Raw genomic sequence first — 72,089 nt, forward strand, 5'->3', positions numbered from 1 at the left:
AGAAGACAGGTAAGTAATAACAAAGCCGGGTCAGAACCAAAAGACAAGAGAATACAAGAGCACTGTGTGACTAGGCTGGCTAGAACCACGACAGGGCAATGAGCAAATGCTGAGAGTTCCCTTAAATACCCTGGTTCTAGAGACTAATCACGCCTCCACCGAGACCTGATTCGTGTCCGGGATTTGACTGACAGGTCGGGCTAGAATAGCGTCATGACGTCGACTATTGAGCGTCACGTTACAAAAAGGCATAGCTCTCTCGCGGCCGGCGTTTACATGCGCGAGAGGACCGCGAGGAACGGGAGAATCATGCTGTCTGGATGGAAAAACGTCTAAGTCTCTACCCGTCTCAGGGGTAGAGACTACAGGTACCCTGACAGTACCCCCCCTCTCATAAACGCCCACCGGGCGGAAGGAACCGGGACGAGATGGAAAGCGGGAATGAAAAGCCCTGCGAAGACGAGGAGCATGGACATCCTCCTGCGGTACCCAGGTCCTCTCTTCTGGACCATATCCCTTCCAGTCAACCAGGTATTGGATTTTCCCCCGGGAGATTCGAGAATCGATGATGGAGTTGATTTCGTACTCCTCCTGACCCTCAACCTGAACAGAGTGAGGAGAGGAGACCTTGGAGGAGAATCTGTTACAGATCAGAGGTTTTAGCAAGGAAACATGAAAGGAATTAGGAATACATAAGGCAGAGGGGAGCGCTAGGCGATACGCAACAGGATTAATTCGATTCAGAATCCTATAGGGTCCAATGTAGCGAGGAGCGAATTTCATAGACGGTACTTTCAAACGAATGTTTCTAGTACTCAACCATACTCTATCACCAGGTACAAAACTAGGAGCCGGCCTTCTGCGTTTGTCAGCGTGTTTTTTATACAGTATAGAATTATGTAGGAGAATTTGTCGAGTCTGATCCCACAACTTCTTCAGATTGGCAACATGAGTATCAACCGACGGTACCCCCTGGGAAGAAGGAACCGAGGGAAGAATGGAAGGATGAAAACCATAATTCATGAAAAAGGGGCTAGAGCGAGTTGAATCGCAAACAAGATTATTGTGTGCGAACTCTGCCCAAGGAATCAGACCGACCCAATCGTCCTGGTGTTCAGAAACAAAACAACGCAGATATTGTTCAATCTTTTGATTGGTACGTTCAGCGGCTCCGTTAGACTGAGGGTGATAAGCAGAAGAAAAATTCAATTTAATGCCTAGTTGAGAACAGAATGATCTCCAGAAACGTGAAACAAACTGGGAACCTCTATCAGAGGTAATCTCGGAAGGTATCCCCTGACGAAGGAGTCCTGTACTCCGAAACGCGCGTCGGGTTTATGTTGTGGATTCCACTCACTCACGGAGCACATTAAGATGCACGAGGGAATCCTTTTTTTGACACTTATTCACTTATTATTTTTTTTGTTAAATTAATGATTGCTGGCTGTTCTTTAGAAGCTGGACTAGTTGGATAATGGCAGTTTAAGGGGACAGAGCATAGCGATCTAACAAGGATAGAACACCCACGAAGGTGTTGGGGGGAGTTGATAGGAGTTCAGTATAGTGGTGATTATTGGGAATTTTCAATCCCTTATCGAACTGTCTATACCACTACTTCTACTCTATCCTATCCATCCTCAGCTTTGTTAGGCAACCTTTACTATCTATAAGGAATAGAACACCCATGAAGGTGTTGGGGGGAGTGGACAGGAGTTTAGAACAGTGGCGATTATTAGGGTTTTTTTTTCCTCTATTTAACTGTGGATACCACTGTCTATATCCCATCCTACCATCCCTCGTTTTTACTATAAGTAACCCCAGACTCTCTACTAACGGTCAGTTTGGACACCTCTTTTTAGACTATGCTATACTGTCCCCACTACCCCATCTATCTAACTTCTATATGTATTTAAGGTATCAAATTGTTTTCCTCTCCTTTCTGTGCATTACTCAATAGTAATTTATCTCTATATCCTAGCATTTATATGCCTTTATTGTCATTCGGATACTGAGATCTTTCCACTTCACAAAAGGGGAGGTTTTCTAAGGGCTCTAAGCATCTCTTGGACACGGTTATATTGTATCCTCTCTACAGTTTTTTCAATAAAGTTACAGTGTATCACTGTTTAGGCCAGGATACACATTTATCCAGTGTTACTATGCTTTCCCTATAAATACCTTTTTTACTTCTTTTTGGCACATACCCAAGGTATATATTTTGTACAACTAGTGTTCTTTTTCAAATACCAGTCGGATTGGGAGTTTCACCTTATCCTTGTTGAAAGGGGAACTATCCAATCTACATATTTCTCTGCAAATCATACGTAATTACAAGGGTTCAAGCCCACACTTTAGGTGGAACTGGTACCACCGCCCTGACCCTATACCCCGGTCCCCAACTCAACAGTTTATTGATTAGGGACGACGGGATCCAATACATAGTATTCAAATTCAGCATTAAGTCCAGTAGGTTGTAGTGTATCTAAAAAGTACACCCACTCCATCTCTTTTTTACCCAATTTATTAACCATATCACCACCTCTCCAATGTTGGGATACTTTTGTGATGCCAATAAATTTAAGTAGGCGTGGGTCATTATTGTGGAGTGCAAAATGAGAGGATAGAAGATGATTTTTGAAGCCCTTTTCTATATTCCTACAATGCTCCCCAATTCTCGTTTTTAGAGGTCTGATAGTCCTTCCTACGTATTGTAGACCACATGGGCACTCTAATAAATAGATGACATTCTTGCTCATACATGTGATAGTGTCTTTGATCTCATACTTTTTGTTAGTTTTGTTTGATTTAAAATCCATAGTATGTTTGTTAGTTTTTTTGGGTTTTTTTACAGGCTACACAGCAATTGCATCTAAAAAATCCTTTCTTATTACTTAAAAAGCTATTCAGAGCATTGGAGTTTTCTCTTTTGGTGTAATTCTTTGTGAGTTGCATTTTTAAATTAGGGGCCCCTCTGAATACTATTCTCGGTTGTTCCGGAATAATTTTCCCTAATATTCTATCTTCTTTTAGTAGATGCCAATTCTTTTTTATTATTATTTTTTTTTCTTTCCTTTTTCTTTCCTTTCTTTTTCTTTCTTTTTCTTTAATTTAATTTAATTTTATATACATATATATATTTTTATATATATATATTCTTTTTTTATATTTATATTTATATATATATTTTTATCTTTTTCTCAACTTTTAATGATACCATACACCTCTTATGTTGCCACTATATATAATTCCTCTTGCACATATATTTCCTAATGTGATTGGTGTTTTTTTCACTGTTTATAGCTCTTAATATATACCTCTATGGCCATATATACTGGCCCTTTAAGAATCTGTTATACATGTATGATATCCTGATTACTATATGTTTAAGTGTATACCTCTATGGCCATATATATTGGCCCTCTAAGAATCTGTTATATATCTATAAAACCCAGATCACTATATGTATAAGTGTATACCTCTATGGCCATATTTACTGGCCCTTTAAAAATTTGTTCATTCAGAATTCCCTGACCACTATATGTTCAATTTATAAACTTTACTATATATGCAGTCATGTAAACAAACTAAGATTGAACAGCTCTCCATAATCATTAATGTATATGTAATTGCTCTTTATTTCTCCTTTGTTTGAGGATGCTGTAAAGGGTAGTGTTAAAAACTACTCCCCCCACAATGCACCACTAGTCGCGTGACGTCATTTCCGGGCGACGCACGCGACTACCGGAATTAGTAACAACATTAGGACTACACGTCCCATCAGCCCCTGCAGATTGCGTTACGTCACTTCCGGTTGGCGCATGCGACCAGCCGGAAACAGGAAGAGTGCACACACTGGGATTACAAGACAGATGCCCTATATAAGGACGGAACTGCCATTCCCCACTATCTACACTTCTGAAGAAGCCCCTATTCGGGCGAAATGCGTAAAGTGGATCAAGAAGTCTGGACTTTGAATTTTGGACATTGTATTTTTACTGGAGATTTTATATACAAAGGTTTTTTATTTTATTTTACAATAAAGTTGCAGTTTGTTTCCAGCTTTTTGATCTACCTCTCATTCCTGTGCACCTTGGATCCTGCTTATATCCCTTGGTGGGGATTATACCACCACAAGCACTCACCACCAGAGCAAGTTTAGTGCTCTGGAAATTGTAAGTAGGGTATTTACCCCTTGTTTTTTATTCCAATATTTATACATAATACACTATTGGATTTTCTCTGTGTTTCTATTTTATACACGCCTGTGGAGCCTTGGATACCAGATACCACCACCATATCCTTAGACGGGGATTATACCGTCCAGGCGCTAATCAGCAGAGCTCTTAGCAGCTCTGTAAAGTGTGAGTTGGTCCTTCTACTGGTTCTTTATATTATAGCACTATTGTATTTTTTTATACATTGGCATATTGCACTATTATTTCTATTTTTATCCTTTAGGGTTTATATTTACTACCTCAATACTGGGATTACTTGTATGTATGTACAATTTTGTTTATACTATTTTTTATCGTGTGGCGCGGTTTACCACTTTATTTTCTGCACTCATTGTGGGCTGCATGTTTGACATCCTTGGTGTAGAGCCTACCAATATTGAAGAAATGTGATGTAGTGGTGGGATTAACACAATATGGCCATATGGTAAAACTGAATCCCCATATGTTTGCTAATATAAGTGATTTTAAGTAGCCGTGTAACATTTAAAACTGTATTTTGTTTTGTATGTACACTGTTCCTTAACCCCGTAACGCTGATACGCCATTCTATGCTGTCCGCATTACTTTAAAACCGTTGCGGTGGCAAAGCTTGGTGTAATAGCTTTGAGCCTCTCAGTGGCCGGCAAACTTACCTCCGCCGGGCTGCACATCTCCTGGAATGCCTGACGACCATAGCACACATGGCATGACTTGACGTGGCAGGTGGGCTTACATCTAATGACCATTTATTTAAATATGCACAGGAATTTGGACTAGTGCGCAGGTAACACTTTTTTCTTAGTTTTTTATTGTATGTATTGGGGCTGACGTGTACTATGGTCGTTGCTGCCGCCCGGGAGTAGTGAGAGTTTCAGCATAGGACCTTTTTTGTGTATTAGTATTATTATGCTTGCTTCCTCTCGGTGTGTGAAAATAAACCTGACACTGTGTATTTGGGATCTATAAATCAGTCGGAATTCTACCGTAGTTGCAAAACCAACTTAACAGTAATATTAAACGTATGATATAGCATGTCTAACTGCTTGAAACACAGGAGGTTGCAAAAACTAATTTGCCCATATAAAAAAAAATTTACACAAGCTTCACTGTCCATTTGAGCTTGAAAACCCATGGCTACACATTCTAATATAAAATTATTTGATAAAAAGCAGAATTCCTGATTTCTTACATAATTGTCTATAAAAGTGGTATCAGTGAAATGACAAGCATAATAATAGCAGAGCATATTCCTTAGAGAACAAGGGTACAGCGGTTTATCCCCTAACCTTAACCCCTTAAGACCACTTGGTCACAAACACTGGCCAAAGTTAGTGTTAATATTTGAAAATGCAAAAAACTAATTTGAATTGCAATTTTGGCCACTGTTTGTGATTAAGTGGCTACTAAAAAAGACTGAACATACCCCATTTGCAATACCCTGGGTTGTCTACTATTGCAAATGGTATGCCATCATGGGGGTAATTTTCATTCCTGGGCTACCGTACGGTCTCAAAGGCAACATAACCAACCTGGCGAATTTAAATGTGAAAAAACTGAAACGCAAGCCTTATATTTGACTCTGTAACTTTTGAAAACACCATAAAACCTGTACATGAGGGGTACTGTTATACTTGGGAGACTTCACTGAACACAAATATTAGTGTTTCAAAACAGTAAAACGTATGAAAACAATTATATCGTCCGTGTAAGTGCCATTTGTGTGTGAAAAATGCAAATAATTTCACTGTCACTGACGATATCGTCGTTGTAATACATTTTACTGTTTCAAAACACTAATATTTGTGTTCAGCGAAGTCTTCCGAGTAAAACAGTATCCCCCATGTACAGGTTTTATGGTGTCTTGGAAAGTTACAGGGTTAAATATAGTGCTAGCAAATTAAATTCCCTGAGATATATAGATTATTTCGTTCTACATGTATTTTGATATCAATATATATATATATTAATTTTAAAATACAGTTAGAACGAAATTACACATGTATATATATTTTTTATTTATTTATTTATTATTTTTTAATTTCATTTTTTTACGTATTTACATATTTATTTATTTTTTATTATATATAAATATATATATAATGAAAATTATATATACATTTAATCAATATCATTGTACGTGTACTTTGATATTAATATATATATATATATATATATATATAGAGAATTGTAGAGATGATAGCACTCTCAGGACTCCAATATAAGATTTAACTTTGAATGGTTTACAGGATAAAAAATCGACGTTTCAGTCTGCTATGCACAGACTTTCATCAGGACTAATATATACAGTACAAATACACACTGATATACAAATAAGAGAACAAGCAATTAACTTACCCACCACCGGAATTAACTCCCACTCCCTGTCTGTCCGGTCCGAAAAAACGCGCGGATTCTGCCTTGGGTCACGTGTGCGTACGTGACGTCATCACGTGACGTCGGCGTCATTACCACGTCACGTGATCGGCCGGGCTGCAGCCTAATTGGGAGGGTGTTGCTATGCGACCACTGTGCCCATAGCAACTAAAAACAAACAACAACCTTGCTGGAAAGACTTTAAACGTCATCTGTCTAACGGGCATACCCCAGATAATCTGCACTGGCGAAAAGGGTAGAATATCTACAGCCTTTAACAAGATGTGTACATTAAAGCCCAAATGTGCAGGCAAAGCATGCATAACCATATAATCAAAAACCACAGCTCGAAACAGGCATCTAAATCTAAATAGAGGGGAAATAGAAAGCCAACAAAATGATAACAAATAAAGCAAAATTACCCTAATTAGACATAGAAAGCACATATCATGAGTACTACCTATGTAAATTACCGCAACAGATAGCATAAGTTTAGCCCCAACAACACCCCTAAGTGTTTACATAAACCTATTACAGTACACTACTCAGGGAGAGAGCCCCTTACAAAATCAGGGGTAGCTCCATCAGTGTAAAACAACTAGTCAGGGATGATGGGTGAGCGCCTATCCCCCTGGGTGGGCACAACCTACCATACTATTGACGCCATATAGGCCAGATAAACAAAATAACCAAAATAAATACTGGAATAAAAACCTATAAGGCATAAACGGGACTATACTGAGTGCATACAAAATACGTACACTTGCAATCAACACCCTCCTAAAAAACAGGAAAGGTAAGCATATCAGGGTGTAGGGAAACGCTATTTCACACACAGTGCTATATACAGAAATACCAAGGAAGCAGTACATACCCTATAGTGCGGGGGAGTTAGGGTGTCTGCCTATCCCCCAGGGTGGGCATCGTCATCCCCACTCTACCTCCACAGGGTAAACCGGTGCACAAAAAAATACCAAAAGAGATAAATGTAGATAATGAAACCAAATGTTATCCCAGGCGCCAAAGTGGAAAGCCCGGACCGCCCAAGGCTCCCCCACTTCCATGGCACAGGTCCCATGGACAAAAAAACCCAAGGTATCAAATTGGTCTTATACGATGTAACGGACCCTCAACGTAACCTACATGTCACCACATGCTGAGTAATAGAGATGGTGCCGTAACCCGTAGGGTGGGCACCAGCCTCCCACAACAGACAGTGTCAGGGTGAGTATATTCAAGAGAAGGTATATCATAAAAAGGCAGACAGTGAGTACTTCTCATTCAACCCATTAGGGTGGACAGTTTGAAGAGTCCTGATCCAATATAGTTCCCTCTGCAGGAGCATCTTCTTGCGGTCACCACCCCTTCTAGGCATAGGAACGTGATCAATGGCCATCAGTTTCATAGATGGGAGGGTATGGCCCAATTCGAGGAAATGTTTGGCAACCGGTAGATCAGACTTCTTGTCCCTATATGCCGTCCTGATGCTCGATCTGTGATTACGTATCCTTTCTCTCAAGGGTAGATCGGTCTTTCCGATGTAAGTCAACCCACACGGACACATTAACCTATAGACCACAAAATCACTGGTGCACGTCAGACGGTGCTGTATTCGATAGCTGTTGCCCGTGTGTGGATGGGTAAATGTTTTCCCAGGGATCATGTGCCCACAGGTTACACAACCCAGGCACCGATAGCATCCCAGGTTCTGCGACATTTTATCTTTCAAATAGCAGTGTGTGGGGTCAGTCTTCACTAATAGATCCTTCAAGTTTTTATTTCTTTTATAGCAGATCATCGGTGGTTGTTTGAAGATGTCCGGTAGAGTAGTATCATTTTTTAATATTCTCCAGTTGTCACAGATGATTTCCCTGAATTTTGATGATGATGTGGTATAAGTAGTGGGGAAGACCAATCTCTTGGGCTGTACTGTGGACAGTGAGGGATCTACCGTTGTGATTCGGCATGGGATCAAAGGTACTCCTTTTCTTGAATTGAGCAGACGAAGTAGAGCAGTCAATGGATTTAGACTTAAAAAAATCTTTAAGTCTTAGGGAGCGACCAAATTTATAAAGTTCCACCTCCCAGTTTAACGGATTTGGTTTAGAGGTAGGAACAAAGGATAGTCCCTTGCTTAATAAGCTGACTTCATCTGTTGATAAAATTCTCGATGAGAGGTTGAAGATGGGCGCTATCTCTGCTGTCGGGGGGGTCTGCCTCTTCCCCCAAAAGGTACGCCCCTGCTGACCACGTCTTGTGATGTGTCTACGCCTGACACTCCATGTCTGCTCTGGTACCGTGTCCGTATACCCGTGTCCAGGGCCGGATTAAGAGCCCAGTGGGCCTGGAGCTGACAATTATGATGGGCCTAATTACGGAATCTTATCGACCAAAAACACTAAAACAGTCATACCTCCCAAGCATCATGTATCTGATGGAGATGGTGCTGGAGGGAAACTCAAAGGATGCAGCTAAAAGAAAACACATACTCTATGCTAATCTCCCTCTAGTTTATGCGTTCATCTTATAAGTAAATCCATACCCCCTAACAGCAGTGTCCAGTGAAGCAGGAAATCAATGGGCACGGTAAAAGGGTGTGCCACTGGCGCGAATCACGTGACCAGACCTGCCAAAAGGGGTGAACATGCCCAGAAAGGGGGCATGTTTGTCCAAAGAATTGGAAGGTCAGCCTGGCATGAATGCATGTCAGGCTGCCCGCCAATCCTGCAGACTGTCCAACTAAGGGCATACTATGCAGGCAGCACCATGAGCTTGACATAAATGTGTCTAATCATGCGCTCACTCCATGCTTTCTAAGGACTGTACCCTAGCACTCGCTGGTCCACTAGTCTGCTTACCTTCTTACTAGCAGGCAGAAGTTCCTGGTATATAGTCTGAGACAGAGAAAAGGTGAATGTAGAATAAAGGGGACATGCCACAGTGTTAGAGAGACCAACGTCTGCATTACCTAAACTAATTTTATTGTCAGCCAGTCCACACAAGTTTTGTTCCCATACATCCCTCTCAAGCTTCCAAACATAAAGGGACACTATAGTCACCAGAACAACTATAGCTTATTGTATTTGTTCTGGTAAGTAGAATCATTCCATTCAAGCTTTTTGCAGTAAACACTGTCTTTTCAGAGAAAATAACTCCACTGGCCGCTCCTTAGATGACTGCTAGAGGTGCTTCCTGGGGCAGTACTGCCTAGTGTGCAGCACTGCCATTCAGTGTGTCCACCCTCTGCATGCAGACACTGAACTTTCCTCATAGAGATGTGTGGCGAAACCAGCTTCGCCACTGTGAACTGGAGAGGCCTGGCTGCTAGCCTCCTGCCCTGCGACTACGGCCCATGGACATATTGCTCTATAAACACTATATTTGGACATGTAATAATTTATATTGCTGCTACTGGCCCTTTAAAATCAGCGATGGACATATTGGGACTTTTGGGACTAATGTCCCTTTAAGACTTTGTAACATATCACAGTAATACTGTCTTAAATATTATGTAGGTATTTATGTGTTCAGTTAACTGGGGATATGTAGAAATGTGTGTTTTATGTGTTAAATGTATCAGTATGTAATTTGATGTCTTTTACTGTCTTTTTGCAACCATGTGGTTAATGGAGTCTGACTCTAGTCCTAGATAATTGGATTACTTCTCCAATTATCTCCAGGGCAGAAGGGAGGAAGCCGGGATGCATTGTGGGGGATGTTTTACTTCTGTTTGGGCCAGATTGTGCCATGCTGCAAGCCAGGGCCCAAAATATACTTTTAGTAACTTTTAAACCCCTGGTCGGATTCATGCCATTTTTTAATATGTTGTTCCCCTGAAGGGATTGATTGTGGATATGTATTTTTATGTGAATGTGATGTATGGTTTTAAAGTTATGAAAGTTGTGTAAAAGTATATTTTACTCTGTATGCATAATGGGATTATGTGTCACACTAAGGGGAGGGGATGTGTGGGAGGTAACATCTATGTCATTGGTTCTTTTATGCCTCCCCCTGGGTGTGGCCTGTATGTGTGAGTTGGAAATAAAAGCCAGACTGGGTGTCCCAGTCTAGAGTTCCTGCTTAACCCTCAAAATGAAGTGTCGTCTCGTTCTTGGGGGGAGTTGGATTGTAAGCTGACTGCCAAGAGTGTAAGCGGATTGTATGCTTTTCTTGTTCAGCTGTTCCAGTTCGGAGTGTTATTTCGTATCCAGATCGGGAGTTTGGTGTTCTGCAGTAGCTGTGCCTGTCTCTAGAAAAGGGGATTATCGCCTAAACGGATTTTTCCCCTTTTATGCTGAAACGGTCCGTTACAATTGGTGGCAAGCGGCGGGATCGTTCCTACAACCAGAGGGACAGCTACAGACAACACCATTTCTGGATTACAAATTGAGGGCAACGCTAGTATCCGTACAGCGACCCTATCTACAAAGGAACTCAGAAAATGGAGAAGAAGCTTCGGGATGAAATGTCCAGTTACGTAGGCCTGTGGTCTGGAGTAGTCCCAGAGGAGCTCAGGTTGATGTACAGACAGAGGGCCAGAGCCGAATTGTGGGACAAAGCCATGGAAGAAGTACCGTATTCACGAGGGGAGCGGCGCCGCAGCAGAAGGCAGCAAATCCTGGCTAGAATGGCAGAGCGGATGCCCCTCCTGAGAAACCAGACCACAGGAAAGTGGGTGACTAGACTCGAGATTCTAGTATACGCAGAACTGACGCTCGACAACGCGTACCAGGCGCTACAGTGGTACGCGGCTCAGTGTGTCCCCAGGATGGCAGAGTATGAGTTCCCAGAAGGCGGAGAATACACTGGCCCCGGTCTATTTTGGGATAATAGTGGTGACGAGGACTTTGGGGAAGATACCGACTATCGTTTTTGGGACCTGTACGGCATCCGAGAGAACATGCTGGGTCTCTTTGGCGCTATGGACCTCGAGGCAGACCTACGATATTTGGTCACCAAGGAATGGAACCTGGAGGGGGATTACCTGCGACTCATCAATGAGGCCTGGGAAGAGACAACCGGTCCTCCCGCCCAACAGCAACCAGCCGTACCCGAGGTAGCAGAGTTCCTAGACTGGTCCTGTGAGCAACCCCAGGGAGATGAAGGTGTCGTCCTTCCTCCCCAGCGGCAGTGTGTAACCCAGGGAGCCGAAGGTGCAGTCCTTCCTCCCCAGCGGCAGGCTGTGTTACAGGGGGCAGAGGTTGTTGTTCCTGCCCCCCAGCAGCAAAGTGATATGCCAAGAAGGCAGTGTGAAGTGAAGGGAGAGGAGAGCAGCGTCCTCCCTCCCCAGCGGCAGTGTGTGCCCCAGGGAGCAGAAGGTGCAGTCCTTCCTCCCCAGCGGCAGTGTGTGTCTCCGGGAGCTGATGGTGTCGTCCATCCTCCCCAGCGGCAGGCTGAGTTACAGGGGGCAGAGGTTGTTGTTCCTGCCCCCCAGCAACAAAGTGATGTGCCAGGAAGGCAGTGTGAGGTGAAGGGAGAGGAGAGCAGCGTCCTCCCTCCCCAGTGGCAGTGTGTACCTCAGGGAGCAGAAGGTGCAATCCTTCCTCCCCAGCGGCAGTGTGTACCCCAGGGAGCTGATGGTGTCGTCCTTCCTCCCCAGCGGCAGTGTGTACCCCAGGGAGCAGAAGGTGCCATCCTTTCTCCCCAGCGGCAGTTTGCCATCCAGAGAGAGGAACTTGTTACACCCTCTCTCCCACGGCAACCTAACCCACCAAGGGGAGATGTTAAGCCCCACAACTGTGCAGATGGGACCGTAGTCTCTGCACTTACAGCACAAGGGATAGGGACGGTCGGTCCTGTTCCCCAGCCTCAGTGTGATGGATCCAAAGGGGAGACAGTCGGTCTCCCCCTCCGGCAGTCGAGCTGTGCACCTAAAGGGGAGACAGCCAGTCTCCAGCAACCAGGCGCCCACCAGACTACTCCCGTGGTAGTGCTGGCAACAGGACAGAGTACCGCTGGTCTCTGCCCCCTCAGCAACCCACCAAGGCAGCCTACCCGTCTCCCACCCAGCAGTGGTGAAACACCAGAACTTGGACAAAATCCTTCCTCACCCAGATGTAGTAACCGGTTAGTGTGGGTGGGCTGCTCTGTTATTTCTGTTTCGTGGGTGGGTTGCTGGACTAACCAGGGCACTGACCGGCAGAAAGTCAGGTACCCTGTTAGTCTAATTGGCAAAGGGGAGAAATGTGGCGAAACCAGCTTCGCCACTGTGAACTGGAGAGGCCTGGCTGCTAGCCTCCTGCCCTGCGACTACGGCCCATGGACATATTGCTCTATAAACACTATATTTGGACATGTAATAATTTATATTGCTGCTACTGGCCCTTTAAAATCAGCGATGGACATATTGGGACTTTTGGGACTAATGTCCCTTTAAGACTTTGTAACATATCACAGTAATACTGTCTTAAATATTATGTAGGTATTTATGTGTTCAGTTAACTGGGGATATGTAGAAATGTGTGTTTTATGTGTTAAATGTATCAGTATGTAATTTTATGTCTTTTACTGTCTTTTTGCAACCATGTGGTTAATGGAGTCTGACTCTAGTCCTAGATAATTGGATTACTTCTCCAATTATCTCCAGGGCAGAAGGGAGGAAGCCGGGATGCATTGTGGGGGATGTTTTACTTCTGTTTGGGCCAGATTGTGCCATGCTGCAAGCCAGGGCCCAAAATATACTTTTAGTAACTTTTAAACCCCTGGTCGGATTCATGCCATTTTTAATATGTTGTTCCCCTGAATGGATTGATTGTGGATATGTATTTTTATGTGAATGTGATGTATGGTTTTAAAGTTATGAAAGTTGTGTAAAAGTATATTTTACTCTGTATGCATAATGGGATTATGTGTCACACTAAGGGGAGGGGATGTGTGGGAGGTAACATCTATGTCATTGGTTCTTTTATGCCTCCCCCTGGGTGTGGCCTGTATGTGTGAGTTGGAAATAAAAGCCAGACTGGGTGTCCCAGTCTAGAGTTCCTGCTTAACCCTCAAAATGAAGTGTCGTCTCGTTCTTGGGGGGAGTTGGATTGTAAGCTGACTGCCAAGAGTGTAAGCGGATTGTATGCTTTTCTTGTTCAGCTGTTCCAGTTCGGAGTGTTATTTCGTATCCAGATCGGGAGTTTGGTGTTCTGCAGTAGCTGTGCCTGTCTCTAGAAAAGGGGATTATCGCCTAAACGGATTTTTCCCCTTTTATGCTGAAACGGTCCGTTACAAGATGCATTGATTCGATTTATCTTTATGAGGAGATGCTGATTGGCCAGGGCTATATTGGACTTGTGCTAGCTCTGCCCCTGATCTGCCTAGTTGACAGCCTCAGCCAATCCTATTGGGGAAGTATTGTAATTTGCTCAGCCCACCATTTCTGATGATGTCAGCAGAAAGTCTGTTCACAGACAGAGCCAGCAGCTGCAGACTTGAATACAAGTAATATTTTATTATATTTAGGGAGGCAAGAAGAGGCCAGGGTGGTGGTTTTAACATAATAGGGTCAGAAATACATGATTGTGTTCCTGACCCTATAGTGCTCCTTTAAGCAAGAGTATGTGCAGAGTAGTTAAGGTTGCCACCTTTCTTGGAAAAATATACCAGCCTTAATCATTTGTACAATTAATTAGTATAGTTAAGCGTGACATCACATGATGTAAATCACAAGGAGTGACATCAGAGAAAATTCTGTAAAATCACCAACAAACTACTCACAGTTTTATTCTGCTGTATAGATGGATTGCTCCCAGTGTCTCCCTGTCTCTCAGTCTCGCAAGTCACCCAGTGTCTCAGTGTCCCTATGTATCACAGTGTCAGTGTCCCCATGTCGCCCAGTCCCCTAGTTTCCCAGTGTCTGTGTCCCCATTTCTCCCAATGTCTCAGTGTGTCCCCATGTCACTAGGATACTGGGGACACAGTGAGACCCAGGGACACTGAGAGAACCGGGGAAACTGGGAGACATGGGGACACTGGGAGACAGGGGGACACGGAGACATTTAGAGAAACTGGGAGAAATGGGGACACAGACACTTGGGACACAGACATTGGTAGACATGGGGACACTGAAACATTTGGGGACACTAAGACACTAGGCACGCAGAGATATGGAAACACAGACACTGGGAGACTAGGAGACACTGGGAGACTAGGGGACACTGGCTGGAAGACAGACACTTGGGGACACTGGAAGACATGGGGACAGTTGGGACATAGACATGGGGACACTGGGACATATAGGGACACTGGGAGACATGGGGACACTAGGCACACTGAGACACTAGGAACACAGACACTGGGAGACATGGGGACACTGAAACATTCGGGGACACTAAGACACTAGGGACACAGAGACATGGGAACACAGACACTGGGAGACTAGGGGACACTGGGAGACTAGGGAACACTGGGGACACTGGCTGGGAGACAGGCACTTGGGGACACTGGGAGACATGGGGACAGTTGGGACATAGACATGGGGACACTGGGACATATAGGGACATTGGGAGACATGGGGACACTAGGCACACTGAGACACTAGGAACAGACACTGGGAGACATGGGGACACTGAAACATTTGGGGACACTAAGACACTAGGGACACAGAGACATGGGAACACATACTGGGAGACTAGGGGACACTGGCTCGGTGACAGACACTTGGGGACAGTTGTGGACATAGACATGAGGACACTGGGACATATGGGGTCACTAGGTACACTGAGAGACATGGGACACAGACACTGGGAGACTTGAGGACACACACTAGGGACACTGGCTGGAGGACATGGGGACACTGGGAGACATGGGGACATAGTGTCTCCGTGTCCCAATGTCTCAGTGTCTCCCAATGTCCCTATGTCTTACAGCATCCCCATGTGTCTCAGCATCCCCATGTGTCTCAGCATCCCCATGTGTCCCAGTGTCCCCTAGTGTCTCAGTGTCCCCATGTTTTCCAATGTCCCCAAGTGTCTGTGTTCCCAGGTCTCCCAGTGTCTGTGTCCTAGTGTCTCAGTGTCCTCTGGTGTCTGTGTCACCATGTGTCCCCTAGTGTCCCCATATGTCCCCTAGTGTGTCAGTGTCCCCATGTTTTCCAGTGTCCCCAAGTGTCTCAGTGTTCCCAGGTCTGCCAGTGTCTGTGTCCCCTAGTGTGTGTCCCCGTGTCCCCTAGTGTCTCAGTGTCCCCACATGTCCCCTAGTGTCTCAGTGTCCCCATGTGTCCCTGCTGCCTTCCCCCCCATCCCTCACTTACCTGAGCTGTAGAGCTGCTGTCTGGACTCTGTGCTGTGTTGCTGCTCCCCCACGGATCAATGAGTAGTAGAGAGAGGCAGGGATATGCTGTAACTTCCTATCCCAGCCTCTCTCCACACACAATGACCCCTACTGGCCGGTGCTGGTATTGCAGAGTAATCTATTTATTTTCTCATTTACTCTGAGAAAAATACATGCATTTGTATTGCTGGTATTACTGCAATACCGGCACAGCCAGGCAACCTCAAATACTGGCTGTGCCAGTAAAATACCAGTCAGGTGGCAAACCTAAGAGTAGTGTGTGTGTGTGTGTGTGTAAAAAAAAAAAAAAAAAATTTTTTTTTTTTTTAAATGGGCCTATTCCATGGGCCTGGGCCTGGGCCTGGAGCTGCAGCTCCATCAGCCCCTATGTTAATCCGGCCCTGCCCGTGTCCTCTGATACCCGTGGTTGTGATGTAGCAATCGCACCACCCTGTTGTCGTACAGGCCTCTGATCACGCTGGTATTCTGATTCAGATGTAGATTCTCCAGAGGTTTTGTCAATAGTATATTGTCTCGGCTTTCTAATGGGTCTCCGTTTCTTTATAAAGTATGGTTGATCATTCTTCCCACTCAGCCACCTGTACACTCGATGCTCCTTATAGTCTGCAGTTACCTTGTCTTGTTTTTCTCTTTTAAATCTTACAAGATCTATTTTGTAATTCTTAATGTTTTCATTTAGTTTTAACAAAGTCGGTGCAGATTCCACTGCTGATAACAATACAGCTTGTTTTGTTTCTAATTCAGATATTTTTCTTCTGACCTGTATAAGGTCCTCTTTCACATCTTCAATGATAATGAGCATTAAGTCCAAAGAGCATTTATTTAAAACAGAAATCCATCTCCTGCACACATGCGGTTTGAGTCTTCCAATGGTAGGGATATTCCTCACACGAAACCCTCTAGGGATTTGTAGCTTCCTATGGTACTCTGATAGAAAAAGGCTGTGCAGATATAAGTCGGTTTCTCGTTTTCTTAGGCGTAATAATTCAAAGTAAATGTCCCTCAAGGACGTGGTATTAGGCAATTCTGTGGTGGATTCAGCCCAGTGAATCCTATCTGCGTCATCTTCACTGTATTGCCATGTTTCTGCTTGGTCAGACAAGCCCCCAGCAAGTGAGAAAAAATCTTCCATCGATGAAAGGGAAAAATCATATGCAACGTACTCCAGTAAAAAGTGGTATGACCAGGAATTAAACAGTATCACACAACAAAATTAGTTTGAAAAAATATGGGGAACAAACCTCCCTGTTCAGGGTGCATAGAAAGTCAGCTCAAGCCACTGAGCTATAGATACAAAAATGGAAAGTAATCTTGCACTCCATGAAGTAAAAGGTACTTGCCTGGTGCTTGTCAAGCAAAAATGTAGAGAATTGTAGAGATGATAGCACTCTCAGGACTCCAATATAAGATTTAACTTTGAATGGTTTACAGGATAAAAAATCGACGTTTCAGTCTGCTATGCACAGACTTTCATCAGGACTAATATATACAGTACAAATACACACTTATATACAAATAAGAGAACAAGCAATTAACTTACCCACCACCGGAATTAACTCCCACTCCCTGTCTGTCCGGTCCGAAAAAACGCGCGGATTCTGCCTTGGGTCACGTGTGCGTACGTGACGTCATCACGTGACGTCGGCGTCATTACCACGTCACGTGATCGGCCGGGCTGCAGCCTAATTGGGAGGGTGTTGCTATGCGACCACTGTGCCCATAGCAACTTCCAGCAAGGTTGTTGTTTGTTTTTAGTTGCTATGGGCACAGTGGTCACATAGCAACACCCTCCCAATTAGGCTGCAGCCCGGCCGATCACGTGATGACGTCACGTACGCACACGTGACCCAAGGCAGAATCCGCGCGTTTTTTCGGACCGGACAGACAGGGAGTGGGAGTTAATTCCGGTGGTGGGTAAGTTAATTGCTTGTTCTCTTATTTGTATATCAGTGTGTATTTGTACTGTATATATTAGTCCTGATGAAAGTCTGTGCATAGCAGACTGAAACGTCGATTTTTTTATCCTGTAAACCATTAAAAGTTAAATCTTATATTGGAGTCCTGAGAGTGCTATCATCTCTACAATTCTCTACATTTTTGCTTGACAAGCACCAGGCAAGTACCTTTTACTTCATGGAGTGCAAGATTACTTTCCATTTTTATATATATATATATATATATATATATATATATATATATATATTAATATTAAAATACATGTAGACAGTGTATGTATATGGGTATGTGTGTATATGTGTATATATATACTTAGGTCATATATATAATAAATATATATATATATGATCTAAGTATATATAATTTAATTTTCAACAGTTTTAAACAGTGCCTTGGACGGCTATGCCCAGGGGGGCCGAAGAGGGTAAGTACATAAGATCGCAGGTTTACCTGGAACAGGAGAGTCCTTGGTAGTCCCCAATGATAAGAAATGTCTTTTGCTCGCACGAGTTGCTGAAGAGGATGCAGAGAGCGGCGCCAGGCCAGTGTGTTCCTGGTGAGGTCTGGGAATATCTGTAATGTGGCTCCCTCGAACAGTATCAGATTCTTTCCCTCACTCAATGGTGAATCCTGATTTTGTGCTGCCCTAGGCATGACAAAACTCAGGCGCCCCCACCTTCCCCCGTCACCCCTCCTGCCACCACCCCTTCCCCCACCAACCCCCCTTCCCCGCCTTCTAAATACACACACACACACACACACACACACATTCACTGACAAACACACATACACTAGCTAAAAAACACACACAAACTAACAGACACACACACTCTAACGGACACTCACTAACAGACACACACACTCACTAACAGACACACACTCACTCACTAACAAACACACACACACACACACACTCTAACAGACACACACACACACACACACATTTTTTTTAATTCAATCCCCCTAGCCTCCTTACCTTTGGGAATGCTGGGGTGGATTCTTGTTTCCCTGGGGTCCAGTGGGGCTGCTGGGCGGCCGGAGGCCGGTGACTGCAGGTGGCAAGGGAGCACTGATCCTCCTGTTCAGCTCCCTACACGCTGCAGAGTGATGCTGGGAGTCGGAATATTCCGGCTCCCGGCATCACTCTGCAGTGAGCGAGGGATCTGAGCAGAGAGCTCACTAATTAGTACTCCCTCGCCAGCGCCGCCCATCTGCCTTGATTGTCAGTTAGCCGCCAGGCTAACAAGACATTTGCCTGGGGATTTGGGGGCGGCTTTTTTTGCCGCCCCCTGGAAAGTGCCACCCAAGGCAAATGCCTTATTTGCCTCGCGGCTAATACGTCCCTGCCCTCACTGCTGCAAGGAGCAGGGCCCTGTCCTGCAGTGACTGAAATCTTACAATGAGATTCGGCGTTGTGGAAAGTGGTGCACACACTGGTTTTGGTATGCAGACTATACCGTTAAGTTTCACTGCCTTTGCTTGTTTGGGCGGCAAGTGAGCTGCAAGAAATCGCCGGTGAAAGTTAGGTAAGTCCGAGATCCCCAGTGTCTCAGTTACACCCCTAATCTTGAGATTATACCATCTCCGCAGGTCTTCCAGGGCATCGAGTATGCCTGTAGTGGTGAAGTGCAGATGCTTGAGCTCCTCAACCCTCTTCTCCACTGTGGATATCCTGGAGTCGTAAGTGCTTTGAGCTGCCTTCAGCTGGGCAATTTTTGTGGTTGTGCTCTCCTCATCCTTTTGAAAGTGGGCCATATCTCCAGCAATATTGGTGTGGAGCTCAGCGAGCATTGCTTTTAGCAGAGTTGCAGTGACCGGCTCTCTGTCGTCCAGCTTACGTGGCCTGGGTCCTGCATTTAAACTGAGGGCAGCACCCTCCTCCAGGTCAGCGGAATAATCCTCTGAGGAATAAGAAAAACCCTCCTCGAAGGAGGCCATCTCGTCCCATGCGGCCTTCTGTGTATTGTGGAACAGCTCACCGTTGTCCCGGCTTGGTAAGTCTTTACCAGCCTTGGGTTTCTTATATTTCAGACCCATGTTGATTACACTGTGTTGGGCAAGGTTTGTAGCCTGCTTGTTTGCCACATAGCACTCCTAAAACAGTCGTATAGGGTAACTTATTGCATAAAAATTATTTTCTGAAAAATTGGGAAGATCTAAAAAATGGATTTCTTTGGTATATGTCTGTTGGAGTAAACACTAGAGACATCTCATTATTGTTAACATAATTAAATAATATCTTTATACTATCAATAGTGCCATCCAAAATAATTAAAATGTTGTCTATATAGCAATGCCAGAGCACAAAGTTCGCACTAAATGGATTGATGTTCCAAATTTTTTACCTTTCCCAAAAATCCTTAAAAACATTTGCATACCTCGGTGCGAACTTGGTGCCCGTGGATATCCCTTTTGTTTGTAAGTATAAATGCCCATTAAAATTAAAAAAAAAGTTGTGTTTTAAGATAAATTCAATAGATTTCACTAAGAATTCACAAAAATAGTCTATATCCTTGTCTCTTTCAAGATTATAACGAACTGCCATCAAACTTATACTGTGGACAGTGTATAGAGAGGAGACATCCAAAGTAGCCCAAACATATCCCTCCTTCCATTCTAGGCATTACAATTCCTGAATTAGATGTTTAGTGTCTTTCAAATATCATTGAGCAGATTGTGCAAATTTCTAAAGAAGAAAATCAATTGCAAAGTGTGGCGGGACCGCTGCCTGTTAGTGATTTGCTGTATGTCATTCCCTGTAATTTTCCCCTATATTGTGTGTATTCTTGTGGTTTACCTACTGCCCGTTCGGGAGTCCACAAATGTACGAGTTCTGTTCGCCTCCCGAACGGGGACTACCTCGACACCCCATTTAGAATGTTTGTTTAGAATGTTCACACCTCGTTAGAATGTTCGCACCTAAGTCAACGAGGTGTGAAAACCTCAAACCGCAAGGGAACCCTCTGCGCATGCTGACCCTGGGTGGCGACCCGTTAGTTAAACGAATGCCATTCAGGGGGAGCATTCGCGGATTGCTTCCCACCTCGTTCGGCTACTGAACGATTACCTCCCCAGCGCCCTTGGAGTGTTTACACCAATCATAACATTGGCAACTTGCAACATATGTGTGAAACCAGAAGAGAAGTAATTCATGAGCTCTTCCCTGGGTGGCCGCCATTTGTACAGATGAACGCCGGCCAGGGGGAGCGTTCATGTCCCGTAAGGAGACACTTTCCTAGCCTGGTTTCACCCAGGGACCCCGCAAATGGAGACGTTTGTGGTTCTGGGGGTCCCTGAGGTTGCTGGGGACATTATTTGGGGACAATGGCAGTTTGGCGGGCTTTCTGTGACTGGGAGCCCAGAAGGCAGGAGTCTTTCCTGCACTGGGACTCCCAGGTACAAAGGGTTCTGGGAAGTGGGAAACCCTGTTCTTCTGTGTCGGGAACTGGGAACAAAGGAACTGGAGCTCCTTCCAAGCGCACATGCCCCTGCGAGGGGAAGGACCCTGGGAGGGGACACCGAGTGGCGGGAACAAGGGACAAAAGGATTAGTGTCAGGTTCCATCATCTGACCCCTGGGAGGGGGAGGACCCTGGGAGGGGACATTGTCTGTATGAGTGACCCACCCCTTGCATGGGGAAAGTATAAAGCCGAGTGTGGCCAATAAAGTGGGTTGTTGTACCCCTGGAACTGTGTGTCGTCCGTTTACTGGGGAAAATGGGTCTCTCACTGTCAGGGTACCTGTGGTCTCTACCTCCAAAAGAGGTAGAGACTTAGCTGTTCCACCATCCAGACGGTCTGATGACTCCCTTCCCCGCGATCTATCCGGTCATGCAAGGCCGGCCGCGAGGGAGTGACTGCCTTTTACACCATCTAGGCAGGAAGTCATCATCAGGACACTCCCCCGGATCGACCTGTCAGTCAATTGCTGCAGGACCAATCAGGACGTCTCGGAGGTGTGGTTACTGCTCTGAACAGGGTATTTAACAGAGCTTCTTTCATTAGCTCATTGCCCTGTCGTGGTTCTAGCTTGTTCTAGTCACTCAGTGCTTGTGTATTCTATTATCCCTTTTGGTTTTGACCCGGCTTGTTTACCTTACTCTGCTTATCTCTGTTACCCTTGATTCGGCTTGTCTCTCGCTTACCTGTCTTCTGTTACCCTCGACCTCGGCTTGTCTTTGACCATTCTATACTGTTCTACTTACGTTAGTCCGGCCATTCTAAGGTCCGGTATACGTATCTGGCTACTGTTTGTACTCTGCGTGTTGGATCCCTGTCCCGATCCTGACACTCACTTCATTAATAGCAGGGGAAACCAGCCGGGTTACCCAGGGCCCGCTACACAAAGTATCATGGGAGTTATAGTTCTACAACATCTGGGAATCTACCTTTAGGGTATGCCTGCTTTGAGCACTATAACCAGAATAGCTCATTGCAGAGTCTTTTAATTCACCCTAATTTTTTTTGTCTTATTATTTTTTAGTGGTTTGGCAAGTAACGAAGTTCCAAGGCACCTAAAGACTGTCTCCTCACCTCCACTTACAACGAGAAAGGAAAGAAAATGCGCCATTTTGAAAGTAAAGGGGTTGATCATGCCAGAGTTAATGGTTATTTAAAATATAAATATAATAAAATACATTTAAAATACTGTAATGCATAGTGAAAGTTAGTGACACATTTTATTATATTTTATTGTGTGATCCAGTGTACATATAGAAATAAGAGCATTCAGAGTAAAAGATTCACAGGTCTTCTTCTGTCCTCGCTTAATGATCAGGATCCACAATGTATTTATACTGCTGATTAATATATACTTATGTCAGGAAAACAGTTCTATCCAGCCCAAGTCAGCCTCAGGCTCCTTGTGAAACTTTTGTTCTTACTATTAATATTAATATTTATAAAGCGCCAAGTTCCGCAGAGCTGTACAATGGGTGGACTAACAGATACATATTTGCAACCAGACGAGTTGGACACACAGGAACAGAGGAATTGAGGGCCCTGCTCAATGAGCTTACATGCTAGAGGGAGTGGGGTATAGTGACACAAAAGGTTAGGGTAATATTTGAGATAAGGTAACGTTAGGGCACTTCCCATTCACCACCTGCACAAAACACAAAAGGGTTGGGGGGAAGAGACACACAAAGGGGCTTGTGGGGAGAAAGAGGCACGTAAAGGGCTGGGGGAGACAGAGACCCACAAAGGTGTTGGGGTGGTAGAGACACACAGAAAGGCTGGGAAAGGGCAAAAAAGAGACACACAATGCAGTTGGGGAAGAAAGAGAGACACAAAGGGGCTGGCAGAAGAAAAAAAAACACAAAGGGGCTGGCAGAAGATAGAGACACACAAAGTTGGCAAAACATTTTTTTGGGTGGTGGAGTGGAAGTAGCTGGTGTTGCCTAGGGTGCAAAATAGTCTCGCACCAGCTGTTAAAAATTACTGATTTAGACAAAAACAAGTTCTCCAAATGCTTCCATTCAATTAAGACAAAAATATGGTTTTCGAAAATGTAGGGAGAGGAAGACCAGAGGCATCTACATGGCAAGTGGTATATAGGAACTGACTATCACAGCAGAAACTTTACTGCATACTCTAGTATCTTTCTTTAAACAGCTACACTATAAGAAAGAGCTGGCACACATAGCTAAGGAAATTGTATTAATACTATTGCTAGTACAAAATCTCCACAGTTAAAAATAAATGTAAGGTCCTAGTCAGCCACGGAGCTCCCTACGAGAGCTGACTGATGTGTTATACTTTGTGAGTCCTGGGAACAGCAATTATTCCAATCCTTCTTTAAATACAGAAAAAGAGGTTCTGACATATAATGCTGAATTCAGGCTGAAACTCTTAGCAACAGTCAAACAAATTGTTACAGTAATATTACAGTTCTGGATTTCATATTCATGGTGCGAATCTGATGGTATTCTGTGTGATTTATTCACTAAATCTGGAATTATATAGAATTGACAAGATCATTGTAAATTTCAAGGCAAAAAAATCCTAGACAGAAAAAGTTTAATTTAGAAAAAAAATAATTCCAGTTTGGCTATTGTGATCTAGAATTTGCAATCACCTAATAATATTTCCACTATTTCCAGTTTGGGGAATTACTCCTTTATAGTTCCTCTGGACAATCATAATTCCCAATTAAAGATGACTTGTCGAATGTTTCATTTATATAGCGCCAACATATTCCACAGCATTTTACAATTATAGATAGGGGAAGAGGTGAAAAAAGTCCTGCTCAAACTAGCTTACAATCTATGAGGTAGATAGATATATTTACAGATGAGATGGTCTATTCAGCATTCAAACATGGGCATCCTAATTCTAAGGCTGTGACATTACCACAACTCTTAGCAGCCAACATAATGAGTATGGAGATGGAGATGCTATGTTATGAATGAACACTCTCATTTAAAAAGATTGGGCTAACCGTTTTATGAGAATGAGCATATTGGAACGTTATTATTAAAAAGCACTTCACTGGTGTCTACTTTTGGAATTATGTTACACATTTTCTCAATGTTTAAATTACCAGCAGCTTGACTTTTCATACATGTCAATCTTGATTTTATATGTATGCGCTAAAGCAGAATTAAAACTTTTTAATAACCCCCTTACTGTTTTAAAAAGTACATCTTCCGGATGCATTTGCTAAATACTTCATCCCTTATTCCATAGATTAGTGGACTGAGGAACCTTGGCAGACACATGAAAAATAGGAAATTAAATATTTTGTAAACGGGAGAGTAAGCTGTAACATGTTGCTCGGATATTGAAGATGTTAAGGACATCATACATAACAGGAGCTGAAAGGCGTGGAGCATGACCGTCTTACCAGCTTTGGAGGCAGCAGAACTCCCGGAGCCAAACTGTCGTGCAACCAGCATGACGTTGATATAAGTGATAAGAATGACCAGCACCACCAATGTCAGGGTGAGTATGAAGGTCAGAGTTCGCATGGTGCCCTGCAGTGGGTTCACAATGACAAATTCCTGTCTGCAGATCAAAGATAGTGAGAAGAATGTCCCATCCACGGAAGAATTTAGTATCAATAAGTCCAGTAGATTGGGGGTCATTCCCAGCACCCATATGAGTGCAATCACTAAGTACGACCTCTGTGGTGTGCAAAGTGTTACGTGTCTTAATGGATAACAAATGGCTACGTAGCGTTCAAGTGACATGGCTGCCAAGTTGTATGGGGTAACCCGAAATGTTGATGCTGCAAGGGTGAGCAGCATATAACAGACTGGTACTGGGATGCTGATAAAAAACATTGAGTCCAACACGAGGAGGAGTCCTGCAACAATATACATTGTATCATTAATGAGCATGTGGGCAAAGAGCACGTAGCGAGCATTTTCACGGACGTGAGGAGCGGTGAAGTAGACGTAAAGTATAACTGAGAAGAAATAAAGAAAGAAGGAGAAACAAAGAAGTGTCAAGCTCACTAGACCCAACCACACGTAGAATAAATCCGCAATAATATTGCTGGTGTAAGTGAGCATCTGTGTTGCATTGGGGTATGGAGTTGAAGAATTCACCATCGCAGGAAAAACACGATCAAAGGTTTTGAAGCTTCCCAAACTAGAGAAAGAGATTATGGATATCATCAATGTGAAGTAAAGCAAGCAACAGAGTCGTGAAAATAGTAAAAAAAAAAAAAAAGTGCTATACTGTATTCGTTGTTGTTAAAGGAACACTATAGGGTCAGGAACACAAACATGTATACCTGACCATATAGTGTTAAAACCACCATCTAGCCCCGTCTGCCCCCTCTTGCCTCCCTAAATAAAGTTAAATCTTACTTGTATTCAAGTCTGGAGCTGCTGCTTCTGCCCCTAAACTGCCCCTGTCTTCTGACATCATCAGACGTGGTGGTCTGAGCCAATCACAATGCTTACCCATAGGATTGGCTGAGACTGTCAAGGAGGCAGATCAGGGGCAGAGCCAGCACAATTCAAACACAGCCATGGCCAATCAGCATCTCCTCATAGAGATGAATTGAATCAATGAATCTCTATGAGGAAAGTTCAGTGTCTGTATGCAGAGAGAGGAGATACTGAATGTTTGGATGCCTTTTAGGCAGTCATGACCCAGGAAGGATCTCTAGCAGCCATCTGAGGAGTGGCCAGTGAAGTTATCACTAGGCTGTAATGTAAACACTGCATTCTCTCTGAAAAGACAGTGTTTACAGCAAAAAGCCTGAAGGTAATGATTCTACTCACCAGAACAAATTCAATAAGCTGTAGGTGTTCTGGTGACTTTAGTGTCCCTTTAAATGTATTATCACTACTACAAATGAAACATTTTTTTATTACTACTAGTCTATACTAGAAGAGTAAGTATGTTGTTTTCCTTTTGTTCTTATGTATTTTGCTCTGTTATTCACTAAAGTGAGAATTCAAAGTGAATTTCAAATTTAAGGCCAGAGTAGCAAAGATATTCTATTTTGATCTTAAATCCCAAATTCACTTTCATTTCACTTTGAGTTTTCACGTTAATGAATAACCCTGTATGGTTTTCATGATTTAATTGACAGTTTGACAGTCACTGCTGGTATGTGTATTTTGTCACCGGTTGTCTAAATATAGTTTTTCAGTAATAGATCTTTTTTTAAATTTAATTAGTTGAAATTATATCTTCTTAAATAACATTACCAAGCAGGAGAAGACGATTGATTGATGACTGATTGATCTCAGACAACGAGGCACAGTCAGTCTTGGAGAGAGCGGCGTGGCGTGGGATACAAGGTAAACTAAGTTTTTAATCCTTGCCTCGATGGACCATTAATGGTGACCAGAACACTGTAGCATTAGGAATACACATTTGTATTCCTAGATATTTCTAAAACGAAATTTCCCAAGCTGCTTGTTTAACGGTTACTCTCACTGCTTTAAGAAGTGATAATTGAGAAAGCAATGTGTATGTACAGGGCTTCTGTTTGAAATGCCGCACATTCAAAGGTATTTGCACTTTTGTGCCACGAGCTAGTTGCCCCCCAGCACACATGACTTAAGAGCCTAGAACGGCATAATGCTATTTCTGAGCAAAAATTACCCTGCTGGTATCTCCCCTTACTTTTTCACTTGAGCTACTCGAATATTCTCATATGCCCCTTTAAAAAAAAAAAAAAACAACAATCCCTCCCTCCCTTAATTCTTAAGGAATGTCTTTTTTTTTTATTCCCTCCCTCGTCCACCTCCACTGCTCAGATTGCACGCATGGCCTCTGAGAATGGTCCAACTAAATCAAATCCTTCTCTATGAGAATAATTTGATTGAAGCATGGAGAGGGAAGCAGTAAATTCAGACATGGCTTGGATTCCAGATAAGTTTATGCTTATTTTGCAAGTTTATAAACAGGGACCTAATTATTAATGCCCAATTGGTCATTCTAAATTAGAAAAGTTATATGTTTATTAAAAAAAAAGGGGAGGCGGAGAGGCAGCAAAAAGGGGACTTAAACACAGTCAGGGGGAGACGTAGAAACATGGAGATAAAGAGGCAACAAAGCAGAGCACAATGACATAGGGAGTACAGAGAGACATGCACATACAGGCACACACAAGAAGTGCAGACATAAAGACAACGAGTGCACAAACCTGGACAGAAATACATTGTGTATGGACACAGACAGAGGAAATGGGATCTGAGAAAAAGACAGAGGTAAGGGGTTCTGAAAATAGGCAGAGGAAATGGGTTCTGGGAAACAGACGGAGTTAAGGGGTTCTGGGAAACAGACAGAGGTAAGGGGTTCTGGGAAATAGACAGAGGTAAGGGGTTCTGGGAAACAGACTGAGTTAAGGGGTTCTGAGAAATAGACAGAGGTAAGGAGTTCTGGGAAACAGACAGAGGTAAGTGGTTCTGGGAAACAGAAAGAGGTAAGGGGTTCTGGGAAATAGACAGAGGAAATTGGTTCTGGGAAACAGACGGAGGTAAGGGAGAGATATGGGGTGCAAAGTAGCAAACAGAGGAAAATGGGAACTGGGTTTAAGACAGACCGACGACACATGGTGTCGGAGAACCCAAGAGAGAGCGATAACAAAGCGGTAGAATACTAGACAGATGAATGAAGCAAGATAGACAGACATATATAATAGGAAGGCAAGGATACACAGACAGACATAGTTAAAAAGGAATATGGCAGAGAGGCAGACAGTTATGGGCCAGAAGACAAACGGAGGCAAAACTATAATACAGAGTGATAGATAAATGGAAAAGGAGGGTGAGAAAATCTATCTACAGAGAATAAGATCTGAGGAAGTTTCTGAGAAAATGGAGACTGAGATAAGGAGAGAAACACTTAAAGAGGGGGGGTGGGGTGCAATGTAAAATCCAAAATGCATGCTGACAGACAAACAGACAAAAGGACAAATAAGGGGCAGATTGAGAGATAGAGGAAGAAAATACAATTTTTTTCCGAGAATTAAGAAACACGAAGATTAAACAAAGAATTTGCAAATTTTGGGCCAAAACAGCAGAGTTGAAATTGTTTATTTGTTGTAGATTTTTATTTAAATTTTAGCCTAAATTGATGAATTCTCTTTCCATCCCCCACAATCTCCAGTTTGATAAATAAACCCCAAATATGGGAAAAGCTAAAAACAGAATAAAGAACACTCTGCATTTTGGGGGGTTTGGCCAATTGGACAGATCAATAGACTATAAACTATAACGATAAAGAATCATATTTAAAGTATAATTAATCTGTCAGGGGATGTTGTATGTGATGGTGAAATAACTGTTATCTCTGGGCCCAAATACTGGTTTATTAATATGTGGCCACCATTATGAATTGCAACAAAATTGCCAATGGTTTATTATGTACGTCTATGATTTTTCTTAGTTTTCAATCCTACATATTTTTCCTCTGACGGACCATTGTATTAAGTGTATATGTATGTATTGCTAAAACATTCAGCACTCATTGTGTATCTTGTTTTTTTGCAAGGTTCGTTTTCCGATCTATTTAATTCACAGCGATACCTACTAGTGATGGAATCAAGGTTACCATAGGATTTCAATAATTGTTTCTCCCTTGGCATCCAATTAATGAGTCCTTGCCATGTGACTGTATACACAGTCAATGGTAGATGGAGAGAACGGCACCGTATTTATCCATAAAACAATGTACCATCTCCAGGGAACGTATTCACTTAACAGAGAGAGAGCAATTTGGCTGACAATATAAAAGTGAAGAATTTAGATTACCGGTATATAACCTGCTTTACCTTATCTCGAGGCTTTCTTCCCGATAGTATATGTACATCTCCCACTTATACTGTAAACTCCCTGCATATATAGACACAGTGGGTTGGTGTGCAGTCTACAAGCATTTAGAATGTCTTTAATAAAATACTCTTATAATGGATTGGATAAAAATGTATCTCTTTTTAATGAAAATGTTTTACCTAATCTTCAGGTTTTTTTTTTTTTTCAACATTGAATAGTTACAATGACAATTTTTCCCCATTGATTGATTGATTAAGATTGTTATAGACAATCATATCTAATACTTAGTGTATTTGGGGGAACCACAGTGATTGCTTGGTGACTTTGAAACAGTGCCAGTGGTCAGTATTGGTCAGTGAACTTGGGATAAAAAAACCCCAACGGGAGCGAACTTTGACTGCTTCGTTCTCCGGTGTTTAGCACAGTCTGTGTATTTATACAAATTGAATTTAAATGCAGCATTGTATGTGTGGTTGTTGCATAAAGCCACCGGCCATGCTGTCTATTTATTGAAATATACTTTTTAAAATAAAAAAGATTTCTAGCCTTTAAAAAAAAAAAAAAAGAGCCCCAGATTATAAAGTGAATATGGTCCTACTACTGTTATATTAACCCACTCATGATATTTAATATGATATCATGAAATTTAGGAAAACGCTTGTCATAGAGGGTTTACATTTATTAGATTAGATCGCTATGTATACAATACTAGAAAATTGATATGAGAAAACCTAAGAACAGAAAATATTCACTTGCATTTTATAACAATAATAATAAAAAAAAGCAAATGGAATTTCATTAAAGGTCTACTTACCGTGTATCTGCCTGCCAATAGGTGGGTATTTTTTCGGTGCGGTCTCTGGCAGTGGTGGGACTCAACTTGCCAGATACCAAGTGCCTGACTGTCAATGGATAGTATTTATACTCTTCGTCCTTCTAGGAGGATATCCATTATTAACCCCTGGATTTCAACCATATTCTACACTGTGTTCAGGGATACCAGGACCACAGCTGTAAATTAGCGTTAAGGGGTCTCTCTTGGGGCACACGCTGCTGTTCCAGGCTTGTCTTATACCTATGGGACAATTGGACAGGCTCATGATAACTTAATGATTGATGAAGTTAATTACCTTAATTGTCTCATGTCCTGGTTTTCTTATCATTGGTGGAATTTTATACAAAATACACATTTTAAAATTAAAAGTTACAAAATGTTTTTTTAATTGCTCGGTAGTACAATTGACAATATACCAGCAGCTGACCCAGAGTCACAGATTCATTGTGAGAGCTATTATCAAAGAAAAAAGAGTTACCTGCGTACTTCCCAAATCGCTGCGCATATTTCAATAAATGGAGGTTATTTAGGAACTCCGAAAGCCCACCTGCCACGTCAAGGCAAACCTCTCAGGTGGGTCTTACACTAACAATTCACCTTGCTTCCTTGAACTTCGGGCAAAGAAATCTCTAATGAGATAAATATGGGGTATTTTTCTAAAGCCCTAAATGCTTATTAACCCTTAATAGGGAACACATGTATCAGTAATAGTTTTAGTAATGGGAAATAATTGAAATTCAAAAAACGTAAATAAATTAAACTGCATTGCAATTTGTTCAGTCTTGCTCTGTCAGATTGCATGTAAGTAATGTGAAGATTTCATGCTGATGTGTTTCATATTTAAATGTCCTCTCATAAACATAGCGTTATTTCTAAACTTGGCCCAGGTACGTTGCTTGGCATATGGTTATCAAATAATAGAGGTCCAGGCACTCCTTGGTTCAAGACAGTCAAAACGTTGCTGCTGTTGTTCTTAATAAAGTACCTGTCTTGAACCAAGCAGTGCCTGGACCTCTATTATTTGATACATTTTTGGAAATCTGGTGTTTGAGTGCCGTTCAGTAAGCACCCTGACAGTCTCTAAGCACGGCAAGAGCACTGAAGCGGACTCATTGACCGTGACCCCCAGAGGCTGGATGTCACCTAATCTTTCGACCTTTCGAGCCACCACCGCTAACCTGCATTCACCCACTGTTGTTTTAATTGTTTTAACTGTTTTAACTGTTTAAGAGTTTATACTGATGTCAGGAGTTCCCAAAAACCTGTCCCACTACACTACATCAAGCACCCTAAACACCTAACTGCCCTTACAAACATAGAGCAGGGCAGCGAGAACACCAAAGCTAAGCAGCCTCACTAAGCAGTAATATCCACACGGACATAGCATTATACAGCCTGCTGCCACCCAATGCATGCGTACATTTGTCTCTGACACTATAACTGAGGATGTGTAAGGCTTATGACTGTGTTATTGAATATGACTGTGCTTGTAAACACAAAGCATTGATACTTGTTCTTGCTATAACCCATATAATGAGAAATGTATACCGTGTGTACAAAACCAATAAAATACAAATTTAAAAAAAAATAAAAATAAATAACTATATTCAAAATTAACTAAATCCCCAAAATAACACAAATATTAATGCCAGTTATTGATTATTTTAGATAAAACTACTTTTTTTATCACAAAAATATCTCATATCTCTATGGGCAGTAAGTTCACTCAAGATCTCTGTGTCAGGGCTCCACTGGTGGCTGTGAGGGGAGGCTGCAATCCGCTTGCAGCACTCACCCTCTATCCTTCGCTGCCCATAGTCTCCCCTCCCCCTACCTGTCGGCGAGCGGCGTCTCCATACGCCGCTCGCATCCTCCTCCTCGTCTCCCAGCGGCAGCATGTATAACGCTGCACGCTGGGAGCCCGTGCACTTATGCGAACGCCGGGGTCAGTCACGTGACCCGGCGTTAAAGCCACAGTACTATAATCACAGTGGGAGGTATAGATATCTCCCACGTGTGATTGCAACCTCCCCGACCCCCCCCCCCCCCGGCTGCTACGGCGGGGGTTCGATCCCCACGCCACTTAATTCGGGTGTCGGCGGCCATGAGGGCCGACTTGGGCATATAGGATGCCTTCTTGCAGGATTTCAATGGGACGGTGTTCTTCCGGCAGGAGGGCATGCTGGCAGCGGAGCTGGAGCTATTCACGGATGCGTCGGGTAGTGTGGGCTTCGGGGCATACTTTGGCGGGAGATGGTGTGCGGAAAGGTGGCCGGAGACATGGGGGTCGAGCCCACTCATGCGCAACCTGGTTTTCCTGGAATTGTTTGCCGTTGGTCGTCGCAATGGCGCTGTGGGGCGAGGGGCTGCACGACCGAAAAGTGGTCTTTTTCTCAGACAACATGGCAGTGGTGCATGCAGTGAATAATCAGTCTGCTGCCTCTAAGCCAGTGGTTAGGTTGCTGCGGCAATTTGTGTTAATGTGTATGTCACAGAATGTTGTTTTTCGCGCGCGCCATGGCCCTGGGTACTTGAACGAAGTGGCTGATGCTCTGTCTCGTTTTCAGTGGTCCCGATTTTGGACAGCGGCGCCGGGGCATTGAAGGAGTGTCAGGCTTGCCCGGACGAGATATGGCAGCTGGGAGCATCCTGCTTGGGGGACTTGTGAAGGCTTCGCTGGCGCCGGCCACATGGGCCTCCTACAGTAAGGGATCAAGGTCTGAGCTTGTGGCGGGATGGGGAGCTGAAGGAGAAGAAATAGGCTCCCCAGGATGAACGTGATGGAAAACAAACAAGTTGTGGTCATCGGTGGTTGATAGGTTTCGAGTCCTGACGGTGGCTCAGAACCTGGTGGGGTAGAGGTATCCGGGTATAATGTATCCGGGTGGTTAATGGATGGTTGGCACTTTAAATTTTTAAATTGGTGTATTGGAATAATGTTGGCGTATGTTATATATATGTGTTATTTATATGGGGGTCATTGCCTTTTATATGTTAACAGAAGGAATAGGATGCGAGAGCGGAGTATGGGGGGCAATGACCCATGTTTTACTTGTTAAGTTATTATTATTATTATTGTTATTATTATTTGCTTAATAGTAATATATTTATTTGGTCATGTTACTTGAGTAGAACCCTTGTTCCAACTCCCCTCTCCTCCTGTAATCCCCACTCCAAGAGCAATATATTCAGTTGTACTTCCATACCTCCTATAAATCCCATTCTGTGAGCATCATGCTCATTCCAACTCCCTTCACTTTCTATAACCACCCAAACAAAATACTCACTCCAGTTCCCCACACTAAGTACGATAGATACATAAATAATTTAATAATTCCCCACAAAGCATCTCAGCAACCATATCTGGGTAGAGTGTGTTATTATAAGTGGACACTGTAGGTGCTTAAATAATTTAATCTTATTGATTGGTTACAGAGCCTGGAGTTCAGTGGTGGTGTCTCTCCATTCAGGGTTAAACCATTTTTTTTTAAACCATCGATAAAGGGTCCATAGCCACCTACAGCCTGACCCCTACTGGAGTTTACATGCTTACTTCTAGCCATACCACTTCATACCAGCAGTGAGCACAGTGGTAGACTGAAAGTGGCGGGCTGACATCCTCAGCCAATCACAGCCACTCGTTGCTGCTCAGGCTAATGCGTCTTTATAAGTTTAAGCAGATGGATGTTGGGAACTCTTGTTTAGCATTAAAAATAGCTTAACGCTGAATTGAAGAACTCCAAGCACCATCTCTCTTCTCAGACACCCAGTCAGCCTCCAATCAAATGAAAGGAGTGTCTACAGTGTCCTTGTAAGGGCAGATGTAGTACTGTCCACAGCCAGCAGGTGGTGCAGTGGAAGCTGACTGGGTATCAGAGAAGAGAGATGGATGAATACAGATACAGTTAGTGCCGGGCCAATACTTCAGTAAAGTTTAAGTTTAGGGTTTATTAAAGGACAATGTTTGTTTTCCTTGCCAGAATGATCCAATAACCTGCAAGCTATTGTAAGTTGACAATGATCAATTTCAGTCAATAAGGCGGAGTATAAAAATAAATCTCATTGCAAAGTTGAATCGCATTTAAAGTTGAAAAATGAAACCCAGTCCAAAATTCCAAGACTGTCTCACAGCAAAGACTCACTCACAAAGTCCTTAGAGGGTAGGAGATGGGGTGTATTTCAATTTATTTCATTGGAAAGCACCAGATCAAAGCAGCAACTTTTCTTCAAAATATTTGAAATCTGCAGTGTTAATTAAACTTGGAAGCTATGAAAACAATCACTTGTTTTTAGAAGTAGCTGATTATGTGTACGGTAAAATCAGTGGAGTGAAATGCTGAAAACAAAAACAGTTTGTTACTAGTATCACACTCATTTTGTTTTCATAGTTAAGTTGAAAAAAACCCAATAATAGCTCTTGGAGTTTGACTTAAAAGGGTGATATATTCTTGTTCTCTATGAACCTTTTCAGGTAGGGTGGTTGAGATGTTTTTAAACACAGGTAACCAAGTACCACTTTTATAAACAACAGTGGTTGGGAACGGTTTATAAACTTGTACATAGCTAACGTAACCAAGTAAAGTTCTCTATATGCTGTAGCTTATTACATTTAACCTCTGATCAGATATTAAAGGGACAACTAAATCTAGGTAAACTGTGGCATCAAATTGCAGAAGACTTTTAACGTAAGACTCGGGTGGGGGATTTCCTCTTCCTTAAATATGACGTAAATGGAGTTTTACCCCTGATGATGCTATATTTTAAACAGTCAAAATATAAGTTTTTATTAGATTGGCTTGCAAACAGAGTAAGTATATATATATATATATTGATTTACCACCCATGGACCTTTGGCATTCGGACTACCGCCAACCTGTTGGAAGCAAAGGGGGCAGGCAAAGTATTTTCACTTAATAGAATAGATTTAGGTTCAGTATCCCATCTAATATAATTTCTCTGCTTTGTCTAATATGTTTTCCTTCTGCCTTTGATAGCACCCATTCCTTAGAGACATACAGTATTTGACTCATCTAATGGGCTTGCCTATTCTCACCTCAAGTTATGAGGGAAGGATTGGCTGTTAGCTTGGACAATATTTTCTAGTTGTTTTCATTGTAAATCTCCTCTTATGACTTCCTTACCACCTACAACACAGAGTTATTCGAGTCTTGAGACTACTGCTGAAGATTTCAGGTGACGTGGGTCTATTGCTTGTGTTTATCTTTATCTGGAGACCCTAATGACAAGCAACGTTCTTTCCATAAGTTCCAAAGCATGACATGTCCTATATCAAGTCACCAGATAGTATATTTCAATTGGGGAAAAATAACTTCTCAAAAAAAGTTTCCAGCACTAGAGTTGGACAAATAGAGGCCAATGTTCCTTCCAGTATGGTCCTCTGTTAATGCAGTTCTGACATACAGTGCCTTGGTATAAACAACATCAGTGCCAGTTACAGGGCCGGTGCAAGGATTTTTGCCGCCCTAGGCAAAAAAAAATTTGCCGCCCCCCCATATGTCCAGCCCACCATGTGACATCACAATGCCCCGCCCATATGCTCTGCCATATGGGCCAACGCCAGTCTTCACAAAGTGTCTTATCTGAAAAGACAGTGTGTTTACATTAAAAAGCCTACAGGCACAGGCTATAGACACCAGAACCACTACATTATGCTGTAGTGCTTCTGGTGACTATAGTATCCATTTAATGTGAGGTAAATTAGAGATTAGTATCACTAATAATATATTGGATTGCCTACTTACCACCAGATGAGGACAAGAGGCTGATGATGGGCTCAGTCTGGCTCCACAGGTCTGGTGTAGAAGAGGCTCTCTGGAAACTGTTTTTAACAGTGCTCACAACAATTAACGAACAGGAAGCAGCTCCATTTTTTAGGGCCCCTTACACAGCTCAAGGTCTGGGCCCCCAGGGGGCATACGCCTACAATGCCCACCCATAAATCCACCTACATGGCCCATCCATGAGTTGGGGATGTTTTATGTGTGCAATTTGTGTAAGGGATGTAGTGTGTTTATAGGGGATGTAGTGTGTGTTTGCGTGTAAGGAATGCATTGTATGTTTCTGTGTGTGTGTGTGTGTGTGTGTGTAAGGGGTGCAAGGTTTGTTTCTGTGTATGTAATTGAATGCAGTGTGTGTCTGTAAGGGGTGCATTAATTATGTAAGAGAACGTAAGGGATGAATTGTGTGTTTCGGGTGTGTCTGTGTGTGAGTAGGAATGCATTGTATGTTTCTGTGTGTGTGGGGGGGGGATGCATTGTGTATGTGTGTAGTGTAAAAGAGAAGGTTTGTGGGGTAGGATAGGGACTGAGATGGGAACAGCTCTTTCTTTTTTTTTTTAAAAAATTCATAGTGCTCTCCCCTCAATTATTGATTTCCCCTTCCCTTCTGTCCCTCCGTGTTCTCCCCTTCTGTCACTTAGTACTCTCCCTTAGCCCCCTGTCCCTCTGCAGTCCCCCTTGGTGGTCTTCTCACTCCCCCCTCCCCCCTTAGTGGTCCTCCCTCTCCCAAACCCCTTAGTGGTCCTCCCTCTCACAAACCCCTTAGTAGACCTTCCCCTACTCCCCCCTAGTGGTAATCACCCTCCTCCCCTCTCCTTAGTAGTCCTCCCTCCTTACCCCCCTTTGGTGGTCCTTCCCCCCCTTAGTGGTCCTTATCCCCCCTCCCCTAGTGGTCCTTATCCCCCCCTCCCCTAGTGGTCCTTATCCCCCCCAACCTCCCATAGTGGTCCTTATCCCCCCTCCCTCCCTCCCCTAGTGGTCCTTATCCCCCTCCCCTAGTGGTCCTTATCCCCCCTCCCCTAGTGGTCCTTATCCCCCCCTCCCCTAGGGGTCCTTATCCCCCCCAACCTCCCATAGTGGTCCTTATCCCCCCCTCCCCTAGGGGTCCTTATCCCCCCCCAACCTCCCATAGTGGTCCTTACCCCCCCTCCCTCCCATAGTGGTCCTTATCCCCCCCTCCCTCCCATAGTGGTCCTTATCCCCCCCTCCCTCCCATAGTGGTCCTTATCCCCCCCTCCCTCCCATAGTGCTCCTTATCCCCATTCCTCCCCTAGTGGTCCTTATCCCCCCCCTAGTGGTCCTTATCCCCCCCCATACCTCCCCTAGTGGTCCTTATCCCCCCCATCCCTCCCCTAGTGGTCCTTATACCCCCCCATCCCTCCCCTAGTGGTCCTTATACCCCCCTCCCCTAGTGGTCCTTATACCCCCCCTCCCTTAGTGGTCCTTATACCCCCCCTCCCTTAGTGGTCCTTAAACCCCCCCTCTCCCTTAGTGGTCCTTAACCCCCCCCCCTCCCTTAGTGGTCCTTAACCCCCCTCTCCCTTAGTGGTCCTTAACCCCCCCCCCTCCCTTAGTGGTCCTTATACCCCCCCCCTCCCTTCGTGGTCCTTATACCCCCCCCCTCCCTTCGTGGTCCTTATACCCCCCCCCTCCCTTCGTGGTCCTTAAACCACCCCTCCTCCCTTAGTGGTCCTTATACCCCCCCCCTCTCCCTTAGTGGTCCTTTAAACCCCCCCCCCTCTCCCTTAGTGGTCCTTAACCCCCCTCCCTTAGTGGTCCTTAACCCCCCCTCCCCCTCCCTTAGTGGTCCTTACCCTCCCCTCCTGCCCATGTAGCGTGGCCGGGCGGCGCGGAACGCGGGACAGGAACCTTTGTTTCCTGTACCCGGCCGCCGGCGGAATGACAGGAAATGCTCACTGAGTGAGCACTTCCTGTCATTCCGTCGGCGGCCGGGTACAGGAAACAAAGGTTCCTGTCTCGCGTTCCGCGCCGCCCGGCCACGCTACATGGAGAGACCGGCAGGAGGGAGCGCTCTGCGCTTCCCTCCTGCCGGTCACAAACCCGGCCGCCCTCCATGCAGCAGTGCTGCGCCGCCTGGGGCTTGCTAAAGCGCTCAGGCGGCGCAGCATGAGGAGGCGCAGCGGGGAAAGGGATCCGGCGCCCCCTGGTAAGTTGCGCCCTAGGCGGCTGCCTAGGTCGCCTTACAGGTGGCGCCGGCCCTGGCCAGTTATTATTTATCCCACTGTACAATGGCGGCAGCAGTAGACAAATAAATACTTGTAGCAGGTTAAGTTTGACTTAAAAGAGGTAGTGAAGGTCCTGGTAAAACAAACTTACAACTAGAGTTGAGCGAACCCGGACTGTAAAGTTTGGGTTCGTACCGAACATTAAGTTTTTGGACCCCAGACCCGAACACTGACATATCACTGTATGTTCGGGTTGGAGTTCGGTGTTCGGCAATTTAATGGCGCGTTTTCAAAGGCTACAGGGCAGCCAATCAACAAGCATTTGACTTGTGTGCCCTTAGAAGCCATCACAGCCATGCCTACTAATGGCATGGCTGTGAGTGGCCAGTGCAGCATGTGACCCAGCCTCTATATATAAGCTGGAGTCATGTAGCGCTGCACGCACATGAGGTCTTATAAGTGTAGGGAGAGGATGCTGCCGCTGTGAGGGACAGCTGAGGAAAGAATTCTGCAAACTAGTACATTAGTGGGGTGCACTTCATATCTGAGAGTAAAATAGAAGCGTAAAATACCTTGGTTACATCAGAGTTTTAAAAAGTCTATTTTTTTTGGTGCTAAATAGTACATTAGTGGGGTTCACTTCATATCTGAGAGTCAAATAGAGCATCAAATAGTGTGCTTACAGTGCAGTTGTAAACATTCTAATTGTTTTGGTGCTAAACTGCTAAATAGTAAATTTTGGGGCCTGCTCTTCATATCTGAGAGTCAAATAGAAGCGTCTAATAGGGCGATTACAGCGCACTTGTAAAAATTCTTATTTTTCTGGGTGCTAATCTGCTAAATAGTACATTTTGGGGCGTGCACTTCAAATCTGAGTGTAAAATAGTAGCGTCAAATACTGTGGTTACAGTGCAGTTGTAAACATTCTTATTGTTTTGCTGCTAATTTGCTAAATAGTACATTTTGAGGCCTGCTCTTCATATCTGAGAGTCAAATCGAAGCGTCTAATAGTGTGCTTACAGCGCAGTTGTAAAAATTCGTATTTTCTGGGTGCTAATCTGCTAAATAGTACATTTTGGACCTGCTCTTCATATCTGAGAGTCAAATAGAAGTTTCTAATAGTGTGCTTACAGCGCACTTGAAACATTCTAATTGTTTTGCTGCAAATCTGCTAAATAGTAGATTTTGAGGCCTGCTCTTCATATCTGAGAGTCAAATAGAAGCGTCTAATAGTGTGCTTATAGCGCAGTTGTAAAAATTCTTATTTTCTGGGTACTAATCTGCTAAGTAGTACATTTTGGGTACTATTTTGGTAGGCACAGTCAATGGCATCGAAAGTTGAGATGGATTCACATACGAATGCGTCGCCGCCTTCTTGTTGGGGAGCACATTGAAAAAGTTGCCTAGCATGACAAGCTGGGTGATCTCCTCCGGGAACTTGGCTTGATGGGACTTGAGCCAATTCTGGGTGGCCCTTGTGATGCCACGGTGTATACCCAGATATATCAGAGCTGCTGCAGAAAGTGCGGGCCGTCTGTGTGCGCTTTTGGCATTCTCACCTTGCTGCTGCTCACCTGTCTGTGCTGCAGCGTAACTTTGGCCTTACTGCTCACCGCCTCATGAGACTGTACGAGCAGCAGCAGGCGATAGTGGAGTTTCAGATGCAGCACGCATATGTCCCAATATTTTGGGGGCTACCCCAATTAAAATAAAAAATAGATATATATAAACAGTGTTGGCTACCTCCTCCTCCTCCACCGCTGCTTCCACCTACATCGCCACTGTCACCGCCTCCTCAACCTCTGGGTCACTTAGTATACTTGTCAGGGATTACTAGTTGATCCAGCACGTAGAATTGTGTCACAAAGATGACTAAAAGGTAATTTATTACCGGGCCTTAGAATGGCCAGACTTAACGTACCAAAGAGTAGTCAGGATACTTGCCGAGGTCAGGGGATACAGAAAGAGACACAACAATAAGGGAAAGCCAGAAATCAGGGATACCAGAACACAGGGAAGTCAAAATCAAAGCTTTAGTAAAAAAACAGAAGAAACTTGAATCAGGAACGCGCTCTCGGACAACCACTAGGGAAACCACGACAGGGCACTGAGCAGGATGAGAACTGGGCCTAAATACCCCTCCTCTGGATGTGATAAGCTGTAATCGACCTTTGACCCACTTGTCCTACTCTTCCCCCTATTTTACTTCCTTTTGCAGCCCTCTAGCCCTTTCCAGGACTTTTTTAGAGGCATTTTTGTGGCCAAAAGTTCAGGTCCCCGTTGACTTCAATGGGGTTCGGGTTTGGGGTCAAGTTCGATCACGAACCTTTTTTTCCAAGTTCGGCCGAACCTGCCGGACCTGAACATCCAGGTGTCCGCTCAACTCTACTTACAACGTAAAGCAAATTGGGTAAAATCAAAGTGAAAGTAAAAGGAATAATATAGGCCTTCAGATATTACATTATGATAACTGTATATATATTGTGACAAAAGTACTCCTTTTCTTTAGTACCTTGTCCTGGGATTAGGGTGTTACACACAGTCTTTTCAGACTTCCCATGCTGGATGAGGTAAAATGACTTGCTCTTCAAATTCAATGGTTCCAAAATTCAACAATGCGCAGTAAGGTATAACAAAGTATAACAAAATCCTTGCTCTTCTGAGCACTAACTTAACAAAATAATAAACTAACTTGGTTGGATGGCTTGTCCATTTCCCAACACAAATAAACAAATATCCACCTTACTTGACATTATTGCAGTCGTTATTCGGCATGTGCCAACCTATAACTTTAATAACACTCAGACACCAATAAGTTCTGTTGGAGTATAACGTCCACAGCTTTATTAATTAATATAAATATATAAATTAACAATTCAGGGTCATTGTCAACAGTACTCCTTTCGTTCCGCTCTCTCCTGTCCCATACCCCCGACAATGACACTACCAAAGAACAAACATTAACATAATTAATAATACATAACATGTAACTCATGGCCTACCAAGAGGCCCCATCTCCATTTGTCTAACTGCAGGGGTGTACTCAGACACCTCTACACCCCTTGGTTCGTAGCCACACTTTTAACTCCGGCCTACTCCAGCCTAGACCTTGGCCTACCAATTTCCTAATCCACCAAACTTCCTGTTTAACCAAGACCTGAAACCACAAGGGAAGTAATTAATGAATGCTTCCCCTTTGTGGCCGCTATTTTGTATAACCAAACACATGGCAAACAAAAGAATGGAGGCCATCTTGTCTCCTGAACGTGGGCAGTGGTACTTGGTCATTGAGTGCCTGAAACTCTTTTCGACTAGGCACTTGCACGAACGCCGGTAAAACTTAGACCACTGCCCGTTCTATTTCCAGACCACCTATACGAACGATGTTCAATAGATATAAACTACTGAACAGGGGGAGCATTCATATCCTGAAATGAAGAGATTCCCTTGCATGGTGTTTGCACAGAAACCTCACAAACAGAGACCGGCCAGGGCACCTATTTCCCTGGAACTGTTTTGGGCTAGCGCCTTGTGCCTGGCCGGTCAAAACTTTACCTCAATGGCATTCCCTTTTCACCGAACTGATATGAGTGATTCTTGGATATGTTATACGCTCAGATCAGGGCTATCGGGGAATGTACTTTGTGTGGTTCCTATGTATGGTTTGTGAAGGGGGTAGAGTATATTTTGTTGGATTTTCTGTACCTGATAGATAATTAAATTAGAGTTTTTTTCTCATGCAATTATCTCTCAGGCACAGAGGATCCTGGGAAACCCCTGTTTTAGTGTGTTGTAAACCCCTTGTAGGGGACTGGGCATAAAAGCCATGTGTGGCCAAATAAAGTTCAGTTGTGCTCCCAGAACTGTGTATCATCCAGTTGCTGGGGAGGAGGTGGGATATTTCTTTGGAGTTTTTCTTGTTCCTGATTGTACTTTGGTGGATCCAGCGGAGAAGAGTCCCTGTTAGGACTAGGGCTCCACTACAGCATGTCAAAAAAGTTAGAATTTGATTTGCATGTCGATGAGTGAAATAAGTATTTGAGCCCTTTGATTTAGTACTTGGTGGCAAAACCCTTGTTGGCAATCACAGAGGTCAGACATTTCTTGTAGTTGGCCATCAGGATTGCACACATCTCAGGAGGGATTTTGTCCAACTCCTCTTTGCAGATCCTCTCTGTCAGGATCTTACCTGATGTGGGAATCCGGTAGGCAGAGATATTTGATACCCTTGCAATTAAACACAGGCCAAGGTGGTCAGGTAAGAATTCACCTGGCTTGTGAGTCTGTGCATGGGGGCTGTGCAGGATATTACTCCAAGTCGCAGTACAGGCAAGGACACAAGCAGGAGAATAGTCGAGGGTAAGTCAAAAGTCAGAGGGTGCCAGAAATCAGGATAAACAAGGGTAAGCCAAAGTCAGAGGATGCCAGATGTCAGGATACACGATAAGATAAAGCCAAGGTCAGGAGCCGACTGGAAGCACTGGATCACAAACACCAACACAGGAACCAGAGTCAATGAACTGATACTGCCCTCAGAGAGAGGCAGTGTTTTATATGTGACTGATTAGGCATCTGCTTCAGGTGGACTGAGAGACTGGAGCAGGAATCATAGGAAAAGTCTAACCCCCTAGTGCTGGAGACAAGGCAAGATCAGACTTCAGGCTGATACATGAGCTGAAAGGTGGTTCTCACCCAGTCCATCGTCCCTTTGATAGGGTGCAATTGTCCTGTCCCCTTAGCAGAACAACACTCTGAAAGCATAATGTTTCCACCTCCATGTTTGACCGTGGGGATGGTGTTTTTGGGGTTATGGGCAGCATTTCTCCTCCTCCAAACACGGCGAGTTGAGTTGATGCCAAAGAGCTTGATTTTGGTCTCATCTGACCACAACACTTTCACCCAGTTCTTCTCTGAATCATTCAGATGTTCATTGGAAACTTCAGACGGGCCTGTACATGTGCTTTCCTGAGCAGGGGGACCTTGCGGGTACTGTAGGACTTCAGTCCTTTACAGCATAGTGTGTAACCAATTGTTTTCTTGGTGACTATGGTCCCAGTTGCCCTGAGATCATTAACAAAAATCCTCCCATGTAGTTATAGGTGGATTCCTCACTGTTCTCATGATCATTGAAACTCCACAAGGTGAGATCGTGCATGGAACACCAGACCGAGGGAGACTGACAGTTATTTTGTGTTTCTTCCATTTGCGAATAATCGCAGCAGTTGTTTTAATCTTTTCACCAAGCTGTTTGGTGATGGTCTTGTAGACCATTCCAGCCTTGTGTAGGTCTACAATCTTGTTCCTGACATCCTTGGACAGCTCTTTGGTCTTGGCCATGGTGGAGAGTTTGGAATCTGATTGATTGCTTCTGTGGACAGGTGTATATTATACAGGTAACAAGCTGAGATTAGGAGCACTCCCATTAAGAGAGTGCTCCTAATCTAAGCTCGTTACCTGTATAAAAGAAACCTGGGAGCTAGAAATCATGCTGATTGATAGGGGATCAAATACTTATTTCACTCATTGAAATGCAAATCAATTTATAACTTTTTTGACATGCATTTTTCTGGATTTTTTGTTGTTGTTGCTATTCTGTCTCTCACTGTTAAAATACACCTACCATTAAAATTATAGACTGATCATTTCTTTGTCAGTGGGCAAATGTTCAAAATCAGCAGGTCATCAAATACTTTCCCCCCTCACCGTGTGTATATATACATACACACACACACAGCCTTGTACATTTAGAAGCCATCTCTAAATACCTTCCTCTTATTTTCTTGTGGCGTCGGTACATAAACGACGTCCTCATTGTGTGGCGGGGTGATCTTGAGGAGTTCAATGACTGTAAAAATCCTCAACGTTAATGATGAGAACTTTACTAGCGAATTTGGTGGATCCAGTCTTAATTTTCTGGATCTGACAATTTCTATCACAGACCAAAACACTATACACACTACTCTGTATAAAAAAAACCTCTAATAATCTCCTTAGATGGGCCAGTTTCCATCCAAAACCTTTGAGGCAGGGTATCCCTCGGGGTTAGACAAAACTGTAGCACCATAGAGAAGTTCAATATTAAAGCAAGTGACCTTAGAAACCAGTTTAGGGAGAAAGAATACCCTAACAAATGCTTGAAATAAGCCTGTAAGAGGGCACTGGAGTCAGACTGTGACATCAAAAGATGACATCAAAAGATTCCAGGGGGATCATTAGACTGACTTCCACCTATAATGCGGGATGGGGAAATGTGAAAGAATCACTTCAGCGCTTCTGGCCATTACTCACTAGCGATGAGCATTTAAAAGTGGTACTCGCCCCTAATGTGACTATTACAGCACGTAGGGGTAAAAACCTTCGAGACCTACTGGCACCAAGTCATCTACAACAGAGACAGCCTCCCTCCACAACATGAACAAAATGCCAGGCTGGACCTCTAAGGGGCATCTGAGGGAATACCCCAACCTATGCAATATCATGGGAAGTATTTCAGGTTTAATGTATACTTTCACTCAATATATTGTTTTAATGTATTAATATACTAATAATTATACTTAATATCAATGTAATATTTCTAAAAAGTTAACTTTTTAGAATTTTGTAGATCTTCCCTGTTCTATCTTATCCTATTTTAAAAAGTTTTATACTGATTTATACTGAAAAAAATATCTCCCCAGAAAAATTATGAGGAAATCAATAACATCAATTAAAAGAACACAATATCTAACTAGCCAAATACATACATTATATTAATTAAAATTTACCAAAATAAGGAGTATGCACAATTTCATTAAAGTGATCTTATTTTTTTTTTAAATCTTTATATTGTTCATAAAGCAATAATAATCTGACATACAGCAAAAAAAACAACATACAACCAAACCAGTACACATCTAAGACACAACAAAAAACAAACCATATAACAAAAACAGTACAAAATCGTACGTACAAAATAAATATTTCTTGTAATGGTTTTATTCTATCTTACTGAGTTGAAGGTTGATAGGGAGGACATTGGGCTCAAAAATTTGATTGTTTATAATATGATTTATAATAAATACCCCTTATTAAATGTAAAGTAAATACTATGCAAATGCTATTTAGCGTATAATTGTGGTTAGCTGTTATTTCTGTGACGTCATTAGTTACAAGTCCTGTGTTTGATTTCCTGGAGTAGATATTTCTGAAAATAGAGGAAAATTGAATTATGTGGACAGTAACGGCAATGCCATGTGCTTCATCAATATTTTATACGTGAATTCGGTAACCCATACAAATTACATTCTCATATTATCTGTGCCCATAGCTCATATAACTATATAAAAAAATATAAACCCTAGTAGAACTAATTTGCAATAACATAGGTCATGTTCATTTGGCATCAGGACATTTGAATACAGAAATAGGCTTATACTGGCTAGATTCTGATTTCTCTGATTATATTTATGGTATCTGGAAAATATGCCAGCAATCCACATCGTGATGCATCATAAATATCAAATAATCTGATTCAGTATAAATCAATGATAGTGCCATAAGATGACATTTTTACATTTATTTTAAGTTTGCCAAATGGGGTTTACAGAGTAAAATATACATGTTTTTGATGCATTTGCTAAATACTTCATCCCTTATGCCATAGATTAATGGGCTTAGGAACCTCGGAAGGCACATAAGAATTAAGAAGTTCATTAGTTTTATAATGGCAACATAAGTTTTAACATTTGACTCTATAATTGAATGCGTTAAGGAGACCATACATAATAGGAGCTGGAAGGCGTGAAGCATGACGGTTTTGCCAGCTTTGGAGGCAGAAGAACTTCCCGATTCAATTTTCCGAGCCACCAACATGACCTTGATGTATGTGTAGAGAATGGTCAGTCCCACCATTGACAAGGTGACTATGAAGGTCAGTGATCTTATTGTGGTCTGTAGTGGGTTCACTGTGACCAATTCCTGTCTGCAGATCACGCACAGTGAGAAGAACATGTTTTCCACCGAGGAGCTCAGGACAAAGATATCTGCTACATTAGGCATTATCCCCATCAACCATATGAATGCAATTACAGTATATGATCTCTGTGGCGTGCAAAACATTATATGTCTTAATGGAAAGCAAATGGCAATGTATCGTTCCAGAGCCATGGCTGCCAAATTGTACGGAGTGATGCGAAATGTTGATGCTGAAAACGCAAGGAGGAAATAACAGATGGGCACAGGCATGCAGATATTAAACAATGAACACATACAGATAAGAAGTCCGGCAACAATATACAATGTGTCATTAATGAGCATATGGGCAAAGAGCACGTAGCGAGGTGTTTCACGGACACGAGGCGTGGTGAAGTAGACATTCAGTATCTCTGTGAAGAAGTAAAGGAAGAAGATAAAGCAAAGTAGTGTCAACATCAAAAGACTAAACCACACATAGAACAAATCGTCTACAAGATTAGAGTTGGAAGTTGATAGCTGAGTCGTATTGGAGAACAGAGTTGTAGAATTCACCATTCTTGAAACAAGATCACAGATTGCTTCTGGTCTTCTCAATCTAGGATGAAAGAGCAAGAATATTATGAATTTATAGCATTATTCGAGGTACAAAAATAAAGTAATATTATTAATATTAGAAGTACAAACTAAGCTCTGCTGAACAGGCTTTTAGGGTAAATCAGTGTAGGAACGTGACAGAAAATCTTTCCAGAGTTCTCTCCATCTACAACAGTATTTCCAGAGTATATCTTACAGGTTTTTTTTTTTCACAAAAGTGAGAATTCAAAGTAAATTTAATATGAATTTTTAATTCTAAGCAAAAATACCCAAACTGCAAGCATGGCGGATAAGTCCAAATCAGCCATTTTGGACTTAAATTAGAAATTCACTTTGAATTCTCACTTTAGTAAATAACCCTGTTACTTACCGAGTAATTATAACATGTGTATGGGCCTAGTAATTACCTCTACCCCTTCCTCTCATTCTCCTATGTTAGGATGGGGTATATATATGGTAGGATGGAGGTTGAAGCTGACTAGCCCACATATGAAAGGACTAGAATGCTCAGCCTCCTGGTCCACTATATACAAGGGTCAGGTGGTCTTCAAACATTCTATACCCAGTAGCGGAAGACCAGTGAATATCCAGTCCCTTTGTTCTTTGTGAATTGGTATAGTCCAACCTGTAGTCAGATATCCTCAAATATCTGGCTACCTAATCATTAGGTAACATTTCCTCCTTTACTAACCCTCCCCTCATTCCAGTATGAAATTATGAAATAATTTTAATAATTATTACTCCTCCTCATTTCTAATTATGTATATAAGGGTCTCCAAAATGCCCATGCTTATAATATTCAGTGTTGTCATACAGTAATTGAAAAGCCCTAAAGGATATAATTAATTTCCTAAGGTTATGAAATCCATAAAGCCTCACTAACCCTCATTTCTACTCCAGTAATAACTACCAGCCTGTAGAGGAACAAATATCTATGCGAGAAGCCATTAATCAAAATATAATGCCTCACGCCCTGCTTTCAAACAGTAAAGGAATTTGTAATGGGTAACATAATTCTTACAGTCAGGAAGGAGTGAATGGACTCAACCATTTCACTGTCAGCATTACATAAGCAGTCCAGAGATTGATAAAGATTGCTACAGCAGTTTCAAATACCTTTATTCTAGAAATATTGGATTTCGCTGTAATTACTGTATGTAGACATTATGCTCAAATGCAGACATTAATTTTCCATAATGTTGCTATTTTTTTATTAAGCTGCACTGCTAGAAATACCTTAGAGGTCTATACAAACAGATATATGCAAATGATTTGAACAATTTTAATTATCTTTTTTTTTGTCACATTTACTGAATGTGAGAAAAATGTATTTTTTGCTTTTATACTAACATTTCAGACCCTGTGTGAACTAATGCAAAATAAAGGACACTGTATACTGTTCAAAGCTTCTCATTTCACAAATATGTTTTATAAAGGCTAAACAAATAAGTAAAAATAAAAGTTGTGTAAATTTAAAATTAAATTTTTTTCATTTGTTTGCAAAGCAATATATACGCAATATAGTTTCTTTATATGCTACCGTGCTATCTATGCATCCCTTAATTTAAATAATTATATGCTAATCCTTTTCAATCGTCAATGCATGCCATTTTGCACAGATTTGCTCCTTTCTGTCCTCATTTCAAGTTTTTCACTGACGGACAATATAATGTCCCAGGGACAGTATTTTTTTTACATTAAAATTCATGGCAATAGTATACAGTTATGGCAAGACAAGAACTTGTGGATTTTAAACAGGTGATTTTTTTTCCCCTGTAAAATATGTAGCTTGGGACAATTAGCACTGGGAATCCATTTACAGTAGAGTTTTCTAGTTTAGGTAATACACACTGTATAATACATCGGAACCATTCATGAAAGGACAACTGTTACCTCAACATTATTTTAATATAATACTTATTTTATCACATTTTGAAAGAAAATGGATAAAAAAAAAAGTATATGTAAAAAAAATAAAAAAATAAAAAATTGAAAAACCGAATCCTTATCTTTAGTTTATGACAGGATCCTTCAGCCATATACAAACACCATGGGTCAGACAGTGTTTAAAAACAGTAAGTCTCTATGGTATTTCCTGTTTCTGTGCAGGGAGTGAAGCAGGAAAGACCATAGAGACTAACTGTGACTGTATATTGGTGAAACATCCTATCAGATACTAAAAGTAGGGATCATTTCCCCTCCCCCCCCCCCCATTTTTTTTACATATACTTCATTTATAAAAAATAATATAACTCCTTTCAAAACGTAATAAAATAATCACTACGTTAAAAAAATATTTTGACGTGATAACTGTACATACAATGCTGTACCAAAGACTTCTGATGCTCAGATTAATGAACAGATCGGTTGATAAAACTGATGATCCCTTCCTTCTTGCTTTGATGCGGTCATGTGACCATTTATAAATCTATTTATCAATGAGTGAATAATGCACGCAGAATGCGTTCAACTGAGCTAGTCATCTGAGTTTGAATAAATGAAATCAGACAAATCTGCTCTGTACCCAGAATACACAGGAGGCCTGCGTTCATTTACCTCTGCATTGCCAGAGATTACTGCAGTAACTTACTGTAACATGTCACACAAAGGGTTATTCACTAAGCTGTGAATGGCAGCCAACTGAAAGCCGAATTGCAAAGTTTAGACTAAAATATCTGAAATCGAGAGTTATTTTCTACTCAGTTAAAGTCACAACTTAGTTATTTTGTCTGCATTTTATAATTTGATTTCAATTTCCAACATTTTTGAGTTTTGTGGATACACCCAGGAAATATAGATTAGATTGTAAAACAAAGTCAAATGCAAAGAAAAGACATTTGTACTAACACATTTACAGTATTTTCAGCTGTATTTAATACATAATGTATATATACTATATAACTGAGCTGGAAACATTCTCTGACTCTCGAATTGACTGTTATTACATGTGTTTTCCAATTCTGTTGTTAAATTATCCCCATTTTCTATTTAGTAAATAAACCATTTTGGAGGTGAATAACTACCTCTCTATCACTCTCAGCCCCCAGCTGGTTATAAATCATGTGAATTGCAGTTCAGCAGCCGTGTACCACTATTCTATATCTGCTGGATCAAATTAAAATCACCTGCCCATTCAACTGATCTTTAGGATCACGGATCCTATTTACTAATATTTGCATTTATTGTTCCTCTGTTACACAAGCTGACTCTGTATTTATAATTACTATTTGGAATGGTAAATAAATAATGCTGCAATTATTCTGTCATACTTCGTATATCAAACATGCTTTGTTTCAAGTAAATAACAGAAATCTGTTTAATTAGGGGGTACTTTTATATCGATTACAATAAATTGTTGGCAGTAGAGCAAAAATAGTTGATTCTAAACTTTGTTCTCTAAAACTTATTTAGTTTAAACAAATTAGCAAATATACAGAAAATTAACAGTTTGTGTTAAAAAGAGAGAGTGTAGCTAAGGCATGACAGAGGAGCAAACTTGGTGATCAGGGATACCTGAAATATATCATATTTATACACGTTTATGGAATGTTTTGTTATTTCATTTTTCATCCTGTACCAAAATTCTAGACATGTTGCGACATGTTCAGGTAAGCTGAGCATTGCAGGACAAGTATTCCTGTAAAATGCAGCAGGTGTTCATAAGTAGCCAGATACAGCAGCCATATAAATTTCAAAGCAAACTGATTATACGTCTTGATATGCACATCGAGACATCCCTAATTCCTCCACCTGGTTGCTATTCAACAGCACTGTACACCTGGAGCAGTGCTGACTCCGGTACAGTGTGGGAGGCGTGGTGGTGGATTAAGAACCGTTTGCTAAAACAACTCCATTATTTAAAAAAAAAAAAACATTAATGAAAGTTTTAATTTTTTTTACTTTTGTCTTACAAAAGTATAGCAGCTCTCAACTCGTCTGAAAATATGAATAGATTGTTTAAATTTGAAACATATCTAAAACTTCCCTAATTTTTCCACTTGGTGAATACACACTTTAACCCTTTAAGGGCCAAACTTCTGGAATAAAAGGGAATCATGACATGTCATGTGTCCTTAAGGGGTTAATATATGTAACAGGGACTAACTAAGACATTTCATTACAAGTCATACTCACGGTGAAGATGTTTATTTCAGTGCAGTCTGTGGCAGTTGTAGGAAACAACTTTTGCCGGATGTCAAATGTCTGTCTGTCAGCCGAAAGTATTTATCCTCATTGTAGTCCCTGTGGTATATACGTCATTAACCCTTTGGCTGCCGTTAGACTTTGCTCCATATTCTGGGATGCATTGCTTGGACCGCAGCTGTGTCTCAGTTAAAAGGTCTCTAGGGCGGCACGTTCTGCTTTTAATAGTAATCAGACGGGTTTGCGATGTCTTATACATTATTACACTAAAACACTGATTAACCTCTTAACCCCTTAAGGACGGAGGCAATTTTACAAGTTCTAAACAAAACAAAACCTGTCACTTGCATTAAAAGTCTGTTCAATCATAATTCACCTCCTTCATATTAAATGCACCAACACTTGTTATATATCATTTTGTTCAGGAGAAACATGGCTTTAATGTCACATCAAATATTAATATATTAAACATATTTTAATATGAATAAAATATTTTAAAAAAAGAGAAATAATGGACTGTTTGCGGTTGTTTGCGGTGCGTTAAACGGGGAGTTTGGTCTGTCACTGTGAAGCGGGCGTAACCCTTACACTACCTGATCGATACAACATCATACCTGATGTTTTAAAGCACGTTATTCCAAACAATTAAGGAATGTTAGGTGATTTATGCCCTTTATGGATTAAAACCAGACTCTGCATCAACTATGTAATTTTCCATGGGAGTTTTGCCATGGATCACCCTCCGGCATGCCACAGTCCAGGTGTTAGTCCCCTTGAAACAACTTTTCCATCACTATTGTGGCCAGAAAGAGTCCCTGTGGGTTTTAAAATTCGCCTGCCTATTGAAGTCTATGGCATTTCGCCCGGTTCGCCCGTTCACGAACATTTGCGGAAATTCGTGTTCGCCGTTCGCGAACGGAAAATTTTATGTTCGCGACATCTCTAATCCTCATCCCAAGATGATACCATATCTCAGAATGCATTCATCTCCAAGGATTCCTCATAGTATTCATTCTGAGACTTGTCCAGAGGATCCAAGCTTTAACTTCTGCTAAGACGTCTTGAGATACGTCATGTTTGATATTGCATAATACACGGCACAGGGGAGGATGGGCCTTAAGCCACTTTCAAACAGTCTGCGCAGAGACTTTACTTTTACAAGGATCTCTTATCATATGCCTCACAAAAAATCCTTAAGGGCGACTTCCCTTGTATGACCAGGATGATTTTCTTCACATAGAGCTATCATCATAGGTAATTCCAATTATTAATAGGCATTCTTTTGTTTTTTACAGTTGCACATTTTTTTGTTATGAAATAGGATAACATGCTAGGAACACTTATTGTAATTCAAAAAACACTTATATGTAAAGTTAACGAGAATCATTGCTAAGAATATCATGTCGTTCTATACTGGAATGCAGAACGTCTAATAGGTGGGTCAGCGCAGTACGTAACCAAAGATCAAGAGGTGGCTTGCATTGTGTAGGTAAAACTCTAATGGCAGGCTATGTAATATGCATGTATGTGCGTTGTGTACAACCACTACATCGCGCTCAATAAATGAAATAGTCTCAGGATTAGCAAAGTGCATTGCGATAGTTATAGTGCCACATCAATAGCTACCAGTTATGAGAGCTCCATCTACAGAAAACAATATCACAATTTTGGAAATACTATGCACTTTTGATATACTAACATCAAGGCTGGTTGCAAACGTGACTTAGATATTTCTTGTTAGGCTTAGACTATTGATTAGTTTAGGCACTGTATCCGATAGAAATTCCCCGAGGGAGCCTCCCCAGGTAAATCAGGCTAAAGTCTTTCTATGAGATCAAAATAAAGGAAACATGCTAGTAAAGTAAAATTAAACAGTTGTTACTCAGTTCCCGTGCTCAGTACTGAGGTTAGCCAATGCCTCTCTGAGGTGCCCCACTTTCCTGCCAAGTAAGTCTCTGTTGCTGGCCTTGTTGCCCCGCCGAGTAGGGTCCCACATGCATGGTTTGGAGGGAATTGTAGGTATGATAAAACAGGCTTAACTGTGGATCAATAACAGGGAGCGGCTAGGTAAGTTCGGCAATTGCGGGTCTGTGTCCTCCGGTGTTAGGGGACTTGCAGCGTGGATAACAGAGCTGCGGAGGGTTGTTCTGCCACTTTCAGCCGATGCCCTTGCTGTGTGCTAGCCCAGGGCGTGGATGCGAGTTGAGGCTTAGGGAGTCCATATAGCCCTGTGAGTTCTGTTGGTTGTCGGTGTGTCGGGGACTTGGGGTGATGCGGTGATCCCACAGGTGTGGTTGATGCCGATTGGCTGCACCCTGCTTTGCCATGTGGGGTTCTGCTTCATTCGTTCTCCGGCGTGAGCGCAGCGATGTGTGTTCTGACTGGGGCCCACGGCTTAGTTCACGGGCTGGAGCGAGTCCCTTAGGCCTTCTTTGTGCCGGTGGGTGACGCTGTGATGCGTGGCCCTTTTGCCCGAGTGATCTGGGTACACGGGGCAAGCCTCTGCCGGAACGCTGTGTGCTGCAGCATCGACGTGTTGGGCAGACATGTTTGCGTTGGTGCCCTGCTCGGATGGTCTTTGGTGTTGGGTGATGCCTCAACCGTCGAGCTGTTTGAGGTGGGTCACTGGGTTGCGGTCGCTTTGAGGGAGCAGGAGGCCAGGCTGGTGTGGTTTGATTCAGCTTACGCTCCAGCTTCCTCCAGAATGCTTCGAAATGGAGGTTAAGTCGTGTAAGAATATCATATTTGTCGAGTGAGCCATCGGCACATGTCGGATCCGCCATTTTAGGTCGGCCTCCGGTTGCGGGCGACTTTCCATTTTTCAGCTTATCTGGGATAGCAACCCCAGTGTGGACCGGGATCACCCCCGCCGGTCCAGGGGGGGGGGGGAGGGGGGTAGCAGGGTTGATTTGTGCGGTTGTCATCTCCAGGGCGCCTCCGGCTCAGGGGAGCGGCCGCCTCCCCCGCCCGGCGTACACTAGGCCGCGATGCCGTTCGTGGCTCCATCTGGCTCCAGGTAGGTAGCAGAGTGGCCCGCTGTGTGCCCTTTATCGTGGGCGACCAGTGGGTGTTTGATACTGCCTGTTGTGTAGCTTGTTTGAGTCGTTTTCTGCTCGTTTTGTGGAGATTGTGCTGGAGCTCATGGAAAACACGACTCTCCGCCATGATGGTTAGGCCCCGCCCCCTTCTTTTGTTTTTTAACGACAGAAAAATTAGCATGGTTTACGCATGTCTCTTAGAGTGTGACCTTTTTTCGTGGAGCAGAGAGATCTAAATCCATAACTGCATAATATTCCTTTTTTTATCATTAACAAAGCAAATCTCTACTAAACAGGTAGAGATTGATAGATATAGAAAAACATGTACTAAAAAAACTTACCAAAATCAAAAAGGAGAAGTCAAAATAAGATTAACACTACACACAAATCTAATATAGGAAACAAAATTTGTGCTTTTGGTGCTTAAAAGGGGAGCCCAAATGACACTGCAACCACTACAACTTGACTAACATATCAGAATATGCACACGCCTACAGGCTAGCGGTTCCAATAGTGATGGCAAAAGATGAAGGAGGGACTTCGGATAGGTTTAAAAAGAATTTATTGAAAATTTAATATAAAATAACTCAAAAGTGCTGAGTTATTTTATTTTATATTACATTTTCAATAAATTATTTTTAAACCTATCCGAAGTCCCTCCATCACCTTCTGCCATCACTATTGGAACCGCTAGCCTGTAATGGCACCCCCGAGCCTACTATGTAGAGCCTGGTACGGCTCTGGAAAATGTGAGTGGCAGTGCTACGTTTATCCACAATTTTATACTATTGTACAGTTCACACTATGTTGTGTTTTATTCCTATTTTTTAGGTACCATTCTATTGTATTTCAGCATATGTTGGTAATATAGAAATTTTATTAATTTTTCATTTGCACTGGGTTTGTGTATATACTGTGTATATTATCTGGTTTATTTTATTGGGTGTTATTGGGAAACACCACTACATCAGTTACACTACCCACTAACTATTCAAGCTACATAAAAATTATTTTGACTTAAACTGTGAAGCGCATACACACTATTCGTTTATACTTGACATGCGCACAGTCGATTATTCGGCAGGTGCGCTGTTTACCCCAACCCCCCAATAACTTACAGATACCGTATTTCTGTTGGAATAAAAAAGTCCACAGCTTTATTTATTATTATAAACAAGGTAACAAATTGGGGTCATTGCCACAAAAGTAAATATACCTCCACCCCCCACCGTACATAAATTACCCCCGGCAATGACCCCGCCAATAACAATAAATAACATTATAAATAACAAATAACACATAACACATGGCCTACCAAAGAGGCCCCATATCCATAACTTTTTAAACTGTAGGGGTGTACCGAGACCCCCCTACACCACCTGGTTCGGAGCCACCGATGAGCTCGAACCCACAAACCATTTCACACTCCAGTTTAATCCAGCCTAACCAATTTATACTCCTCCTACCTTCCAATTACCCAAGCCCTATCCCGCCGCTGTGACCAAACGGGAACTCCAAAACAACAGGGAGGGTGGGAGGGACAATTACCAGGTAAGTGTCAGTTTAGTTAAAATGTCCCTTAGTCATAAAATGGCCGCTTAATATACTCCTATAGTCCAACCCCCATTTACCAATAACCACACCCCTTTAACTGGTTACTCCCCTGCCTACTCCTGGCTCTGTCAAGGCCCACTCCCCTGACTGCGCTGTTCCATGGGCTACAATAGACAGGTTATACATGTTTAATGAGTGTTTAGACTTTAGAATATTGGATCTTAGAAACCGACGAGATGTGTAGAGGTAATTTTGTACAATATGCTATGTATCTTATTATGACATACTGAAACACAGTTTTTCTTTCTCATAAATGAGAATGTGTTACATGGACGTAAGATGTGCTTTTACAAAACTTTTACAATAATTTACTCCAACAAATGGATGCTCTCAACGATGTAAGGATCCTAATGATCCACATGACATCGGTCCATGTGATATGGTGTATTAAATCATTCTGTGCGATCCTTCCAGCCCTCCTGAGCGATACGTCTTGATGCCGGACAGGAAAAGGGATCCTTGGTGACCTCCACTTCTTTCTTGATGTGCTGACATGCACTGATCAGACACCAAAATAAAACTGTGAAAAAAGAGTGTACTAAACTGGGGCTTCTCCCAAATTAAAAATAACAATATAAAACTAAATTATTAACTTCTCTATCCATACAAAAAACAATCAGAAAAACAAAATATAAGTCAATACTAATATGTGTTGCCAGTACTACAATTTCCAGTCTGTGTGAAACAGTTCTCCAAATTCCTACTAAATGCTACAACAAATCATGTAAAATCTATCATCCCAGTGATTTAACATGTCATGTGTAATCCAGTTTCAATCACATGTAAACACTCTCAGTATAACAATTGGGTGTATGATAGCAGATAAACATGCAAATCATATTAAAATGTGCAAGAAAAATCTGTTGTGCAAAATTACAAATGTGGGTTTAATACCATAGGATACAATAGTTTTGGAAGTAGTCCTTGATGAACCTCAGGAAAAGATAAAAATAAATACAATAGGACAGATGGTTCAAAACCACAACATATATAAAGGTTAAAACATGTAGGTCGACTAGTGAAGATATCTGAGTTTTTTCAGTCTTGTGATTAGCGGCATTTAGTGAATAAGCCCCATAGACTTACAAGCTATGTTCTATTCACTGTATAGAGGGTATTGGCTGTTTACAAGTTTCAACTTTATACCTTCTTAACACACCCCCCCCCCCCCAAATTACTGCTGGCCTGACTAGTAACCGCAGTCAAGTCCCAACTAATCACTCTCCTTTTTTTAAGTCACTTTGTGAAGTCACTTTGAACAACTTGTGACCGTGTCAGTTCATGGTGGCTCCCCAGTCCTGGAAAGAGATTTCAGATTAAACCAGAGATTGATACAATAATAGAAGTCCATGGGGGTGTGGCTACGACCTTGACCAAGATGGCCGCTTAATCTGTGTGCTCCGCTCCACTATACCCCTAAAAAGCGATTGTTTATAGCCACAGACAACAGATGGGTCGCAACCGCCGCACGGAGCCCTCCAAGACACAGCGGGGCTCCCAACAGAGCCAACCTCAGGGCCCAATGGATACTTTTCTCCAGCCTAATCACAGACCCGGCAGGGAACATGCGGGCCCGGGATCGGCGTCACCATCTCCTGCCTCATCAACGGGCACAGAGCACTCCGCACTTGAACATATAGGAGAAGAGCTTCGATCTATTGCGGCCTCCATGGCCACTAAAATGGACTTGCTTACCCTCACTACCACAATACAGGATGCTCTACGGGCGGAGATGGTGGGCATTAGAACGGAAGTAGCCACCCAAGCAGGCCGCATAGAGGCCCTGGAACACTCCGTGGAGGCCCAATCCACCAGGATTTCAGCAACTGATCTGGCGATCTCACGACAAGGAGACATGCTCCTCGACATGAGAAGACACCTGGAGGACAACAGAGGCTGCAGGTGCAACATCCAGGTCCAGGGGGTCCCGGAGACAGGCGGGGATGAAAACGCAGCGGAGGTTCTGACAGGCCTCTTTACAATGATGTTGCAAAATGATGCACCCCAACACTTCGAATTCGAACGGGCCCACAGAGCTACACGCCCGCGCTCAACTGAGGACGGACCGAGGGACCTCATATGCTGCCTCCACTCCTTCCCTGTCAAAGAGTCTATCATGAGGAAGGCCCGTGAACGCCTAGAGTGGACATACCAGAACTCCCAGGTCTCCATTTATAACGACCTATCCCCCCTTACACTTGACGCCAGGAGAGCACTGAAGCCGGTTACAGCTACCCTACGCGAACGCCACATCAACTACAAGTGGGGCTTTCCCTTTCGCACTGCTGGCCCGCCATCAAGATGGTTGGATATCTGCGAGGTGGCCGGCGGAGATCCCGCGTTTTCTGGAGACCCTGGGGTTGCCACCCATTCCAGTCACTAATTGGGTCCTTGGGCCCACGGGGCCTGGCCCGCGGCCACAGAGAGCACAGCGGAGACACAGAGACGGATCCCCCCCCGGGGCAACCTCCTAGGCGGCGCATGGATCCGGGGGGCCAGGCTGAGTGAGTAACCTCCCCAGAAGTGGGAACCCCGTCCCTGTGTTCCTGGTTCCCGCTACCCCATTGAGACAGCACCACACCGTTTACCCTGGGGCCCGAGACTGCTTCCCCCGCGGGTGACTCTCCCTCCCTCCCCCCCTCCGGGCTTATACTAACTGTGCTACCGCCCTCACGGCAGACGCCAGGGATGATCCCGGCTAGACCCCATTGGAACAAGGGATACAACCTACACACCAAGGGCCTAATACGTAGGCTCAGCCTCTGGGCCTCACCCCCCCTCCCCCGCTCTGGACATGGCCTGCACAAAGATCTGCATGGATGGGAGGAGGTGGGAGAGGGGACACAAATCCCAACAGGCCGCTTGCTATAGTCGTCTGCTTTATGTTTGGGTGGGGGATACTGGGGGGCCGAGGAACATCGGGCAGGCTATAGAAGCAACGTTAGAGCCCTGGACATAACTAGGCCACTGAAAACCTGGCTGGACACCTCCCCCTGAAGCACATACAGAGCGAAGACCTACTGGAACACCGCCCAATAACGGAGTTGTTTGTCTTCCCACTTCAAAACAACTATATATCTTCCGGACAGGGATTTAGTATTGGAACTCTTTGATAACACGTTAAATTGGGTCATGTACGGGACACTGAGCACACCCGGTGCCTGTAATCCTACCATGTGTTGAACGGGGGGGGGGGGGGAGGGGGGATGCCGCATGGGGATCAGGGAAGGAGCATAAGTGATAGGGTCACCTTAGACCATGGTACACATTACTCCCCCCCCCCCCTGTTATGAATACACAAGAGATGGGTGAGCTGCATCTGTGGAGGGGGGTGGGGGGTGATGTCGACCCAGACCGACACACGTGTTCTGCCGGACCCACTGTCCATACACGACCGGGGGAGGGGGGTGGGAGGTTATGGGGGTGACGAAGGGCCTCTCCTCACAAAATATGTTGGTACTCTGACCGTGGGGCGGACATGACGGGCAACACCACTACACGGGGGGACGGGGCATGAACCACGCAGGGGGGGACGCCCCCTGGGAAATACAGGACAGACGGGAGAACGGAGACGGTTGGCCGTTATATTGTTATTGTCATACTGTTTAGTTGCGACTCATCTTGTTGCTCTGTTAACCTTACATGTTAATACTTGCACCAAATCGCCTTATGCAAAGAGTGTGATCAGCAAAAGAGGGGTACCATGTGAACGGCTATACCTCCTTCACACACACCAGATACCACTTGGTCGAGTACTGACCCATGCACCTCAACCCACACTCGTGCTCACACCCTACGGTGGACCACAGCGGGACACCGTCTATAGGTCTGGTTACCGGGACTTGCCCCCTGGGCTACCCACTGTAGCACGAGTCACCCCACTTCTTGGGGTAGCCCACGAGGGGTATTTCTTACCCCGGCATAAACGCCCATTGGACAGGGCGTCTACTTTTCTTTTCCTCCTCTTTCTTCTACCTCCTAACCCACCCCTATCTCTGCGCTCACCCGCTACCTCCCGGTCATCGCCTTCTCTCAGTCCCTCCCTTCTCCTCACCTCTACCCCGCTGCCGGCTAAGGAAGACTCCTTCCCTCCCCGCCCCTATTTGCCCGCCACGCGGAGTGCCGGATACCGAGTTGGGGTGGTGGGAGGGTCTGGGATCCACTATACACATACCACATACACCGGAACATCATGGCCTATCGGCCGGCTCCCATATCTGTCCTCACCCTTAATTGCAGGGGACTGAACATACCGGAATGGAGAGCTCACCTACTGCGGGAACTTAAGAAAATACACACCTCGGTGGTGATGCTCCAGGAAACGCACTTTAGATCTGGAACGGCACCTAAGCTTCAGAATAAGTCGCATCCGACAAACCATTTCTGCAACCATCCCAAGGCAAGGAAAGCTGGAGTGGCGATCCTATTATCCACGGAATTGAAATTCCAAGAGCTAGATAGCGTCAAGGACATGCAAGGCAGATACCTCTTTCTAAAGGGGGCAATTGCAGGCAAGATATACACATTCGCCAACATTTACGTCACCAATAAACGACAAGCCATATTCCTGAGAGGCACCCTGGCCAAACTGAGCGACTTCGCAGAGGGCATTCTGGTCCTCAGGGGGGGGATGGGGGGGACTTCAATGTCCCACTGGATCCCATCTTGGATTCCTCCACGGGACACAGTAGCATCACCCAACTACATATACGTGCTATCCGGAGAGATTTGGGCGACATGGACCTAGCAGACTGCTGGAGAACACTCAACCCCTCTGTGAAGGACTTTACATATTACTCTACACTTCACGACAGATACTCCTGCATCGACTACCTCTTTATTAGACAAACGGGGCTATCATGACTGATATCCGTCAAGATAGAACCCGCAACCTGGTCGGATCATGGCCCAGTTATAGTAGAGCTCGAATCTCCACTCTTTCGACCCTTCACGTGGACATGGAGACTCAACAAGGCTCTCCTCCTGGATCCTGGCACGCGGGAACGAGTCTCCCAAGCACTGACCCACTATTTCCAGGATAACGCAACCCCAGACATCTCCCCGATATCGCTCTGGGAGGCCCATAAAAGCGTTCTTCGGGGCATGCTCATACGCATAGCCTCACACAAGAAGAAGGCAGCGATGAGTGAGATGGCTAACCTCTACAGACGAATCGCAGACTGGAAAACCAGCATAAAAGGTCCCAACTCATGGAGACATACAGGGACTTGATGCAGGCCAGGCGACAACAAAAGGAGCTCCTAATGAAACGCCACCTCCGCTCCCTACAACACTCTAAGGGCTTCTTCAATACTCATGCTAACAGAGGGGGCAGATTCCTTGCCCGCTTACTAAGGGGCCAGACGCCCCGCACCCAGGTACGCAGGTTACGCCTCTCCTCGGGCAGTGTCTCTAACCTCCCGACGGATATTGCGGGGGAATTCAAAACGTTCTACTGATCCCTATACAACCTCGACGCGATGGAAGCCCGATCACCGGCAGCAGCGACAGTGGCACACACGCAAGAATACCTCCGCGATGCGATCGGGCCAACAATACCACCAGATACGGCGATCGAACTGGAAGCTCAGGTCACTAGCAGCGGCCCTGAAAGCAGCCAAGAAGGGTAAGGCACCTGGTCCGGACGGATTCTCCACAGGTTATTATAAAACCTTCTCGTCGACAGTCCTGCCATGGCTAACGAAGGCCCTCAACCCTGTCGCAGACGGGGGTCACTTCGGAGCCGAATCCCTAGCGGCCACCATACCTGTCCTCCCCAAACCCGGGAAAGATCCAGCACTCTGTGGCAGTTATCGTCCGATCTCGTTGCTAAACGTGGACACAAAACTTTTTACAAAGGTGCTCGCTACCAGACTCCAATCCGTCCTTCCCTCCCTTATACACAAGGACCAGACGGTATTTATACCCGGACGGGAGGTGAGAGACAGTACTTTACGACTTTTCGCACTGCAACACCAAGCGAGAAAAACACGCAACCCCTCCTTCTGCTTTCCACAGATGCTGAGAAGGCTTTCGACCACGTGAAATGGCCTTATATGTTTGCCACTCTGAGTCAGATGGGGCTGGGACACAGGCTCCTCACAATCATTCGGGCTCTGTACGACAAGCCAAGGGCCACGGTACAAGTTAATGGAGCCCTCACTGATGATTTCAGGATCTCCAATGGAACGAGGCAGGGATGCCCTCTATCCCCACTACTTTTTGCCATATCGTTGGAACCCTTGCTTCAGACGATACGCCAACACCCAGACATCAGAGGCTTCGCATACGCGGACGATCTCCTTTTCTACATAATGAGCCCTCGAATGGCGATGCCCTGCTTGCTGTCGGAGTTCGAGAGATTTGGCACAATCTCAGGTTTCAAACTTAATTTATCCAAATGCGAAGTGCTAAACGTCTCTATGCCCGAAGATGAATACACGGCTTTGGACTCACTGTTCCCGTTCCGGTGGTGCTTTCAAAAATTATTCTGAACCAGATCAACAACTAGTATACCCACTCACATTTATCAGAGCCTCGAATGGCTGTGTGTGATAAGCAATGGAGCCAATCAAGGGTGATTCCCTCCCTTCTCCCAACAATAAACTGCAAGCACTCTCCCTCAATATATTTACATTGAAGAAAAAGAGAAATATAGTGCAACACTCTAAAATAATTCCATATGTAAATAGATGATAAGGTTTTCACTCACGTGTACCAGAGTCTTAGGGTTGGCTCACTTATCAGCATGTTGGTGTCTCTTATAGAAGCGACACCTCACTCCCATGTGTAGCTCTTGCTTTATCTTTTAAAAGAGATGTGACTCATAATTTGGCATATTATCAGATATGTCTTTATTTTGTATTGAAACCTTTAAAAACTTTGAAAACCTGTAAAAATAAAGACTTTGGTAAATAAAATGTTTTTCACCTACTTGTAGACTTCCTCAATCAGTAATTTGTGTCTCTAAAATTCTTGGTTTTTAGATCCCCTTAGTGACATCTTGTTTACCCAGGGTGTTTGTTTCATGCCTCATTTTCGTGATTCCTTAAGCAGGGTCAATGTTCCAATCCTCATTTCCAGTTTATCCAAGCACTATTTATGTTCAGAAGGGCCATCCAGCTTCCCAATGAGGTCTGGCTCTGCTACATAACCAAACTGGCTTGTGTTCCATCTGCCAAAGCAGCCATGTTGCCATATTGATAGAAAAAAAAAATACAATATTACCCTTGTGGCATGCAATACCAGTAGTGAAATTGGGGAATAAACAATAATAAATTACCCCTTAAACGGTAGTGTGAAGACTCCTCTGTGTCTTCGCAAATATAGATATGAATAAAAAATACACAACCTAAAATGGATAAGAACAAAGAGGGACCACAAATAGTGTAGATAAAATAAAACACCATAGAAAAATAAAAACTAAGATACACTTGTACAAATGTATAGATAAATTAGGCGGAATATATAATTCATTAAGAATATATAAATGAAGCCTTATTTTCTTATCTTCTCCTACTCTTTATGCTTTTAAGGTAAGAGAGATATACAAAACATAGTGTACAACTGTATAAACACAAAGGAAATACTTTATTAGATTGCACTCACAGGAAATCAGTAGTTAAAAAGCCCATCAAAATTGCAATGTATCTTCAGTATCCAGGAAGAGGCTGGTATACACACAGGATAAGAAGCATGCGAGTATGAAACAAAATATATAATAAAATCTGCAACATAAAAGCAATCCTGCCGCCCTATGCGTTTCGTCCTAAGACTTCGTCAGGGGAATCCGGCTAGTGTCCTACAGTCTTGTCTTCAATACCATTTAAATGTCTTGCTTGTTTCTACCTCAAAGCTTGTTAGCCAATCCGGGACGGGTCCTTCATTAAGTCCACCTGTAAAAAATAAACATAATCTCCCACGAACCGCACCTCCTTCCGGGCTTCTGCGTGTCAAGCCTCATTTTAGACAATATCGGATGTGACGTCACCTTCATCTCATGGCGATGGAATGCATATGCGTTCCATTACATCCATTACGGACGGAATCTTCATTTATTGACTGTACATTCCAGACGTAAAGAATACTTAAATAATAGTCCTCACCAAGTCCTTATAGATACAGGGCGGAGTATGTGGAAGAAAGGATTACAAAAATCCATAATTAAAACACAAGTTTCAATACAATCAAGTAATCACACAATTAAAACCTTTACAGATTCTATATCAAATAAATCATGAAAATATTAAGAGTGCAAATATAATAACACATACTAAAAATGAATAAAATTAAGTTTATACAATTAACCACAAAATTGTAATAGGCAGAGGGGAGGAGTCATTTAATAAAAAGCACACCATATCGAAGTCGACATTCTTTCCTTCAGGCTGCATAGTTTTAAGGGTGTAGATCAAATAACCCTCTCTTTGCCTCAATTAAAGCACTAAGTCCCCTCCTCTTTCATCAAGACAAACTTTTTCGATCCCTATGCAAGAAAAACTGCCAGAAATAAAGCGCCGGCAGTTGTTACAGTGCACTGTAACTGAATGGGTTATTCATTTCTTTTTAACAATGTTCTAAAAATCGTCTTTTAAGTGGTCTAATCGTCCTGCCAACATATTGTACCCCACACCCACATGTTAAAAGATATACCACATGTGTGGTGTTGCAGGTAATATGTTCTTTAATGAGAAATCTTTTTTCCCGTATTATTACTTTTAAAACTATCAATTTTATATATAGAGTGCTTGCAACTCTTACATGACCCACAGGAATAAAATCCTCCATTGTTTCTTTCTTATTTATCTTTGTTCCTAAAAGTAGTTGGTGCTAACAAACTTTGAAAACTTCTACCTTTCTTAAAGGTAATTTGTGGAATGGAAGGGAGTTCGGTTTTCTAAAAATGTCTTCTAGTACGAGTGGCCAGTGCTTATTAAGTATCTTTTTTTTTATTTTTGAGGCATAGACATTGTATTGTGTATTAAAAGAAAATGCTAATTTATTGGTAGGGGAGGGGGGGGGGGGGGAGGGGGATGGGTTTCTTATTTAATAAAAGGTCACCTCTATTTTTGGATTAAAAATGGGAGTAAATGAACTAATGAAAATTGATTATCATTAATATAAACCATAAATTCTGTTAAAGTGTCTTCAGTGCCATTCCATATAATTAAAACATTGTCTACAGGTGATACACGAAAAATTTGAATATCGTGCAAAAGTTCATTCATTTCAGTAATGCAACGTAAAAGGGGAAATTAATATATGAGATAGACGCATTACATGCAAAGCAGGATAGTTCAAGCCGTGATTTGTCATAAGTGCAATGATTATGGCTTACAGCTCATGAAAACCCCAAATCCACAATCTCAGTAAATTAGAATATTGTGAAAAGGTGCAATATTCTAGGCTCACAGTGTCCCACTCTAATCAGCTAAGTAAGCCATAACACCTGCAAAGGGTTTCTGAGCCTTTTAATGGTCTCCCAGTCTTGTTCAGTAGGAATCACAATCATGGGGAAGACTGCTGACCTGACAGTTGTGCAGAAAACCATCATTGACACCCTCCATAAGGAGGGAAAGCCTCAAAAGGTAATTGTGAAGGAAGTTGGATGTTCCCAAAGTGCTGTATCAAAGCACATTAATAGAAAGTTATGTGGAAGGGAAAAGTGTGGAAGAAAAAGGTGCACAAGCAGCAGGCATAACCACAGCCTGGGTAGCATCGTCAGGAAAAGGCAATTCAAAAGTGTTGGGGACTTTCACAAGGAGTGGACTGAGGCTGGAATCATTGCATCAAGAGCCACCACACACAGACGGATCCTAGACATGGGCTTCAGATGTCGTATTCCTCTTGTCAAGCCGCTCTTGAACAACAAACAACGTCAGAAGCGTCTTACATAGGCTAAAGAAAAACAGACCTGGTCTGTTGCTCAGGGGTCCAAAGTCCTCTTTTCTTATGAGAGCACCTTTTGAATCTCATTGGGAAACCAAGGACCCAGAGTCTGGAGAAAGAATGGAGAGGCACACACTGCAAGATGCTTGAGGTCCAGTGTGAAGTTTCCACAGTCTGTGTTGATTTGGGGAGCCATGTCATCTGCTGGTGTTGGTCCACTGTGCTTCATTAAGTCTAGGGTCAACACAGCCATCTACCAGGAGATTTTGGAGCACTTCATGTTTCCTTCCGCAGACAAGCTTTATGGGGATGTTGACTTAATTTTTTATTTTTTTTGTAGTGCATGTGTGAACATAACATCCTGCATCGTCACATCGATCTTGAGCAACGTTGTGGGTCAAGTATTGTGGGTCATTCGCGTTCTAGTGTGTATAGTATGCGCGGGAAGGTGGGATTGGTGGGGTTCGGTGGGTCCCCGTCGGGTCGTCGCTAAAAGGCTAAGTAGCCCCTACCCCGTGGGAGCTTGGTCCCTAAGTTGTAGCTCATGGTCCTCTGTCGGGGGGGGGGGGGGGTTGTGTGTGCTGATAATGCTGGGGGGGGGGGAGGGAGGGCAGGGAAGGTCCATGTACCCTATAGTCGGTGCTCCTTACCGTGATCCAGTCCCTGCATGGTGGTGGCTATGCGGTGAGCAGTCTGGTGGCCCTATGGTGGGTGCGCGGCGTGCACCCAGATGTGCAGCGCTTGGTGTGAAATAAAGATTAATTAAGAAAAAGGAACGATAAACCATAACAATCAAAAACACAACAAAAGCAGCAAGGACAGTCTTAGTGTTAGCCACAGTAGGGAGTCCGGTACTATGTCCAGCGAGCCTTCAGCCCGCACCAGGCAGTAGGGGGCGCCCTGCTGGAGGCCTAGCGCTGTGGATCTCTTGCGGACAGTCCTGTGTTGGTCGCTGCGCCTGTGTGCCCTGTGGGCTTTCTGGGTACGAATGGTGCCTTGCCAGCTGGGTTCCAGGTGTGGGGCTGGGCCGCTACTTGCAGTCTCTCAGTCTGGAGTGTGTCCTTTGGGAAGCCCAGCTTCACCAGGGTCGCCTCTGCCTCTCCAATATCATGGACCGGGTAGGAAGCACTGTCCTTTGTGACCATCAGCGTGTGGGACGTTTTCCAACGGTAGTTGATATCTTGATTTCGTAAGAACGTAGTGAAGGGTTGCAGTGTTTTCCTCCAAGCTAGGGTACTCCCTGAGAGGTCCGCATAAAAGTTGAGCTGAGAGGTCTCGAATTGGTACGGAGTTTGACCCCTGAGGGAGCCCAACACTGCGGCCTTGTTCTGGCCGGTCTGGAAACGGACGATCAGGTCCCTTGGGGCCGTGGCCGGTGCCCGGGGTGGTTTTGGAATCCGGAATGCGCCATCAATTGTCATCGATTTGGCTTGTCTGGGGGTCAGGAGCGCACTCAGGAGCCATCTGAGGAAGTGTGGTAGCTCAGCGTCCGGCACACTCTCCAACACCCCTCTGATTTTAATGTTGTTGCGGCGTCTGGAGTCCTCCATAGCTGCACATCTTTGCTCCAGTGTATTGTGTTGTCTTTGGAGCGTGTGTAGCTCCTGTTGCATTTGGGTGAGTTGCGTAGTGGCGGCGCGGGCGTTCTCTTCGAGCTTGCCCATGAGGCCTGTGAGGCCTAGCAGGTCTTTTCTGAGCCCGGCCACATCCGCCTGAATTGTGAGGCGCCATGTGTCTGCCGCCATAGGTCTCCTATGGTTGCCCCGGCTCTCGGCTTGTCAGCTTTTTGTTTTTTGCTTTTACGGCCCATTGCTGTTAGTGCCGTTTGTGGGTCCAGTGGTGCCCGCAAAATTTGGGGAATTTGCTCAATTTTTAGCGTTTTTGGGTGTCTATGGTCGGAGCTCGAGGGATATGCGACCGTTCAGTACAAGCGCTAGCTCCGCCCCCCCTTTGACTTAATTTTCAAGCAGGACTTGGCAACTGCCCCCACTGCCAAAAGCACCAAAGCCTGGTTCAATGACCGTGGGATTACTGTGCTTGATTGGCCAGCAAACTCACCTGACCTGAACCACATGGAGAATCTATGGGGCATTGCCAAGAAAAAAATGAGAGACATGAGACCGAACAATGCAGAAGAGCTGAAGGCCGCTATTGAAGCATCCTGGTCTTCCATAACACCTCTGCAGTGCCACAGGCTGATAGCTTCTATGCCACGCCGCATTGAGGCAGTAATTGCTTGCGAAATGGGCCCAAACCAAGTACGGAGTCTATATGCATGCTTATACTTTTCAGAGGTTGTTCTATGTACACTCCTTGTTTTATTGATTGCATGTAATATTCTAATTTACTGAGATTGTGGATTTGGGGTTTTCATGAGCTGTAAGCCATAATCATCGCACTTTTGACAAATCATGGCTTGAACTATTATATGAATTATACACTATTTTCCACCACAGGAATCCCCAGGAATCTCACTTTGTCTTCCAGGGCCAAGTGGGCATCTGCCAGTGTATTGTGTGTCTCTATCATCCCCTCTGCCCTCTCCTCCAGATGTGCCCTCCGGTCGCCTGTGGCCTGTATGTCAACACCCGGATGTCAGACACGATTTTTAGAAAGTCGGAGTGTAAGGCTGCTTTCAAGTCTCGCCGCATATTACTCACTGAGGCATCCGTAGCAGGGTTCAGGCATGGAGGAGGGGAGCTGCTTTGGCGGTCTCCACCGTCAGACTCAGAGGTTGGAGAGGGCAGCTCGCCGGTGCTATCTTGTTCCCCCTCGGCCAGCGCTTGCGGCAGGGTTTAGTGTCATTGCAGCGTTTTTTGTTTCCGTTTCTTGCTGGATTTTGTCGCCGTCATGTTCAGTCATGTACCTGTTAGCTGAGAGGTCTATTTTTGGAATTATTAGGCTTTGTTGCATGCTGTGATGTCCACGCCTTAGAGCTTTCACTTTTTAGTATTTTGTTGATCATCCATGACTCACCTTATGTTGTGTTAGCAGGTTGTTTTATACGGCAAAAATAAATATGAGGAAATCAATAATGTTAATTAAAAATACACAATATCAAACTAGCTAAGTGCATATATTATATTAAATAAAATTTACTACAATATGGAGGATTCACAAAGTCATTAAAATTATTTAAAAAAAACTTTAATATTGTTCATAATATCATCTGAGCATAACATTTCTGTTCACATACAACAAAACAGCACAAAATCATACGTAGAAAATACATCTTTATTGCAATGGTTTTTATTACAACTTATTGAGTTGAAGATGAATAGGGGGGATTTTGGCGTTGCTTGGCTCAAAATTGTTGAGTGTTTATGATATGATTTATAATAAATACCCAAATTAAATGCACAGGGAATACTGAAATGCGCCCATCATGCTATTTAGCTGATAATTGTGTTTTGCAGTTACTTTTTTGATGTCATTAGTTACAAGTCCTGTGTTGGATTTCCTTGATTAGATATTTCTAAAATTGGAGGAAAATGGAATTCTCTGGACAGTAACGGCAAATGCCGTGTGCTAACAATTTGCTCCATCAATATTTCATATGTGGACTTGGCAAAGCTACGGATTATATTCTCATCCTACCTGTGCACATAACTCATATAACTATTTAAAAATATAAACATTAGTAGAACTAATTTGCATTAAAATATATCATGTTGGTTTGGCATCAGGACTCTTTACTTTAGAAATATGCTTTATGCTGGCTAGATTCTGATTTCTCTGATTAGATTTATGATATTTGGAAGCTATGTCAGCAATCCACATAGTGATGCATCAAAAATTTCAAATGATCTGATTGAATGTATTTTAATGATAGTGTCATAAAATAACAAAAAAAGGGTCATTTATTTTAAGTTTGCCAAATGGGGTTTACAAAGTAAAGCATACATTTTTCTGATGCATTTGCTAAATACTTCATCCTTTATACCATAAATTAATGGGCTTAGGAACCTGGGAAGGCACATGAAAATTAAGAAATTCATTAGTCTTATTATGGCAACATGAGTGTTAACTTTTGACTCTATAACTGAGTGAGTTAAGGAGACCATACATAATAGTAGCTGGAATGCATGAAGCATGACAGTTTTTCCAGCTTTGGAGGCAGAAGAACTTCCTGATCCAATTTTCCGAGCGACCAACATGACCTTGACGTAAGTATAGAGAATGGTCAGTCCCACCATCGACAAGGTAAATATAAAGCTCAGCGTTTGTACTGTGGTCTGTAGCGAGTTCACCTTGACCAAATCCTGCCTGCAGATCACGCACAGTGAGAAGAACATGCTTTCCACTGAGGAGCTCAGGACAAATATATCAGCTACATTAGGCATTATCCCCATCAACCATATGATTGCAATCACAGTGTATGATCTCTGTGCTGTGCAAAATGTTATATGTCTTAATGGAAAACAAATCGCTATGTAGCGTTCCAGAGCCATGGCTGCCAAATTGTACGGAGTGATGCGAAATGTTGATGCCGAAAACGCAAGGAGGAAATAACAGATGGACAGAGGCATGGTAATTTTGAAAAATGCACACAGACAAAGTAGAAGTCCAGCAATCATGTACAATAAGTCATTAATGAGCATATGGGCAAATAGCACGTAGCGAGATATTTCACGAACATGAGGCGTGGTGAAGTAGACATTCAGTATCTCTGTGAAGAAGTAAAGGAAGAAGATAAAGCAAAGTAGTGTCAATATGAAAAGTCCAAACCAAACATAGAACAAATCGTCTACAAGATTAGAGCTAATAGGGGATAGCTGAGTCATATTGGAGAACAGCATTGTAGAATTCACCATTCTGGAAACAAGAGCACAGATTGCTTCTGGTCTTCTCAAACTAGGATGCAAGAGCAAGAAAGGTATGAAATTAGAGCAAGATGATTCAAGATACAAAAATAAAGTCATATTAATATTATTAGTACAAACCAAGCTCTACTGAACAGGTTTAGGAAGATTCAAGATACAAAAATAAAGTAATATTATTAATTAATATTATAAGTACAAACCAAGTTCTACTGAACAGGTTTAGAAATTTGACAGAAATTCTTTACAGAGCCTACATCGTCTCCAACAGTATGTACAGAGCATATCTTATACGTGAACGTGAATTCTAAGCAAAAGTACCCAAACTGGAAGCATTAGTTGTTTTCCAATTCAGCCATTTTGGAGTATATATTTGAAACTCACTTTGAATCCTCACTTTTGTAAATAACCATGTTAATGTTATTTACAGAGTAATTATAACCGTGTAGGGGTCTAGTCATTATACCTACCCCTTCCTCCTATTCTCCCATACTAGGACAGTAGGTAGTAGCTATATGGTAGGTTGGGGTCTGAAGCTGCCTAACCCACATATGAAAGGACTAAATGCTCAGCCTCCTGGTCCAGTTTATACAAGGGTCAGGTGGTCTCCAAACATTCTATCCCCAAAAGATGGAGACCAGCAAAGCTTCTGTCCATTTGTTCTGTATGAATTTGTACCTACGTAATCAATAGGTAAAACTCACCCTTATTTATACTCTTGTTATGATTGTCAGCCTGTAGAGGAGTTAATTTCTCTACCAGAAGCCACTAGTCACTGATATAACGCTTCATCCCTTGCATTCAAACAGTACAGGAAGTTTCATTGGGCCATATACTTCCTACAACCAGGTAAAGTGAGGAGTGAATGTACTCTACCATGTTGCTTTTGGCATTACATTAGCAGTCCAGAGATTAATAAAGTTTGCTACAGCAGTTTTAAATATCTTTTATTTTAGAAATATATGATTTAACTGTATTCACTTCATGTGTGCATAATGCTCAAATGCCAACACTCTTTTTACATTGTACCTTTGGGGCTCTTAAAAATACTGATCAGTAAGAGAACTGGCCATTTTTATTAACCCCTTAAGACCGCAGCCAAATGTACAAGTTGTGATCCAAAAAAAAATGTAAACAAACCACAGAATTTTACTATATGTCTGTTCAACAATAATTTACCTCTTTCATACTAAGTGCACCCACACTTATTATATATCATTTTGTTCAGGGGAAACAGGGCTTTCATTTAATATCAAACATTCATGTATGGAACTCCATTTTATATGAATAAAATCTAAAAAACTTGAAAAAATTATGAAATCTTGTTATTTTTCAATTTCAGCATGGCAATTTAACTGTTAATGTCAGAATACTATTCGGTTTTCCTGCAATAAAACATACATATTTGTATTCAGAAATGTCTCACGAGTAAAACAGTACCCCCCATGTATAGGTTTTATGGGGTTTTGGAAAGTTACAGGGTCAAATATACGACTTGTCCATTATTTTATTTTCTGCATAGAAATTTGACAGATTGGTTTGAGTGACCTAGGTTGCCTTTTAGACCGTATGGCAGCCCAGAAATGAAAATTACCCCCATCATGGTATACCATTTGAAAAAGTAGACATCCCAGGGTATTCAAAATGGGGTATGGCCAGTCTTTTGTAGTAGCCACTTGGGCACAAACCCTAGCCAAAGTTAGCGTTTTTTTTGTGTTTTCTTTTTTTTACATAAAATCTGTACTTTCACTGATAATATTATTGTTAGTATATAGTTTACTGCCCTGAAACACTCCTAGTTCTGCTCAGTGAGGTCTCACGAGCGCCATGGTACCCCCCATGTATAGGTTTTATGGGGTTTTGGAAAGTTTCAGAGTCATATATACGGCTTATCCATTTATGCTTTTTCACCTTGAAATTTGTCAGATTAGTTTGCAGTGTCCAGGCTGCCTTTGAGACCGTATGGCAGCCAAGAAATGAAAATTACCCCCATCATGGCATACCATTTGAAAAAGTAGACATCCCAGGGTATTCAAAATGGGGTATGCCCAGTCTTTTCTAGTAGCCACTTGGGCACAAACCCTAGCCAAATTTAGTGTTTTTTTTTTTTTTTTTGCATTTTTCACATAAAATCTGTACTTTCACTGATAATATTATTG

The 72,089-nt window shown here is 43.1% G+C and overlaps 3 protein-coding genes across 3 annotated transcripts; all 3 read right to left on the bottom strand.

The window, feature by feature from the left end:
• Positions 1-24,444: 24,444 nt before the first annotated feature.
• Positions 24,445-25,374, bottom strand: LOC134585441 (odorant receptor 131-2-like). Its single transcript, XM_063440862.1, has one exon. The coding sequence runs from the start codon at positions 25,372-25,374 to the stop codon at positions 24,445-24,447; it is 930 nt and encodes a 309-aa protein (XP_063296932.1).
• Positions 25,375-45,434: 20,060 nt separating this feature from the next.
• Positions 45,435-46,388, bottom strand: LOC134585449 (odorant receptor 131-2-like). The gene has a single exon (XM_063440869.1). It carries the CDS (start codon positions 46,386-46,388, stop codon positions 45,435-45,437), a length of 954 nt encoding a protein of 317 aa, XP_063296939.1.
• Positions 46,389-68,970: 22,582 nt separating this feature from the next.
• Positions 68,971-69,924, bottom strand: LOC134585466 (odorant receptor 131-2-like). The gene has a single exon (XM_063440886.1). The coding sequence runs from the start codon at positions 69,922-69,924 to the stop codon at positions 68,971-68,973; it is 954 nt and encodes a 317-aa protein (XP_063296956.1).
• Between the last annotated feature and the right edge of the window lie 2,165 nt (positions 69,925-72,089).

The sequence above is a fragment of the Pelobates fuscus genome, chromosome 1 (assembly GCF_036172605.1).
Source record: "Pelobates fuscus isolate aPelFus1 chromosome 1, aPelFus1.pri, whole genome shotgun sequence".
NCBI lineage: Eukaryota > Metazoa > Chordata > Amphibia > Anura > Pelobatidae > Pelobates > Pelobates fuscus.

What these genes read in the sequence shown, in the direction of transcription:
- LOC134585466 (XM_063440886.1), bottom strand. Translation starts at nt 69,924, where the DNA reads ATGGTGAATTCTACAATGCTGTTCTCCAATATGACTCAGCTATCCCCT.
- LOC134585441 (XM_063440862.1), bottom strand. Translation starts at nt 25,374, where the DNA reads ATGGTGAATTCTTCAACTCCATACCCCAATGCAACACAGATGCTCACT.
- LOC134585449 (XM_063440869.1), bottom strand. Translation starts at nt 46,388, where the DNA reads ATGGTGAATTCTACAACTCTGTTCTCCAATACGACTCAGCTATCAACT.